At 46.1% G+C, this 72,089-nt stretch overlaps 1 protein-coding gene across 1 annotated transcript; it reads right to left on the bottom strand.

Annotated features, from left to right (window-relative positions):
* Window positions 1–12,434: 12,434 nt before the first annotated feature.
* LOC139272574 (kelch-like protein 38) lies at window positions 12,435–50,688 on the bottom strand. The gene is made up of 5 exons (XM_070888644.1): window positions 50,321–50,688; window positions 35,497–36,862; window positions 31,024–31,129; window positions 28,169–28,454; window positions 12,435–13,141 (listed from the first exon to the last, which is right to left on the bottom strand). Exons 2-5 carry the CDS (start codon window positions 36,859–36,861, stop codon window positions 13,138–13,140), a joined length of 1,761 nt encoding a protein of 586 aa, XP_070744745.1. The 5' UTR covers window position 36,862; window positions 50,321–50,688; the 3' UTR covers window positions 12,435–13,137.
* Between the last annotated feature and the right edge of the window lie 21,401 nt (window positions 50,689–72,089).

Here is a 72,089-nt window from a genome sequence, read left to right as displayed (position 1 = left end):
GGACTGTTCAGCCACCTAAGGACTAATTTTTAGAGTGGGAGCAAGTCTTCCTCGATTCCGAGGGACTGCCTATGTTGATGATGATAGTAAAACAACATCAGGACATCCTAAAGCACATTACAGTCAATTAAGTACTTTTAGTCATTGTTTTAATGTAGGAAACTCAGCAGCCAATTTTCGCACAGCAACTCCCACAAACAACACTGTGATAATGACCAGATAAGCTATTTATCTGAGGGGGAAATATTGGCCAGGACGCCAGGGATAACTCCCATACTCTTCTTCAAAATAGTGGGCATGGGATTCTTTTACATTCACCTGAGAGGACAGACAGGGGGCCAGTTTAACATATCATTTGAAAGACAGCACCTCTGACAGTGCAGCACTCCCTCAGTACTGCACTAGGCATGTCAGCCTAGATCTTGTGCTCAAATGCCTGGAGTGGGACTTGCACCCACAACCTTCTGGCTCAGAGGCAAGAGTGCTACCCACTGAGCCAAGGCTGACACATACTTGTACTGTTTTCCTGTGATTTCCACAGCTTTTCAGTCAAAATTACAGCAGACGGTCAGGAGAGCCCCAACAGAGCTTTACCCCCATGGCGCCGAATCACAGCAGAACCGGGTGTCACCCCACTTTCTACAGTCCGGTCTTGTTACCCCCCCTCCCCCAGTAATAGAAGGATATGCTGATCGGGTGAGATGAAGTAGGGTGGGAGGAAGCTCATGTGGAGCATAAATATCAGCATGGACCAGTTGGGATGAATGGCCTGTTTCTGTGCTGTACATTCTATGTAATTCTATGAAGTTCTACATTACAACAGTGATTACATTTCAAAAGTACTTCATTAGCTGTAAAGCACTTTGAGATGTCCTGAGGTCGTTAAAGCTGCTACAGAAATGCAAGTTTTTTGTTCTTTTTAATGCTGTTGTGTGGACTGATGGCAGAGTTAGTAGTCAGTGCCATATCTGTTTTATTACAGTATTTACTCCTGTTAGTTCCCCCTTTCCTGAAATGCTGGGTTGTAGTTCCACAAGTACTATCAGCTCTCTGCTACCTTGCCTATTCTTTACCTATGGGTCTTGTCAATGAATGTCTGCAGGCTAGTACACGCCAGGACCCGATCTTACCCTCGCCGTGCACTTTCCAACAGAGATCGCTGGATCCCCTTGCATTATGGGCCGTGTGGCTGATGGTGAGTGGGGTTTGCAGCTCTGACTGGACGTATTCCTGAAAGTTTCATCAAACGAGCTCCTGCCTCCAACCGCACCGCTCCCACACATCTGCCATCGGTCATCCATCACATAAGAGCATAAGAAAAACATAAGAATTAGGAGCAGGAGTAGGCCATACGGCCCCTTGAGCTCGCTCCTCCATTCAAAAGGATCATGGCTGATCTTTAACCTCAACTCCTCTTGCCTACCAATCCCCATATTCCTTAGAGTCTCAGCCTTGAATATACTCAACGACTGAGCATCCACAGCTCTCTGGGGTAGAGAATTCCAAAGATTCACAACCCTCTGAATGAAGAAGAAATTTCTCCTTATCTCAGTCCTAAATGGCCGACTCCTTATCCTGAGACTGTTACCCCTAGTTTTAGACTCCCTGGCCAGGGGAAACAACCTCTCAGCATTTACCCTGTCAAACCCTGTAAGAATCTTATATGTTTAAATGAGATCACCTCTCATTCTTCTAAACTCCAGAGAGTAGAAGCCCAGTCTACTCAATCTAACACATCCATCCTCATGGAGCATCGCCTTTCCACAGCCAATTGGAAAGCAAACAGACTCTTTATTACCCGATCGGATAATTCTTGACTGTCAGTCAAACAGCCCTTTTTCGTCAACACCAATATTTTTATAACTAATAAACAGAACTGTTGAAAGAAAATGAAAACAATGCACAATTTTTAATGCCCCGATGATTTTTCACCAGGTGTTGCTCGCAGCAAGTTCCTGAAGATTAATCTTCAATTCCTGGAGACTCCAGGCCAATCCTGGAGGGCTGGCAACCCCTAACTGTACGTTCTGCAATATTTCAGAGACATTTGTAAAGTCTCAGACAGCATTATTGCACTCAGCAAGTTAACAAGAACAACAAGTGTAGTTGCTTTCCCTTATTCAGTTTAATAATTGGAAGATTGGACGTATTTTACCAAAGGGTCTACTTCAACTATAATAGCATCCATTCGAAACAGGAGGATTCTGATTACAATTATAATGGTAATAAAAATGTCCTTCCTTAGGACTATTGGACTACATTTTTGAAATCACACAGCCAATCTGAAAAATAAGTCTCAATTCCATTTTTCTTTAGTATAACTTATGTACTTGAAAAGGAAAACATTTACAGGGCTATGGGGAAAGAACGGGAGGACTGGGACTAATTGGCCAGCTCTTTCAAAGAGCCGGCACAGGCACGATGGGCCGAATGGCCTGCTTCTGTGCTGTGACTTGTGCATCAGCTCCTGCCCTCTTCTCACATGATGCTGTTGTGTTTCTTGCTAAAAATAATTTAGTTTGTAAACTGAGAGATGTCAGCCAGATGATCAGCTGTCATAGTCGCTGCCTTAGTCTGATGGTTATAAATATCAGGACAGTTATGAAAGGAACACACAGATCTCATTAATCAAAGCAGGATCCCTTCACTCTTATTAGCTTTTCTTTATAGATTCAACTTGGAAGTCGTAAGTTTAAATATTCTGGAAATGGAGCCAGAAGATCCAATTCTAATAGATGTACAATCTACTCTATTTTGACAGGAGTCAGGTAACACATTTGTTACCTCTTTCTCTCTCTTCTTAGATCAATTAGCCTATAAATATCAGGAGGAAACTTGGAACAGGAGTAGACCATTTAGCCCCTCAAGCCTGTTCTGCCATTCAATGAGATCATGGCTGATTTGTGACCGAACTTCATATACAATGGGTCTTTAGACTTTTTGGGCCCAAGTTTCCACAAGAAAAAAACGGGCGCCCCTCCGAGCTGGGCGCCTGTTTTTCGCGCCTAAAACGGCGCCTAAAAAAATCCTCGGTAGTCTGCACCTACTTACAGGTCCTCTGGCCCTTGGCGCAGTCAGCACGAGCTGTGGGGGGGGCGGAGCCAGGTCCTGGCGCTGAAAACAGTGCCGGGACCTCTGCACATGCGCGCTACAGTCGGCACGCAAGTGCAGTAGCTCCAGGCGCCGAACTGTGTGGGAGGGGCCCGAAGCATGCAGCCCCTAGCCCTGGCCCAATGGCCTCACTGGGGCTCCTCCCACGGCCTGCTCCTGCTCCCCGCCTGACCAGACCTGACACTCGCTCTCCCCCCCCCCCCCCCCCCGCCGACCAGACCCGACACCCGCTCCGACCCGACACCCGCTCCCCCCCCCCGACGACCCGAGACCCGCTCCCCCCGCACCGACCCGACACCCGACACCCGCTCCCCCCACCCCCGACTGACCCAACCCGCGCTCCTGTTCTCCGACCCGACGCCCCCCCTCTCTCTCTCTCCCTCCCTCCCTCTCCCTCTCTCTCTCTCCCTCCCTCCCCTCTCTCTCCCTCCCTCTCCCCCTCCCCTCTCTCTCTCCCCCCCTCCCCTCTCTCTCTCTCCCTCCCTCTCCCCCTCCCTCCTCTCTCCCCCTCCCCCCTCTCTCCCCCTCCCCTCTCTCTCCCTCTCTCTCTCCCTCCCCCCCTCCCCTCCCCTCTCTCCCTCCCCCTCTCTCCCTCCCTCCCTCTCTCTCTCTCCCCCTCCCGCTCAGCGGCACGAACGGCTGCAGAATTCTCCCTGGCTGAAGCACTTTCACACAGGTAGGAAGATGGTTTATTTAATCTTTTCGTGGCTTATAAATGTTTATTCAGGCTGGATTTATTTGTATAATATTTGTAGAAGTCTAAATAAGGATTTATTGTCGAATTTAATGAGTTCCCTTCCCCCCCCCCCCCCCCCCCCACCTCGTTCTGGACGCCTAATTTGTAACCTGCGCCTGATTTTTTAATGTGTAGAACAGGTTTTTTCAGTTCTACAAAAATCTTCACTGGCTCCATTCTACTTTAGTTTGGAGTACGTTTTCACTGTGGAAACTTTCAAATCAGGCGTCAGTGGCCGGACACGCCCCCTTTTGAAGAAAAAATTCTGTTCCAAACTAGAACTGTTCTACCTGACTAGAACTGCAGAAAAAAAAATGTGGAGAATTGCGATTTCTAAAATAGTCCGTTCTCCACCAGTTGCTCCTAAAAATCAGGCGCGAATCATGTGGAAACTTGGGCCCATAGAAACTGCGGCTGTCCCCATCTCAATACAAGCTATCAGAAGTTGGGCCTCGAACTTCACTCAGCCAGGCAAATCTGAAAGAGGTGCATAGTTCTATCAAAACCTACATTTCTTGCTATAGCTCTAAACATATGGGAAGAAGTGATTTACCCTGTCATTTGCAGTGAAATCACAAACACAAATACAAAGAACAAACAGGGAAACTCTGCCCCAAATGTGCTATGGAGAAAATGACATACAGAGAAGCAAACAAACAGGCTAATGGGATGTTGTCCTTTCTCTCAAGGGTTGGGGCTACAATACAATGGGGTGGAAGTTATGCTTCCGTTGTACACAGCCTTGGTCAGGCCCCATCTGGAGTACTGCGTTCAGTTTTGGGCACGGCACCTCAGGAAGGGTGTATTGGCCTTGGAGGGGGTTAGCGCAGATTCACCAGAATAACACTGGAGCTGAAAGGATAAATTATGAGGACAGTTTGCATAGACTTGGGTTGTATTCCTTTGATTTGATCGAGGTGTTTAAGATGTTTAAAGGATTTCATAGGGTAAATACAGAGAACCTATATCCTCCAGCGTGGGGGAATCAAGAACAAGGAGACATAGAGGGTGAAATTGCCCCGCTCCCCATTTGGAGGCGATAACCTTCCGGGTCTGGGATATTTATTGCCCGGCCTGGAAGTTCTGCAGCCGGCGTGAAATTCGGCCCTTCTGCCCCTCAACGGAAGCGGAGTGCTATTGGAGACGCTCTGTGTCCGTGGAGGGGCGCTCCTGGGGCAGTAGTGTGGCGCTGATCTCCACATTGTGCCGACGAGGCAGAACGCTACTCCCCTTCATTTAAAGGGGAGGGCCGCTGCACACTCAACAGTCCCTTTGGTGGCTGCTACTGGACCACTAGGGGCGCCCTCGACCAGGCCAACAGCCCGGCACCCATAATGGAGCGCTGGGCTGCAGCATGGTGGCTCGGTCAAGGTGAGGGCTGCCGTTGTTGCGCTGACAGAAGAGTCGCCTCCAGAAAAATATGGCGGCCCACGGTGCAAACAGCCTCCCTTTTTAGGGAAGTCCCAGCAGCAGATGTCCTCCAGCTTTACGACCCATGAAGCTGGCGGTGACATCTTGTGGCGCCAGCTTGGCTGCCCATGGGGTAATTGCCGCTGCGGGGCGTAAAGGGCTTGGCGTGGGGCGGTGAGGGGTCGGTGCACACAACAATGACGTCATCGCCGTGCGTGCGCCAGCCTGGGGCACAAATTGCTGGCCGTGGCTCTAACCACACACTGCCCCCCAAACCTCCGGGGCAATTTCCCTGGAGGCGCTATCGACCCCTTCCCCAAGGCAAAAGCCTCATTGTGCCCCATTAGCACCCCCAGGAGGTGCTAATGGGACTATAAAAAAGGGCAATTTCGCCTCCATAATCTTAAAATTAGAGCTAGGCCATTCAGGAGCGAAATTAGGAAGCACTTCTTCACACAAAGGGTAGTAGAAATTTGGAACTTGCTTTCCTAAAAGACTGGATGCTGGGAGTAAATTGAAGCTTACAAGACTGAGATAAATAGATTTTTGTTGGGTACTATATCAAGGGATATGGAGCAAAGGCAGGAAAAGATGCAGATCAGCCATGATCTGATAGAATAGCAAAGCAGGCCCAAGGAGCTGAATGGTCACTTCTTGTTCCTATGGGCTGGTCTTTTCACTCAGATCGCTAGGGCCCAAAAAATGGGCGATGTTCCAGCCTTAGCAATGTTTCAGCCTTCAGGATCGCTGGAAGATCGCCCATTTTTGGGATCGCTACTTTCGGCTTTTTTGGGGGCGATAAGCCCAGCAATAGCCCAGCAATGTGGATTGGGCCTTAGCGATGTGAAAAGCAAGGCTTCCCTAGCAACGGCCTTCTGCACGTGCGTTTTTTTTTTGCAAGCAAGTTTTCCCACGATTCGGGAGGTCAGGGGTCATCCAAGCATGTGCAGAAGGCAAAGGGAGGGAGAGAGAGAGAGAGAGAGAGAGAGAGGATAGAGAGAGAGGAGGAAAGCAGAGTCGCAGAGGAGAGAGAGAAAGAGAGAGAGATAAAACTGTCACAATGTCTTCTTCGGATCACAGTGTGCAAGATGTGGAGGGGGGAGGAGGAGGGCAAAGCCCTTTTCCGATGAGGCAAACGAGGCCCTCGTCCAGGAGGTGCACTCCCAGTGGCCCAATTAACCCGGAGTGGGCGTGGAAACCTCCACCCCGGGCCTACAGAAAAATTTGGGGCGAGATCGCCAACGTGGTCTCGTCAGCGTCCCACAAGGCGAGGGGGTCCGACCAGTGCCGCAAGCGCTGGAACAGCCTGGTTGCTTCAGCAAGAGTAAGTATGAAATAGATTTTAGATTGTAATGATCCACATAATATGTAAATCTCCAGGATTGAAATTAAGCTGGTTATTCTTGCATATATTTCCTGCTAAGATCAGGACAGGGTTCGTAGCCTGCACCCTTTTTAAGTCTAATTTTGGCACCGTCTCTTTTTGGGTTACATTGGTGGATGGAGCACGACTGAGCGCTGAGGTGTCCGGTCACCTTTACCCAGACTGTGTCGGTCTCTCCGCCTGCTGTCACTTACACAGTGACCCAGCCTGGACTGGGGGAGAGCTGCCCTTGCTCATTGTCTGCCCTGGGACACTTTGGGACATGAGCTCGTGTCATTGCCGAGTTCACCAGTTATCCTGATTCCCCCGACCCTCGGGGGCCCTCCAATGGAGATTGTAGTCGAGATGTTTGTGTCAAACATTAGATCCTAAACACGATCTTTGTTATAACCATGCATCAATTGTGGATACAAACCCTATTAGCATGTAATGGAACCTGTTGTCTTTCCATGATAGTACCGAGTCAATTAGCTTATGCCATGCTCTTGTCACGTTTGCAGAGGAAGATATCTAACAATCACAGTGAGCAGAGGGGAAGGCCCTGCTCAGCTACAGAAGCGAACCGACTTTGAGGAATGTGCAGCGGCACTACTGGCAACCCAGTTGCTCGGCCACCACCCGTGGAGTTGCAGAACGTTGCCTTGCGTCACGTGAGTAATGTGTAAAGCAGTGTTAGAAGTAATGTAACGTCATTTAATTATAATATACGAATGATGTCATATTATGCATGCAGCTTGTGTTACTCTCAGATTAACAACATAAGAACATAAGAAATAGGAGCAGGAGCAGGCCATCTGACCCCTTCCCTGTCCGCTTCCCATAAATGTTCATTCCCTTATCATTCTGTCTATCTCCGACTGATCCAGCCTCCACAGCTCTCCGGGGCACTGAATTCCACATAGATGTACTACAATATTTACTACCATATGATGCATTAATCTGTAACGTCTCTCGGTCACATTTATTGTAGTAGTGCTTCTCCTCCTACGTATGCCAGCGCAGTACAAGATTCATGTGTACCCTTCTGTTCTAATAAGCTCAATAAGCTCAATTGTGTTTTGCAGGTCGCCCAGCACCAGAGGCGCAAAGGGAGGCCACACCTTCACCTGTCCCGGAATCAGCAACATTGCAGGTACTCATCACGATGGGTGGTGAGGAGGAGGAGGAAGAGCATGAGACCACCGAGCCTGAGGAGGAGGTGCAAACAGAAGAGGATGCCTCTTCCATCCCTCTTACAGTTGTACCTGCGGTCATTTCGTTGTCTTCGACAGAAGAAGTAGCGGGACTAAGTGGCTTGCAGCCAGCGACGCCAAGGTGTTTAGTGCTCATGCCGACCCCACGGAGGTCGGGTTAGCGAGGTCAGTATACGCCTCCACTGGCCGATAGGATTGAGGGCTTGACCAGACTGTGCATGGAGAGTGTCGCGATAAGTCGCGACCTCCTCCAGGCGTTTGGTTTGTACACGGGGAACATGTCCCGGGTGTCTGCTCGCATATCGGAGGATATGCAGCAGATGATCCGGGAGATGCGTGAGCAGACCGTCACCATCCATGCCTTGCATCATGCGAGACTGGTGGGAGACGGCACTGCATCCCAAGGTGCCGTCCCACCGACCACCAGCACAGATGTGAGTCAGGAGGAAGAACTTCCTTCTAGCTCGGAAGTTGTTTCTGCAGGAACTTCTTCCCCTCCACCACCCCCGAACCAATCATGCCACCGTCAAACCACACCCCCCCCCCAACAGAAAATCTTGCCGTCGACCGCTGCATGCCCGACTCACTCCGCTACCCAAGGATTCAAATGGGGGGTAAAGGACCTGGAGGGAAACGTGGCCGCAGGTAGGGAGGGTGGTGTTTTATTGTTATTGTTGTTGTTGTGTTTTATTGTTGGGTGATTGTTGCGGGGTGGGGGGGCGGGGGGGCGAGGGGTTATAGTTCAAAAAAAATTAGTTCCATTGTTAAATTAATAAACATTTTTATTGAATTTTACAATTGTTGTGCAGTGTCTTCTAATAACGTAAGGTAAGGTAAAGCATGAATATAATTGTTGGAAAACAATGGCCAGGCCAGACAAGGATGAAACATAACGCAACTGCAATTGCTGTCTTTCCGTAACTGTAACTGTAACTGTCAGCAATGTAAGTTCATGCAAAGCATTCATTTATGAGCTGCTGACGCAAGAGTTTTGCAGCCGTGTAACTCCCACGGGGTTTTCCCAGTCTTGCGGGGGAGCGTGGGGGCACGGGTTCATCGCCAGGCTGATTGGCCTCCCCGAGATCCTCATCAACCTCCTCCTCCTCCTCGTCTGCCTCTTCCACCTCCGCTCTTTCCTGAGGTGGACTGCAGCCCCATCTGGCAATTGTTGTCCTCTCCTTATAGCTAGGTTATGCAACATGCAGCACACTACAATAAACTCAGCGACCTGATTTGGGTGGTACTGTAGGCTGCCTCCACAGTGGTCCAGGCATCTGAAGCGCTGCTTCAGCACTCCAATTGTCTTTTCGATGATATTGCAATTAGCTATATGGGTTTCGTTGTAACGCTTCTTGGCTTCCGTCTGGGGATTATGCAGGGGGGGTCATGAGCCAGCTGGCAAGGCCATATCCTTTATCCCCCAGCATCCAACCAGAACTTTGTCGCTGACTGTTAAACAGGTCAGAGACAGCGCTCTCATGCAAGATGAGCGCATCATAGATGTTGCCTGGAAAATGAGCATTTACTGCCATGATTATTTGGTTGTGGTCGACAACAAGCTGTACATTCAGGAGTGGAATCCCTTTCGGTTACGAAATACCTCCGCATCCTGTAAAGGTGCTCGCAGGGCGATGTGCATACAGTCTATTGCTCCCTGCACCTTGGGAAAGTTTGCTATTCTCAAGAAACCCAAAGCCCTCCCGGGTCATAGGGAAGCTTATAAAGTCCATCCTAATATGTCCTTACTATACAGTATAAATGCACACGAGGCCCATACTTGAGAGAAGGTCACTTTGTGACCAGTAACCTTTATTAGCCAGCACTGAAGTGATGAAGGTGGGTGGAGCTTCCCCTTTTATACCTGAAAGTCCAGGTTAGGAGTGTATCCCACAAGTTCACCACCTAGTGGTCAGTGTTCTCACGGTGTACAACTTAGGTTAGTTTCTTACATGGGTTGCAATGACAGTCAAATACATGACACATCCTGCATGCGTAAAGGGCTTGAGTCACTGTCGAATGGAGCAATGTGTGGCATGCTGAGAGCTACTACAGGTGTTGCCAGCTGAAGCCTGAAAGGAGTCCGATGCGTAGAAGGAAAGTGCCGCAGTAACCTTTACCTCAACGGGCAGTGCGGTCCTGATGGTGCTGGGAGGCTGCAGATCTCCCTTGATGAGCTGGCATATCTCAGCGATGACCTCCTTTTGGAAGTGCAGCCTCCTAAGGCACATGTTATCAGACAAGTTCAGGTATGATTGCTTTTCCCTGTAAGTTCGTCGGGTGTAAGGTCTCCTCCGCATCAGTCTGCCACCTCTTTGATTGGGCTCTTCACTACACCCAACTTCAGTCTCCAGCATGTGAGCATTTACAAATAATGGTAGAGAAGTTACTGACCCCATCACTATTGCTATAAATGCCCTTTGTCCTCAATAAATCTAAATATAAATGTGAGCAGATCAGTCAGTAAATAAGGCCCTTAAATAATTCACAAATTACAATTATCCTGATAAGTCCCTTCTTCAAGCAGCCTCTCACTTCCTCCGACGTTCAAAATGGCGTCTGTCGTGCCGAGTTTCTATGAAGGGTGCTAGGTAGGAGCAGCTTTTTTCCAGCGATCTCCTCGGCGAGCGATCAGCCCAGAAATGTGTGGGTGATGTGTCGAAAGTTGCGATGGGTGATCACCTCGGTGATGTGAAATTCTTGTGTGGCGAAAGTTGGGCCGGCAATCTTTGGGTGATGTCCCGCCACAACTTTCCACTTTTCAGATAAAATGGGCAATAGCCTGCCTATTTGGGCGATAGATGGGCGATAGCCCAGCGATCTTCAGTGGAAAGTCCAGCCCTATGTTCCGAAGGACACTGTGCTTCTGTACATATGCTGGAAACTTTTAAAAGGAATTTGTCAATTTGATGGTCTTGCCAGTGTACAGGAGACTGCACTGCGAGCAGTGTTTACCGTATACTAACTTGAAACTAGTACAAGTAAATTGCTGTTTTACCCGGAAGGAGTGTTTGTGGACCTGGACAGTGGAAAGGGAGGAAGTAAATGGGCAGGTGATGCATCTCCTGTGTTTGCACAGGAAGGTGCTATGGGAAGGGGAGCAGGTGTTGGGGGTGATTGAGGAGTGGACCAGATTGTCGCATAGTGAACAGTCCCTTAGGAATGTTGAAAGGGGAAGAGAAGAGGGTTTGGTGGTGGCATCGTGCTGGAGGTGGTGGAAATGGCGCAGGATAATCCATTGAATGTGGAGGCTGGTGGGTTGGAAGGTGAGGACAAGAGGAACTTTGTAATGGGGCTCTTTTCTGTAGAAAAGAGAAGGCTGAGAGTTCTTTAAAATTATGAAAGGATTTAATAGGGTAGGCGTCGAGAAGATGTTTCCATTTGTGAGGGAGATCAAAACTAGGGACCATAAATATAAGATAGATACCAATAAATCCAATAGGGAATTCAGGAGAAACCTCTTCACCCAGAGAGTGGTGAGAATGTGGAACTCACTACCACATGGAGTGGTTGAGGCGAATAGTATCGATGCATTTAAGGGGAAGCTAGATAAAAACATGCGGGAGAAAGGAATAGAAGGATATGCTGAGAGGGTGAGGTGAAGTGGGGTGGGAGGAGGTTCGTGTGGAGCATAAACATCAGCATGGACCTGTTGGGTCGAAGGGCCTGTTTCTGTGCTGTAAACTCTATGTAATTCTCTGTAAGATGATCTGCATCATTCCACTCACGATTCCTCCACAGGTTCAAGTATAAATATCAAATTGCCAAATCAGCATATAGTTGGCTAAAATTTAAAAAAATAATCCCTGGTATATGTGCATCGCTGGTAAGGCCGGCATTTATTGCCCATCGCTAGTTGCCTCTTGAGAAGGTGGTGGTGAGTTGCCTTCTTGATCCGCTGCAGTCCGTGTGGTGAAGATACTCCCACAATGTTATTAGATAGGGAGCAATATTTTCTCTAAGCTGCGCAACTGTGCAGTTATGGGAAAGGTCCCACGCAGGCCGCTCACCGGCTATTCCATTGTGAATACTGCACATGCGCAGAAATTTAAAGGGACCGCACATTAAAAGAAACAGGCTGCGCAGAACAAAGTGCAGCTCACAGGGAACACTGGGAGGTGTTCCAGGATTTTGACCCAGCAATGATGAAGGAATGGCCGATATAGGAATGGCCGATATATTTCCAAGTCAGAGTGGTGTGTGGTTTGGAGAGGAACTTGCAGATGATGGTGTTCCCATGCGTCTGCTGCCCTTGTCCTTCCAGGCGGTAGGGATCACGGGTTTGGGAGGTGCTGTTGAAGAAGCCTTGGCGAGTTACTGCAGTGCATCTTGTAGATGGTACACACTGCAGCCATGGTGTGCCAGTGGTGGAGGGAGTGAATGTTTAAGGTGGGGGATGAGGTGCCAATCAAGCGGGCTGGAGGGTGTCAAAAATCTTGAGTGTTGTTGCAGCTGCATAATACTGCAGATCTACTGCCAAATGTGATACATTACCACTGATAATAAAATACTGTAATTAATGCTAACTTGAATCATCAATTTAAAATTAATAGTTCTACTTGACAATAAATATGAGCCAATTAGACAGTATATATATCTCATCTCATTTGAATAAGCAAGGTTTTATTTTTAATGATGGTATCAATCCCTCTCTTTTTCTCTCTGGTTACGATGCAGTCTGTCATTAGCTGTGGCTCAGTGGGTAGCACTCTTCCATCTGAATCAGAAGTTTGTGGGTTAAAGTCCCACTCCAGAAACTTGAGCACAAAATTCAGGGTGACACTCCCTGATGTCCATGCCAACATTACCAAAACAGATTACCTGGTCATTATCACATTGCTGTTTGTGGGAGCTTGCTGTGTGCAAATTAGTTGCTGCATTTCCTATGTTACAACAATGACTACAATAAGGAAGTCCTGAAGTTGTGAAAAGTGCTATTCTTTATAGCCAAGAGACCTATTCTTGGGCTTTCTCTGGGGAGCTTTATATAGCGGCCTGGGGGTAACTCTACCACTGATTTTCCCTCCTTTCCAGAGCTTTCCAGAGACCAGGATGGAACATCTTGCTTTGTCTCTTGCAGGCCATTGACTGGTGTTCCTCACCCGTTCACAGGAGGCCTCATGCAGACACTTGCCGCCAAGATATTTTCTTCCTGTTGGATCTTGCTCAGATAGATTTCTGTGTTGAGCTCTTAACTTGAAGCTTTCCCTAACTGGGAACTCTTAGGGTTCTCTGTCTTCTCCTCATCAGAAGTCATGGGTACTTCCTCAGCAGAAGAGGCATTGATTCTTCAATTGTTGAATTAATCAACTGCGAAGACAAACATCAAAATAAATCATTTATGACTTTGAAAATACAGCCCTTACCACTTAAAACATCCACATTTAAAAGGGGCAGTCGCTTATATCGGCCAAAACACGATAACCATTTGCATTAAAGTCAATTTCAAAGTTGCCGGTTGTAGCATCATAAGTCCTCCTTATATTTTGGACAGAAACAGTTGAGTTTGCTCACAGAATGTAATAAAAGAACCTTTTATTGAGTAATACTTCACTTCCCTTAGGTTTCCATTTCTTATGCCATCCCCTCTAGCCAAGCTGTTCCAGTACAACTATACACTGGCATCTACCCAACAATGTGGAAAATTGTCTAGCTCTGTCCTGTCCACAAAAAGAAAGACACATCCAATCCGACCAATTACCGCCCCATCAGTCTACTCTCAATCAACAGTAAAGTGATGGACGGTGTCATCGTCAGTGCTATCAAGTGGCACTTACACACCAATAACTTGCTCACCGATGCTCAGTTTGGGTTCCGCCAGTACCACTCGGCTGCAGACCTCAATACTGCCTTGGTCCAAACAGGGACAAAAGAGCTGAATTCCAGAGGTGAGATGAGAGTGACTGCTCTTGACATCAAGGCAGCATTTGACCGAGTGTGGCATCAAGGAGCCCTAGTAAAATTGAAGTAATTGGGAATCAGGGGAAACTCTTCACTGGCTGGAGTCATACCTAGCACAAAGGAAGGTGGTGGTTGGATGTCAATCATCTCAGCCTCATGATATCGCTGCAGGAGTTCATCAGCACAGAGTCCTTGGCCCAACCATCTTCAGCTGCTTCATCAATGACCTTCTCTCCATCATAAGGTCAGAAGTGGGGATGTTCCCGAATGATTGCACAGTGTTCAGTTCCATTTCCAACTTATCAGATAATGAAGCAGTCCATGGTCGCATGCAGCAAGACCTGGACAACATTCAGGCTTGGGCTGATATGTTGCAAGTAACATTTGTGCCACACAAGTGCCAGGTAATGACAATCTCCAACAAGTGAGAATCTAACCACCACCCCTTGACATTCAACGACATTACCATTGCCAAATTCCCCACCATCAACATCCTGGGGGTCACAATTGACCAGCAACTTAACTGGACCAGCCGCATAAATACTGTGGCTACAACAGCTGGTCAGAGGCTGGGTATTCTGCGGCGAGTGTCTCATCTCCTGAGTCCCCAAAGCCTTTCCACCATCTACAAGGCACAAGTCAGGAGTGTGATAGAATATTCTTCACTTGCCTAGATAAGTGCAGCTCCAACAACACTCAAGAAGTTCGACACCATCCAGGACAAAGCAGCCCGCTTGATTGGCACCCCATCCACCACCTTAAACATTCACTCCCTCCACCACCAGTGCACCGTGGCTGCAGTGTGTACCATCGACACGATTGATTGCAGCAACTTGCCAAGGCTTCTTCGAAAGCACCTCCCAAACCCGCGACCTCTACCACCTAGAAGGACAAGGGCAGCAGGTGCATGGGAACACCATCACCTCCAAGTTCCCCTCCAAGTCACACACCATCAAGTCTTGGAAATATATCACCGTTCCTTCATTGTCGGTGGGTCAAAATCCTGGCACTCCCACCCAAACAGCACTGTGGGAGTATCTTCACCACACGGACTGCAGCGGTTCAGGAAGGCGGCTCACCACCACCTTCTCAAGAGCAGTTAGAGATGGGCAATAAATGCTGGCCATACCAGCGATGGCCACATCCCAGGAATTAATGAAAAGTAATTCCTTCTACAATTTAAAACGCAAATTTAGTATCCCTGAAAACTGCCTTCACATTTTCTTTATTCATTCACGGGACATTATTTTCACCAAGAGATAAAAATACATTTCATGACTTTTCTTTTCAAACACCCATCTAAACTGAAACTTTTGTTATGACAGCAATAGCAACATCTACAAATTCTTAAAGCTGGGCAAAGAGTTAAGGCAGATTGCAAACCCAGTTTAATTAATCACTTAAATTAACAACTACATTGATATACCAGGCCATCAGTTCAAAAGGTCAGTGTTTCACACAGATAAAAGTAAATTACTTTGGAACGGTGCAATTTTGTAAGTTAGCAGGCAAATCTCGTTCTACGAATACTCCCACTTTAAGTGGTGGGGACTGTATTACCATCAACTTCTGCATTTGAGTTACGAGTTTGATTTCCTGTTCCTGTTAATGGGCTTCAGAAAAAAGACCGTGGGGTAGATTTTTGTTTGGACTTGTTTTCGGTCATGGGCTTGAGAGACTCGAGGTTTGGAAGGAATTGGCCTTCAGGCCTCGTCTATATAATTGAGGTTAGCTGCTGATACCTGTTCTCCTCCCGCCCCCCCCCGACCTCCCCTCGCCCCAATCTGCTCTCCCCCACAGGATAGGTCAATTTTTCCAAAGCGTGCAAAGTGCCCAAAGATGACACCAACTTGAGACCAGCGGCAAATTATGAATTTCAGTGCGCACAAATTCAAAGGGATCTGGATGAGCTCAATTAGTGGGTGCAGAATTGGCAGATGCAATTTAGTACAACAACAACTTGCATTTATATAGCACCTTTAACATAGAAAAACATCCTAAGGTACTTCACAGGAGTGCTATCAGAGAAAAATTTGATACTGAGTCTCATAAGGAGATATTAGGACAGATGAGGTTTTAAGGAGCATCTTACAGGAGAAGACAGAGGTAGAGAGGCAAGGAGGTTTAGGGAGGGATTTCCAAAGCTTCGGTAAATGTGAGGTTATGAGATTTGGCAGAGGGAAGGTTGATGTTCTAAATGGGAATGTACTTGAGGTATCGGACCAGGAGTGTGATCTTGGGATTTAATAGACAGGTCACTGAAACCATCAGCATAATGTTACCAAACTATCAAAAAAAGCAGGCAGCATGTTTGGATGCACAGCAGGGGTATAACACATAAATCTCGAGAATTCATTTTTAAACTGTATTTGGTCCTGGTGAGACACATCTGGAATATAAGAACATAAGACATAGGAGCAAGAGTAGGCCGACGGTCCCTCGAGCCTGCTCCGCCATTTAATACTATCACAGCTGATCCGATCATGGACTCAGGTCCACTTCCCTGCCTGCTCCCCATAACACCTTATTCCCTTATTGTTTAAGAAACTGTCTATTACTGTCTTAAATTTATTCAATGTCCTAGCTTCCAAGGCAGCGATTTCCACAGATTTACAACCCTCTGAGAGAAGAAATTTCTCCTCATCTCAGTTTTAAATGGGCGGCCCCTTATTCTAAGATTATGCCCTCTAGTTCTAATCTCGCCTATCAGTGGAAACATCCTCTCTGCATCCACCTGGTCAAGCCCCCTCATAATCTTATATGTTTTGATAAGATCACCTCTCATTCTTCTGAATTCAAATGAGTAGAAGCCCAATCTACTCAACCTTGCCTCATAAGTCAACCCTCTCATCTCCGGAATCAACCTAGTGAACCTTCTCTGAACAGCCTCCAAAGCAAATATATCCTTTCATAAATATGGAAACCAAAACTGCACGCAGTATTCCAGGTGTGGCCTCACCAATACCCTATATAACTGTAGCAAGACTTCCCTGCTTTTATACTCCATCCCCTTTACAATAAAGGCCAAGATTCCATTGGCCTTTCTGATCACTTGCTGTACCTGAATACTATCCTTTTGTGTTTCATGCACAAGTACCCCCAGGTCCCGCTGTACTGCAGCACTTTGCAATCTTTCTCTTTAAATAATAACTTGCTCTTTGATTTTTTTCTGCCAAAGTGCATGACCTCACACTTTCCACCATTGTACTCCATCTGCCAAATTTTTGGCCACTCACTTAGCCTGTCTACGTCCTTTTGCAGATTTTTTGTGTCGTCCTCTCACATTGCTTTTCCTCCCATCTTTGTATCGTCAGCAAACTTGGCTACGTTACAACACTCAGTCCCTTCTTCCAAGTTGTTAATATAGATTGTAAATAGTTGGGGTCTCAGCACTGATCTCTGCGGAACATTGTGGGCAGTTTGGTCACCCAATTACAAAAAGAGTATTCAGTTATTGGAGGGGGCCGAGAGAAGGTTGATCACCGAACTTAAGGCAATGGTGTGTGAGGAAAGGTTGACTGCCCTGGATCCTTTCTCTCTTGAAAAGAAAAGACCAAGAGGGTATGCGACAGAAGTGCTTAAAATTATGAAAGATTTCGGCACATTGAGGCAGACATTCGTCTTAGGTGGGAATGAATAGGCTGCTTATTATAGGCCCAGCCCAATATTGATGTCAATGGGACTATCAGGCAATGAGCTAATGTCCATTTTGCTTTAACACCCAAGACAAATTTCTACCCTGTTAGATTCAAGCAAGCTTTTCTGTCATGTACAGAATTTAAGCACAGGGGATCATATTTAAAAATTACTGACAAAAATGCTAGAAAGTGGAGGAGAAACTCTTTTTTATCAATTATGGGGATTAGATTGCTGGCATGGTTGGTGGAATAAGAAATAAAATGGGTTTCAAGAGGAACTAGACAGGTCCTTATCAACAAATTGGATTCACGGCTGTTAATGGATATGATGTAATTGGAATTACGGAGACATGGCTCCAGGGTGACCAAGGCTCGGAACTCAAGGAAGGATAGACAGAAAGGAAAAGGAGGTGGGTAGCATTGTTGGTTAAAGAGGAGATTAACGCAATAGTAAGGAAGGACATTAGCTTGGATGATGTGGAATCTGTATTTGGCGGCGGCAGTTGGAGCAGCGCGAGTCCGGGGTCGGAGGCCTATAAAAGGCCCAGCGGGAGAGTGAGGCGGCGGCAGTTGGAGCAGCGCGAGTCCGGGGTCGAAGGCCTATAAAAGGCCCAGCGGGAGAGTGAGGCGGCGGCAGTTGGAGCAGCGCGAGCCCGGGGTTGGAGGCCTATAAAAGGCGTGCTTGTGCAGCTACAGGGAGAAGGCAAAAAAGAAATAAAAAGAAACAGAAAGGTGAATTCATAGCCAAATGGGTTAATTGATTGGCTGGTGATTGGTGAGTAGTTTTTCTTTCTTCTCTTTAACAGTGAGTAAACTTTAACATGATTGTTGCCTATCTAAAGGTTAAGTCATGGCAGAAGAGCTCGGTCGCGTGTTATGCTCCTCCTGTACCATGTGGGAACTCAGGAACGACTCCAGTGTCCCTGACGACTACGTGTGCAGGAAGTGTATCCACCTCCAGCTCCTGACGGTCCGCGTTGCGGAGTTGGAGCTGAGGGTGGATTCACTCTGGAGCATCCATGATGCTGAGATTGACGTGAGTAGCACGTGTAGCGAGTTGGTCATACCACAAGAGAAGGGTCCACAGCCAGATAGGGAATGGAAGACCAACAGGAAGAGCAGTGCAAAGAAGGTAGTGCAAGGGTCCCCTGTGGTCATCCCCCTGCAAAACAGATACACTGCTTTGAGTGCTGTTGAGGGAGATGACTCATCAGGGGAGGGCAGCAGCAGCCAAGTTCATGGCACCATGGCTGGCTCTATTGCACAGGAGAGGAGGAAAAAAAGTGGGAGAGCGATAGTGATAGGGGATTCAATTGTTAGGGGAATAGATAGGCGTTTCTGCGGCCGCAACCGAGACTCCAGGATAGTATGTTGCCTCCCTGGTGCAAGGGTCAAGGATGTCTCGGAGCGGGTGCAGGACATTCTAAAAATGGAGGGAGAACAGCCAGTTGTCGTGGTGCACATTGGTACCAACGATATAGGTAAAAAAAGGGATGAGGTCCTACGAAACGAATTTAAGGAGCTAGGAGCTAAATTAAAAAGTAGGACATCAAAAGTAGTAATCTCGGGATTGCTACCAGTACCATGTGCTAGTCAGAGTAGGAATCGCAGGATAGCACAGATAAATAAATGGCTTGAGCACTGGTGCAGCAGGGAGGGATTCAAATTCCTGGGGCATTGGAACCAGTTCTGGGGGAGGTGGGACTAGTACAAACCGGACGGTCTGCACCTGGGCAGGACCGGAACCAATGTCCAAGGGGGATTGTTTGCTAGTACTGTTGGGGAGGAGTTAAACTAATATGGCAGGGGGATGGGAACCAATGGAGGGAGACAGAGGGAAACAAAAAGGAGATAAAAGCAAAAGACAGAAAAGAGATGAGAAAAAGTGGAGGGTAGAGAAACGCAAGACAAAGAACAAAAAGGGCCACTGTACAACAAAATTCTAAGAGGACAAAGGGTGTTAAAAAAACAAGCCTGAAGGCTTTGTGTCTTAATGCAAGGAGTATCCGTAATAAGGTGGATGAATTAACTGTGCAAATAGATGTTAACAAATATGATGTGATTGGGATTACGGAGACGTGGCTCCAGGTGATCAGGGCTGGGAACTCAACATCCAGGGGTATTCAACATTCAGGAAGGATAGAATAAAAGGAAAAGGAGGTGGGGTAGCATTGCTGGTTAAAGAGGAGATTAATACAATAATTAGGAATGACATTAGCTTGAATGATGTGGAATCTATATGGGTAGAGCTGCAGAACACCAAAGGGCAAAAAACGTTAGTGCGAGTTGTGTACAGACCTCCAAACAATAGTAGTGATGTTGGGGAGGGCATCAAACAGGAAATTATGGGTGCATACAATAAGGATGCAGCAGTTATAATGGGTGACTTTAATATACACATAGATTGGGCTAACCAAACTGGAAGCAATACGGTGGAAGAGGATTTCCTGGAGTGCATAAGGGATGGTTTTCTCGACCAATATATTGAAGAACCAACTAGGGGAGAGGCCATTTTAGACTGGGTGTTGTGTAATGAGAGAGGATTAATTAGCAATCTCGTTGTGCGAGGCCCCTTGGGGAAGAGTGACCATAATATGGTGGAATTCTGCATTAGGATGGAGAATGAAACAGTTAATTCAGAGACCATGGTCCAGAACTTAAAGAAGGGTAACTTTGAAGATATGAGGCGTGAATTGGCTAGGATTGATTGGCGAATGATACTTGAGGGGTTGACTGTGGATGGGCAATGGCAGAGACCGCATGGATGAACGACAACAATTGTACATTCCTGTCTGGCATAAAAATAAAAAAGCGAAGGTGGCTCAACCGTGGCTATCAAGGGAAATCAGGGATAGTATTAAAGCCAAGGAAGTGGCATACAAATTGGCCAGAAATAGCAGCGAACCTGGAGACTGGGAGAAATTTAGAACTCAGCAGAGGAGGACAAAGGGTTTGATTAGGGCAGGGAAAATGGAGTACGAGAAGAAGCTTGCAGGGAACATTAAGACGGATTGCAAAAGTTTCTATAGATATGTAAAGAGAAAAAGGTTAGTAAAGACAAATGTAGGTCCCCTGCAGTCAGAATCAGGGGAAGTCATAACGGGGAACAAAGAAATGGCAGGCCAATTGAACAAGTACTTTGGTTCGGTATTCACTAAGGAAGTCACTAACAACCTTCCGGATATAAAAGGGGTCAGAGGGTCTAGTAAGGAGGAGGAACTGAGGGAAATCCTTATTAGTCGGGAAATTGTGTTGGGGAAATTGATGGGATTGAAGGCCGATAAATCTCCAGGGCCTGATGGACTGCATCCCAGAGTACTTAAGGAGGTGGCCTTGGAAATAGCGGATGCATTGACAGTCATTTTCCAACATTCCATTAACTCTGGATCAGTTCCTATCGAGTGGAGGGTAGCCAATGTAACCCCACTTTTTAAAAAAGGAGGGAGGGAGAAAACAGGGAATTATAGACCGGTCAGCCTGACATCGGTAGTGGGTAAGATGATGGAATCAATTATTAAGGATGTCATAGCAGCGCATTTGGAAAGAGGTGGCATGATAGGTCCAAGTCAGCATGGATTTGTGAAAGGGAAATCATGCTTGACAAATCTTCTGGAATTTTTTGAGGATGTTTCCAGTAGAGTGGACAAGGGAGAACCATTTGATGTGGTATATTTGGACTTTCAGAAGGCTTTCGACAAGGTTCCACACATTGGAACCGGTTCTGGGGGAGGTGGGACCAGTACAAACCGGACGGTCTGCACCTGGGCAGGACCGGATCCAATGTCCTAGGGGGAGTGTTTGCTAGTGCTGTTGGGGAGGATTTAAACTGATATGGCAGGGGGATGGGAACCAATGCAGGGAGATAGAGGGAAACAAAAAGGAGGCAAAAGCAAAAGACAGAAAGGAGATGAGGAAAAGTGGAGGGCAGAGAAACCCAAGGCAAAGAACAAAAAGGGCCACTGTACAGCAAAATTCTAAAAGGACAAAGGGTGTTAAAAGAACAAGCCTGAAGGCTTTGTGTCTTAATGCAAGGAGTATCCGCAATAAAGTGGATGAATTAACTGTGCAAATAGATGTTAACAAATATGATGTGATTGGGATTACGGAGACGTGGCTCCAGGACGATCAGGGCTGGGAACTCAACATCCAGGGGTATTCAACATTCAGGAAGGATAGAATAAAAGGAAAAGGAGGTGGGGTAGCATTGCTGGTTAAGGAGCAAATTAAGGCAATAGTTCGGAAGGACATTAGCTTGGATGATGTGGAATCTATATGGGTAGAGCTGCAGAATACCAAAGGACAAAAAACGTTAGTGGGAGTTGTGTACAGACCTCCAAACAGTAGTAGTGATGTTGGGGAGGGCATCAAACATGAAATTAGGGGTGCGTGCAATAAAGGTGCAGCAGTTATAATGGATGACTTTAATATGCACATAGATTGGGTTAACCAAACTGGAAGCAATACGGTAGAGGAGGATTTCCTGGAGTGCATAAGGGATGGTTTTTTAGACCAATATGTCGAGGAACCAACTAGGGGGGAGGCCATCTTAGACTGGGTGTTGTGTAATGAGAGAGGATTAATTAGCAATCTCGTTGTGCGAGGCCCCTTGGGGAAGAGTGACCATAATATGGTGGAATTCTGCATTAGGATGGAGAATGAAACAGTTAATTCAGAGACCATGGTCCAGAACTTAAAGAAGGGTAACTTTGAAGGTATGAGGCATGAATTGGCTAGGATAGATTGGCGAATGATACTGAAGGGGTTGACTGTGGATGGGCAATGGCAGACATTTAGAGACCGCATGGATGAACTACAACAATTGTACATTCCTGTGTGGTCGTAAAAATAAAAAAGGGAAGGTGGCTCAACCTTGGCTATCAAGGGAAATTAGGGATAGCATTAAAGCCAAGGAAGTGGCATACAAATTGACCAGAAATAGCAGAGAACCCGGGGACTGGGAGAAATTTAGAACTCAGCAGAGGAGGACAAAGGGTTTGATTAGGGCAGGGAAAATGGAGTACGAGAAGAAGCTTGCAGGGAACATTAAGACGGATTGCAAAAGTTTCTATAGATATGTAAAGAGAAAAAGGTTAGTAAAGACAAACGTAGGTCCCCTGCAGTCAGAATCAGGGGAAGTCATAACGGGGAACAAAGAAATGGCGGACCAATTGAACAAGTACTTTGGTTCGGTATTCACTGAGGAGGACACAAACAACCTTCCGGATATAAAAGGGGTCGGAGGGTCTAGTAAGGAGGAGGAACTGAGGGAAATCCTTATTAGTCGGGAAATTGTGTTGGGGAAATTGATGGGATTGAAGACCGATAAATCCCCAGGGCCTGATGGACTGCATCCCAGAGTACTTAAGGAGGTGGCCTTGGAAATAGTGGATGCATTGACAGTCATTTTCCAACATTCCATTGACTCTGGATCAGTTCCTATGGAGTGGAGGGTAGCCAATGTAACTCCACTTTTTAAAAAAGGAGGGAGAGAGAAAACAGGGAATTACAGACCGGTCAGCCTGACATCGGTAGTGGGTAAAATGATGGAATCAATTATTAAGGATGTCATCGCAGTGCATTTGGAAAGAGGTAATATGATAGGTCCAAGTCAGCATGGATTTGTGAAAGGGAAATCATGCTTGACAAATCTTCTGGAATTTTTTGAGGATGTTTCCAGTAGAGTGGACAAGGGAGAACCAGTTGATGTGGTATATTTGGACTTTCAGAAGGCTTTCGACAAGGTCTCACACAAGAGATTAATGTGCAAAGTTAAAGCACATGGGATTGGGGGTAGTGTGCTGACATGGATTGAGAACTGGTTGTCAGACAGGAAGCAAAGAGTAGGAGTAAATGGGGACTTTTCAGAATGGCAGGCAGTGACTAGTGGGGTACCGCAAGGTTCTGTGCTGGGGCCCCAGCTGTTTACACTGTACATTAATGATTTAGACGAGGGGATTAAATGTAGTATCTCCAAATTTGCGGATGACACTAAGTTGGGTGGCAGTGTGAGCTGCAAGGAGGATTCTATGAGGCTGCAGAGCGACTTGGATAGGTTAGGTGAGTGGGCAAATGCATGGCAGATGAAGTATAATGTGGATAAATGTGAGGTTATCCACTTTGGTGGTAAAAACAGAGAGACAGACTATTATCTGAATGGTGACAGATTAGGAAAAGGGCAGGTGCAAAGAGACCTGGGTGTCATGGTACATCAGTCATTGAAGGTTGGCATGCAGGTACAGCAGGCGGTTAAGAAAGCAAATGGCATGTTGGTCTTCATAGCGAGGGGATTTGAGTACAAGGGCAGGGAGGTGTTGCTACAATTGTACAGGGCCTTGGTGAGGCCACACCTGGAGTATTGTGTACAATTTTGGTCTCCTAACCTGAGGAAGGACATTCTTGCTATTGAGGGAGTGCAGCGAAGGTTCACCAGAATGATTCCTGGGATGGCGGGACTGACCTATCAAGAAAGACTGGATCAACTGGGCTTGTATTCACTGGAGTTCAGAAGAATGAGAGGCGACCTCATAGAAACGTTTAAAATTCTGACGGGGTTAGACAGGTTAGATGCAGGAAGAATGTTCCCAATGTTGGGGAAGTCCAGAACCAGGGGACACAGTCTAAGGATAAGGGGGAAGCCATTTAGGACCGAGATGAGGAGGAATTTCTTCACCCAGAGAGTGGTGAACCTGTGGAATTCTCTACCACAGAAAGTTGTTGAGGCCAATTCACTAAATATATTCAAAAAGGAGTTAGATGAAGTCCTTACTACTAGGGGAATCAAGGGGTATGGTGAGAAAGCAGGAATGGGGTACTGAAGTTGCATGTTCAGCCATGAACTCATTGAATGGCGGTGCAGGCTAGAAGGGCCGAATGGCCTACTCCTGCACCTATTTTCTATGTTTCTATGCTTCTAAGAGATTAATGTGCATAGTTAAAGCACATGGGATTGGGGGTAGTGTGCTGACATGGATTGAGAAATGGTTGTCAGACAGGAAGCAAAGAGTAGGAGTAAATGGGTACTTTTCAGAATGGCAGGCAGTGACTAGTGGGGTACCGCAAGGTTCTGTGCTGGGGCCCCAGCTGTTTACACTTTATATTAATGATTTAGACGAGGGGATTAAATGTAGAATCTTCAAATTTGCGGATGACACTAAGTTAGGTGACAGTGTGAGCTGCGAGGAGGATGCTATGAGGCTGCAGAGCGACTTGGATAGGTTAGGTGAGTGGGCAAATGCATGGCAGATGAAGTATAATGTGGATAAATGTGAGGTTGTCCACTTTGGTGGTAAAAACAGAGAGACAGACTATTAACTGAATGGTGACAGATTAGGAAAAGGGGAGGTACAACGAGACCTGGGTGTCATGGTACATCAGTCATTGAAGGTTGGCATGCAGGTACAGCAGGCGGTTAAGAAAGCAAATGGCAGGTTGGCCTTCATAGCGAGGGGATTTGAGTACAGGGGCAGGGAGGTGTTGCTACAGTTGTACAGGGCCTTGGTGAGGCCACACCTGGAGTATTGTGTACAGTTTTGGTCTCCTAACCTGAGGAAGGACATTCTTGTTATTGAGGGAGTGCAGCGAAGGTTCACCAGACTGATTCCCGGGATGGCGGGACTGACCTATCAAGAAAGACTGAATCAACTGGGCTTGTATTCACTGGAGTTCAGAAGAATGAGAGGGGACCTTATAGAAACGTTTAAAATTCTGATGGGTTTAGACAGGTTAGATGCAGGAAGAATGTTCACAATGTTGGGGAAGTCCAGAACCAGGGGTCACAGTCTAAGGATAAGGGGTAAGCCATTTAGGACCGAGATGAGGAGAAACTTCTTCACCCAGAGAGTGGTGAACCTGTGGAATTCTCTACCACAGAAAGTTGTTGAGGCCAATTCACTAAATATATTCAAAAAGGAGTTAGATGTAGTCCTTACTACTAAGGGGATCAAGGAGTATGGCAAGAAAGCAGGAATGGGGTACTGAAGTTGCATGTTCAGCCATGAACTCATTGAATGGCGGTGCAGGCTAGAAGGGCCGAATGGCCTACTCCTGCACCTATTTTCTATGTTTCTATGTTTCTATGTTTCTATGTATGGGTAGAGTTGTGGAACACCAAAGGGCAGAAAACGCTAGTGTGAGTTGTGTACAGACCACCAAACAGTAGTAGTGAGGTTGGGGACAGCATCAAACAGGTAATTAGGGATGCGTGCAATAAAGGAACAGCAGTTATCATGGGCGACTTTAATCTACATATCGATTGGGCTAACCAAACTGGTAGCAATACGGTGGAGGAGGATTTCTTAGAGTGTATAATGGATGGCTTTCTAGACCAATATGTCAAGGAACCAACTAGAGAGTTGGCCATCCCAGACTGGGTGTTATGTAACGAGAGAGGATTAATTAGCAATCTTGTTGTGCGAGGCCCCTTGGGGAAGCGTGACCATAATATGGTAGAATTCTTCATTAAGATGGAGAGTGATACAGTTTATTCAGAGACTAGGGTCCTGAACTTAAAGAAAGGTAACTTCGATGGTATGAGACGTGAATTTGCTAGGATAGACTGGCAAATGATACTTAAAGGGTTGACGGTGAATTGGCAATGGCAGACATTTAAAGATCACATGGATCAACTTCAACAATTGTACATCCCTGTCTGACGTAAAAATAAAACGGGGAAGATGGATCAACCGTGGCTAACAAGGGAAATTAGGGATAGTGTTAAATCCAAGGAAGAGGCAGATAAATTGGCCAGAAAAAGTAGCAAACATGAGGACTGGGAGAAATTTAGAATTCAGCAGAGGAGGACAAAGGGTTTAATTAGGAGGGGGAAAATAGAGTACGAGAGTAAGCTTGCAGGGAACATAAAAACTGACTGCGAAAGCTTCTATAGATATGTGAAGACAAAAAGATTGGCGAAGACAAATGTAGGTCCCTTGCAGTCAGAATCAGGTGAATTTATAATGGGGAACAAAGAAATGGCAGACCAATTAAACAAATACTTTTGTTCTGCCTTCACTAAGGAAGACATAAATAACCTTCTGGAAATACTAGGGGACTAGCGAGAAGGAGTAATTGAAGGGAATCCTTATTAGTGAGGAAATTGTGTTAGGGAAATTGATGGGATTGAAGGCCGATAAATCCTCAGGGCCTGATTGTCTGCATCCCAGAGTACTTAAGGAAGTGGCCCTAGAAATAGTGGATGCATTGGTTGTCATTTTACAACATTCTATAGACATTGGATCAGTTCCTGTGGATTGGAGGGTAGCTAATGTAACCCCACTTTTAAAAAAAGGAGGGAGAGAGAAAACAGGGCATTATAGACTGGTTAGCCTGACATCGGTAGTGGGGAAAATGTTGGAATCAATTATTAAAGATGTAATAGCAGCGCATTTAGAAAGCAGTGACAGGATCGGTCCAAGTCAGCATGGATTTATGAAAGGGAAATCATGCTTGACAAATCTTCTCCAATTTTTTGAGGATGTGACTACTAGAGTGGACAAAGGGGAGCCAGTGGATGTGGTGTATTTCGACTTTAAAAAGGCTTTTGACAAGGTCCCACACAAGAGATTGGTGTGAAAAATTAAAGCACATGGTATTGGGAGTAATGTATTGACATGGATAGAAAACTGGTTGGCAGACAGGAAGCAAAGAGTAGGAATAAACGGGTCCTTTTCAGAATGGCGGGCAGTGACTAGTGGGGTACCACAAGGTTCAGTGCTGGGACTCCAGCTATTTACAAGATACATTAATGATTTGGACAAAGGAATTGAATGTAATATCACCAAGTTTGCAGATGACACTAAGCTGGGTGGCAGTGTGAGCTGTGAGGAGGATGCTAAGAGGTTGCAGGGTGACTTGGACAGGTTAGGTGAGTGGGCACATGCATGGCACGGTAATGTAGATAAATGTGAGGTTATCCACTTTGGTGGCAAAAACAGGAAGGCAGAATATTATCTGAATGGTGACAGATTAGGAAAAGGGGAGGTGCATCGAGACCTGGGTGTCATGGTACATCAGTCATTGAAAGTTGGCATGCGGTGAGGAAGGCAAATGGCATGTTGGCTTTCATAGCGAGAGGATTTGAGTATAGGAGCAGGGAAGTCTTACTGCAGTTGTACAGGGCCTTAGTGAGGCCACACCTTGAATATTGTGTCCAGTTTTGTTCTCCTAATGTGAGGAAGGACGTTCTTGCTATTGAGGGAGTGCAGCGAAGGTTCACCAGATTGATTCCCGGGATGGCAGGATTGACATATGAAGAAAGACTGGATCGACTGGGCTTATATTCACTGAAATTTAGAAGAATGAGAGGGGATCTCATAGAAACATATAAAATTCTGACGGGATTGGACAGGTTAGATGCAGGAAGAATGTTCCTGATGTTGGGGAAGTCCAGAACCAAGGGTCACAGTCTAAGGATAAGTGATAAGCCATTTAGGACCGAGATCAGGAGAAACTTCTTCACTCAGAGAATTGTGAACCTGTGGAATTCTCTACCACAGAAAGTTGTTGAGGTCAGTTCATTAGATATATTCAAAAGGGAATTACATGTGGCCCTTATGGCTAAAGGGATCAGGGGGTATGGAGAGAAAGCAGGAACGGGGTACTGAAGTTGCATGATTAGCATGATCATATTGAATGGTGGTGCAGGTTCGAAGGGCCGAATGGCCTACTCCTGCATCTATTTTCTTTGTTTCTATGTTAATAAGGCAGGCAACAAAGAAATACTATGCAGAGATGGGCTAGATGGACCACAGGTCTTCCTCTGCCCGAACCCACTACTATGTTATTCTCTTACAACACTTACAGTGCGCGGGACTTGTAGGAAATGCTATGCAGTGTTAGACAGCCATGGTCAAACAGTTTGTGTGGCAGTCTCCCTTTAGATATCCAGCTGTCTGTCTCTGGGTCGTAGCAATCAAATGCATCGCTGTCTTCAATGCTGTTGTCGGAGGTGACGTATCGCCCCCCAGTAACATAGACTTTGTTGTTTATAATCGTAGCCCCATGATGCATCCTCCTCTCTTTCATATCAGCACATTTTACAAATTGGTTTGACTTTGTATCAAAGGCAATCATTCTTCTGGTGTATCCTGAGGGAAAAAAAAAATCAAATTAAAAAAAACAAAGCAATAATGCTTTGAACTGTAAATGTTTTTGATTAAATATTAAGAAAGAAGATGCATTTCTATAGCGCCTTTCACAACCTCAGGACGTCCCAAAGTGCTTTACAGCCAATGAATTACATTTGGAAGTGTAGTCACTGCTGTAATGTAGGAAATGCGGCAGCCAGTTTGCGCAAGATCCCACAAGCAGCAATGAGATAATGATCAGATCTTCTGTTTTAGTGATGCTGGATGAGAGATAAATATTGGCCCAAGGACACTGGGGAAAACTCTTCTTCGAAATAGTGCTGTGGGATCTTTATGTCCATAAAGTTGCTGCCGATTTGCGCCACTCCGTCACTAGCCTTTAATTAAACTTTCCACAGCAAGTTAGGACTGCTACTTAGCAACAACAGAAACAGCTTGTATTTATCTTTAAAGTCGTGAAACATCCCAAGGTGCTTCACAGGAGTATTATGAGATAAAAACATTTTTTTTAAAAACATAACAACATAAAGGCCCTGTTAATGAGGAGATTTATGTTCCTGCAATGCCACTCAACCTATCCAGTTCATTGTCTTCTCCCTGTGGCCGAGGAGCTCCTCCCGGAATCACAATGCGGATTTCGTCCCCTACGGGGAACAACGGACATGATCATTGCAGCACAACAACTGCAGGAAAAATGCAGGGAGTAGCGCCAGCCCTTATACATGGCCTTTTTCGATCTTACAAAGGCCTTTGACACTGTGAGGGCTTATGGAGCGTCCTCCTCCGTTTTGGATGCCCCCAAAAGTTTGTCAACTTCCTTTGCCTGCTCCATGACGAGATGCAGGCCGTGATCTTTACCAGCTGATCCATTACAGACCCATTCCATGTCCGGACCGGGGTCAAACAGGGCTGCATCATCGCTCTAACCCTCTTCTCAATCTTCCTCGCTGCCATGCTCCACCTCACAATCAACAAGCTCCCCGCTGGAGTGGAACTAAACTACAGAACCAGTGGGAAGCTGTTTAACCTACTCCGGCTCCAGGCCAGGTTCAAGATCACCCAAACCTCTGTCGTTGAACTGCAGGACGCGGACAACGCTTGCGTCTGCCCGCATTCTGAGGCTGAACTCCAGGATATAGTCGATGTATTCACTGAGGCATATGAAAGCATGGGCCTTACGCTAAACATCCGTAAGACAAAGGTCCTACACCAACCTGTCCTCGCTGCACATCACTGCCCCCCCCCCAGTCATCAAGATTCACGGTGTGGCCCTCGACAACGTGGACCACTTCCCATACCTCGGGAGCCTCTTGTCAACAAAGGCAGACATTGATGCGGAGATTCAACATCGCCTCCAGTGCGCCAGTGCAGCCTTCGGCCACCTGAGTAAAAGAGTGTTCGAAGACCAGGCCCTCAAATCTACCACCAAGCTCATGGTCTACAGAGCTGTAGTAATACCCGCCCTCCTGTATGGATCGGAGGCATGGACAATGTACAGAAGACACATCAATTCGCTGGAGATATATCACCAATGATGTCTCCGCAAGATCCTGCAAATCCCCTGGGAGAACAGATGCACCAACATCAGTGTCCTCGCCCAGGCTAACATCCCTAGCATTGAAGCACTAACCACACTCGATCAGCTTCACTGGGCAGGCCACTTAGTTCGCATGCCAGACACGACACTTCCTAAGCAATTGCCCAATGCGGAGCTCCTTTATGGCAAACGAGCCAAAGGTGGGCAGCGGAAACTTTACAAGGGCACCCTCAAAGCCTCCCTGGTGAAGTGCGACATCACCACTGACGCCTGGGAGACCCTGGCCGAAGACCACCCTAGATGGAGAAAGTGCATCCGGGAGGGCGTTGAGCTCTTCGAATCTCAACGCAGTGAGCGTGAAGAGGTCAGGCGCAGGCAGCAGAAGGAGTGTGTGGTGAATCAGTGCCACCCCCCTTCCCCCAATGAATATCTGTCCACCCTGTGACAGGGTCTGTGGCTCTCATGTTGGACTGTTCAGCCACCAAAGAACTCACTTTAGGAGTGGAAGCAAGTCTTCCTCGATTCCGAGAGATTGCCTGTGATGATGATCTGGTGCAGAAAGTGAACAATTGAAACTGTGGTAGTAAATTATAGGTAGTAAATTGTTCCAAGAGGTTTTTACATTTTTAATTAATTTTTTTTCTTGCTTTTCCTTTCTGACTTTTTTTTCTCTCTCCTTTAATCCAATCTTTCTTTCCCTCTCTTTATTTATCTTTCTGTACCTGATTTGACTCTAATTCACCCTATTTCCTCCTCTGTCGTTCCTCTATTTATTCCTCAATCCTTAAATCTCATTGGTTAAGGAGATAGACTGTTGGTCCCGTCGTTCAGTGAGGTCCCAGAATCCCCGTTGCCATTATCAGCTCGCATTCCCAACAAGTTACGCCGCAAAATGTTCTTGAGTTCAAGGGTGAGGGAAGAAGTCTAACTAACGGGGCATGCCGAGAGGTGCCCACGCCAACAAATTCAGGGCCAATGTGTTTTTTTAAAACCAATTCTTCATGCTGTATCATTGCATCTGTTCCATCTTACCTCCAATGATAATAATCTTGTCACCAATCACAGTCGCAGGGGCACAGATGTTTTTAACCATCCTTGTCTCCATTCTGAACCACATGTTCCGAGATATGTTGTAAACCTAAATAATAATAGAGTATTAAAGCACTTAAAAAGTAATGTAAAAAAAGAAAGAATTTAAACTCTTTGGACCAAACCTTGCTGGTGTTTTGACAGTGCTTAATCAGGAAAGCTTGAATGAGCTGGGCCCTTTTCTCTAGAAAAGAGAAGGCTGAGGGGGTGGCCTGATCGAGGTCTTTAAAATGAAGAACGCGTTTGATAGGGTGGACGTAGAGACAATGTCTCCACTTGTGTGGAGAGGGGTGGGAGAAGACCAAAAGTAGGGGCCATAAATCCAATAGGGAATTCAGGAGCAACTTCTTTACCCAAAGAGTGGTGGAACTCGCTACCACAGGGAGTGGTTGAGGCGAATAACATAGATGCATTTATAGGGAAGCTAGATAAACACATGAGGAAGAAAGGAATAGAAGGATATGCTGATAGGGTGAGATGCAATAGGATGGGAGGAGTCTCTTGTGGAGCATAAACACTGGCATAGACCAGTTGGGCAGAATGCCCTGTTTCAGTGCTGTAGATTCTATGTCAGTCTATGTAAAAGCAAGGAAGTTATGGAAAATCATTATAAATCACTGACGAGGCCGCAGCTGGAGTATTGTATCAAATTTTGGCATCACAGTTTAGGAAGTATGTCAATGTCTTGGCGAGGGTGCAGAGGAGATTTACTAGAATGTTACCAGGGGTGGGGGACTTCAGTTATACGGAGACTGGAGAAGCTGGGATTGTTCTCCTTAGAACAGAGAAGGTTTAGGGGAGATTTAATAGAGGTGTTCAAAATTATGAAGGGACTTAACAGAGCAAATAAGGAGAAGCTATTTCCACTGACAGAAGGGTCGGTAACCAGAGTACACCGATTGAAGATAATTGGCAAAAGAATCAGGGGAGATGAGGAGAATTTTTATTTAATGCAGTGAGTTGTCATGATCTGGAATGCGCTGCCTGAAAGGGCGGTGGAAGCAAATTCAATAGAAACTTTCAAAAGGGAATTGGATAAATACCTGAAAAGGAGAAATTTTCAGGGTTATGGGGCAAGAGTAGCGGGTTTGAGACTAATTGAATAGCTCTTTCAAAAAGGCACGATGGGCTGAAGGGCCTCTTTCTGTATTGTATGATTGTATGATTGTATGAAGTACACTGTAGGAATGCTAGCCTGTGCTCCGTTTTAGTGGCTGGACCTTGCTACTGACTATGGCCAGCGTAAATGCAGGAAAGCTGAGCACAGGCAGGCGTCATATCATGCCAACCCCTATTTACATGCCACTTAAACGGCTGCAATTTTTTTCACCTGATCGCATGTGAAGTGAAGACGGGTTAGGGGGGGGGAGGTGGCGGGGGGAGGGTGCCAGGGTGAGTGCAATTTTATTGTTGTGAGTCATTACTCTGATATCCTGCAATTTATGCTACTTAATTCTAAGCCGAATAAATTATTTCCTGAATGTTTTACAAAACTGCCTGCTGATCACAATCTCATAACAAAGTCTCTGTTATAGATTTATCAGTGGCATCACAGAGGTCCAGCAGTTGAATATTTTACCTCAATTATTTCTGAGTACATTATTTATTGAGTGCGTTAATGCTGGTTGTCTAATGTTCTGGTTTTGTTAAGTTTAATGTAATTTGTCAATAATTCGTATCTTGATTAAATGACATGTAAATCATGCAGAGATTAATCTTCATAGTCAACAAATGTTAAGAGCATGGGAGCTTAATACTACAATTGTCCCTACTTGTTCCAGACATAGACCCTTACTTCTGGAAACTAGTAATTAATCCAGGCCAAATCAGCCTGACCCAGTAGGCCCCATCACAATTAAGGTTCTTTTTTCAAATTATTGTTGGCAGTCTTACATTAAGCTCTAATGCATGTTTGTTTATAACACAAAACTGTGATTAATTAAGCAATTTCAGCCTCATAAAACCTGACCTTGGTTGAACCTCCTTGATATTTATACTCTGTGCAGTCTGATTAGCAGTGTTATTGACTGGTGAGGTGACAAATTGCCAGAATTTTCTGCTTCATTGACTTCCAATAAATCAAAACTATAATTAAGAATTTTGTTTTAAGCAAATATAAGATATGGAATAAATGCTATGGAAAACAATTTGGCTAAGCAAGTTACTCCCTAAGTGTTTCCCATTTGTGATTTAAACACACTCAACCTTGTGATATTGGCAGACTTATTTATCGGAGGAGGACACGAGGTCAGTTCCTGAAGTAAGGGGAGCTCTTGAAATGGAATGGGCTTCACCTAAATGTAACAACAACAACTTGTATTTATATAGCACCTGTAACATAGTAAAATGTCCCAAGGCGCTTCACAGGAGCGTAATCAAACACCGAGACACATAAGGAGAGGTTTAGGCAGGGAATTGCAGAGTTTAAGGCCGAGGCAGCTGAAGGCACAGTCACCAATGGTGGAGCGATTAAAATCAAGGATGCAAAAGAGGCCATAATTGGAGGAGCGCAGATATCTCAAAAGGTTGTAGGGCTGGAGGAGGTTACAGAGATAGGGAGGGGCGAGGCCATGGAGGGATTTTAAGACAAGGATGAGAAAGTTGAGGATGAATTTTAATTATTAGATAGGGAAGAACCAAATGTTGCGCATAGGGGATTAAGTTTGAATAGAGTGAAAGGGCAAAGCAGTCTCAAATAGTAACTTCAGGGAAAGGGGGTTTGGAGAGGCATATCTTACATTATTGCATATCTTACATTTCCTACATTACAACAGTGACTACACTTCAAAGTACTTCATTGGCTGTAAAGCACTTTGGGACGTCCTAGAGTGGTGAAAAGCACTATAGAATTGCAAGTTCTTTCTTAAGGCAGACAGGATTAGTGGAAGGAAAGTGAAGGAAAAAATAAGAAAAAATAAAAAGGAATTAAAACAGAAAATGCTGGCTATACTCAGCTGGCCAGGCAGCATCTGTGGAGAGAGTTTGTAAGAATTGAACAAAGGTCATCAATCTGAAACGCTAACTCTGTTTCTCTCTCCACTGGTGTTGTCTGACCTGCTGAGTATTTCCAGCATTTTCTGTTTTTATTTCAGATTCCCAGCATCCACAGTATTTTGCTCTTGCAAAATTAAAAGGAAGACTTGGCGGAGGAATAATAATGGGTTGCAGTTTTTTATATGCAAATGTGCAAAAGTTGGGGAACAAGAGGCACTAATTAGGATGTAGCCTTGATGGAAACTTGTCTTCAGCTGGGGTGAGATTGAGAACTAAATGTTCCTGGCTGTAAAACTTTTAAGAATGATAAAGAGGGAAAGAAATGATAGTAGGAGTGACCTTATCAATTAAGGACACCATTACAACCATGGAAAGGAAAATGTTAATTGATGGTGGTGTGCAGGTGGAGTTTGTCTATGTTGAGTTAAAAAATAATAAAGAATCTGGGACCACGTTATGAACCATCAAATAATGGCAAAGATATTGAGGTTGAGATATGTAGGCAACATAAAATGGTTTGCACTATTGATAATGGGGGATTTAACTATCCTAAGGTTCACTGGGAAAAGGATAAGACTGGGTTGTTGTCAAAACAAGGATGCATGCTTGGAATTCATCCAGGAGATTTACCTTCGTTAGTATGTTGATTCAATATTCAAAGAAGTGATGTTGAATTTGTATGTGATATTGATTAGGCTATGGCTGCAATATTGTGAGCAGTTCTGATTACTAGAATGATAGCAGGAATGAAAAGTTAGTTTTGAAGAGAGTTAAAATTACAGTTTTCCCCACAATAAACCAGAGTTTTGATGGGGTAAATATTAAAAGATTGTTTCTGCTGGTTGACAAATCAGTTACAAGGAGACATAAATTAAAGATTATTGGAGGAATGAAGAGGATAGTTGGAAGAATATTTTTCACCTGGAGGGTTACTAGAAAATGGAGTGGTTTACTAGAATCTGCCAACTTAACATAATTTAAAAAGTAAAAAAGCAAAATACTGCGGATGTTGGGAATCTGAAATAAAACAGAAAATGCTGGGAACATTCAGCAGGTCAGGCAACACCTGTGGCGAGAGAAACAGAGTTAACGTTTCAGGTCAATGACCTTCATCAACTTGAAACATTAACGTTTTCCCCCCGCCACAGATGCTGCCTGACCTGCTGAGAATTTCCTGTGTAACTTAAAATGGTACGGAAGTGTGATTAGAGCAGCGAGCACCTACTGAAGAACAACAAAGGTGTGATGCGACAAATAGCATCCCGTGTTATAAGTTGTGTGATTCTGCGGCTGTCTGAAAAAGCAAGATTTTTTTCTGAAAAATTCTCGATGATGCTTCTATTTGATTTATTCCAGCTCTACACTTCCCTCCCCTACCTTTGACTACAAGAGACTAGTGGAGAACGGTCCTGATGGCTATACCTGTATCAGGCGAACAGCATTCTGTACTATGTCTTCTCCTCCGAAGACGTAGAGTCTTTGATTTTTGGCGGCAATAGCCGGGTGCAGCACAGCAACGGGCATGGGTGCCATTGCTTCCCAGATGCTGAAAATGCTGTCATATCTGTGCAGTGTATTTAATATCTCTTGATCTGGCCCAACTCCTCCCAGGGAGAAAATATAGTTCATGTGCGCTATGGTCTGGTGAGAGTAGCATGGCACCAACATATCTTCTTCAGACCTCCAACAGTTCATTTTCAGAGAGAAGCTATACACACTTGCACTGATGATGGTCTTCTTATTACCAATGATCAGTCCTCCAAGGGTGTATATATTACTGTGTAAACACACTGAAGAAGCTTTGTAGAGGTGCACAGGAAGCATGGAAAGACCCAGCCACTGCTGACTCCTTACGTCATATAGTAACACCTCCCTTGTTGTCTGTTGGTTACCCTTCCTACCTCCAATAATGATGAGGAACTCCTGGGAAGCATATCTGCGTGGCACGTGCCACATGGGCTTGATGTCAGGGGTGTTTGAAGGGCTCAAAGAAAATAACAACCGACTGGCTGATTCCAAGATGCTTTTGCAAACAGGTGATGACTGAACGAAGGGATTGTTGGCCATAAAGTGAAAGAGGTAGGTGGGATGGACATATTGGAGCCGAACCTTCTTGAGAAGCTCATGCATGTGTTTCTGTCTGGTCTTTGGGTCGTGGCTGATCCAAGTTGTCAGTGTGCCAAAAACTTCCTGTTCATCAGCATGCAGGTCATCATCGCCGAGGTAGTCTACAAGTTCAGTGCAGGAGAGCTCCTTCAAGTCCTCAGATGATGCCACCTCCAGGAAATGTTCCAATGCCATCGCCTTAGCCTGTTTCTGCAAGCTTGCACAGCTGAATATTTGCGCCAGTCTTACCATGCCAAGGCAGTTTTCAGCAGTTAATTGATTTTGCAAGTACAACGAGCAAGCTTCAAGCATTTTGGGGTACTGGTAAATACCAGCAGCTTCCATCAAAGAGAAAACATTTGCAGTGTTTATGGTAATCTCTCCTGTATAGACATAATCCACAATCTTAGTCAGAATGTCCTCATGGATCCCCAACAAATGTACCCGTGTTAGGAAGCTTTCTTTGAAGTTGTTGCAAAACATGGCTCTGAAATAAGGGCTACTTGATGCCAGTACATTTCGGTGACAAGGGATTTCTTTGTTCCCAGCGCAAAGAATGACATCAGTCAATGTCTCTTCATGCCGTAGAGTATTAAGCTGTTTTAATAATTGATAAGACAGGTCCATTTCTTTGAAATGAAAACAGTTGTGGAGAACAGTATCGTGATCAACTTCATCCATGCTGGAAAACAGAAGGTTTTATAAACATTGAACTTTCACGATGATCACATTTACTTTAAACAGAAACTCTTTGACTTCGTTTTACATGTATATGGTTCAAGAAGAATAGGAAAATTAAACGTGCAAATAATATAAAAATTCTGTAATTGATCTCATACTAAATATGAATTCATGGATATGGGTTGTTCGTGGTTAGCAGTGGATTATAAAGAGTTTAAATTATATCACAAACCTTGACAGTGGCTTGCTTGTTACCGGAACCCTGGGATTGTATAACTTCTTTAAGGTTAAGTGGAAAAACAGCCATAGGTGAGATGAGGAAAATAAATTTAACGTAGCGAGTTGTTGTGATCTGGAATGCATTATCCGAAAAGGTGGTGAATGCAGATTCAATAGTAACTTTCAAAAGGGAATTAGATATATATTTGAAGATGAAAAATTTGCAGGGTTATGGGGAAAGAGGAGGAGAGTGGTATTAATTGGACAGCTCTTTCAAAGAGCCAGCACAGGCATGATGGGACGAACTGCCTCCTTCTGTGCTGTAAGGTTTTATATGAACTGTCAGTGAACCCGGGGACTGGGAGAAATTTAGAACTCAGCAGAGGAGGACAAAGGGTTTGATTAGGGCAAGGAAAATAGAGTACGAGAGGAAGCTTGCAGGGAACATTAAGATGGAATGCAAAAGTTTCTATAGATATGTAAAGAGAAAAAGGTTAGTAAAGACAAACATAGGTCCCCTGCAGTCAGAATCAGGGGAAGTCATAACGGGGAACAAAGAAATGGCGGACCAATTGAACAAGTACTTTGGTTCGGTATTCACTAAGGAGGACACAAACAACCTTCCGGATATAAAAGGGGTCAGAGCGTCTAGTAAGAAGGTGGAACTGAGGGAAATCCTTATTAGTCGGGAAATTGTGTTGGGGAAATTGATGGGATTGAAGGCCGATAAATCCCCAGGGCCTGATGGACTGCATCCCAGAGTACTTAAGGAGGTGGCCTTGGAAATAGCGGATGCATTGACAGTCATTTTCCAACATTCCATAGACTCTGGATCAGTTCCTATGGAGTGGAGGGTAGCCAATGTAACCCCACTTTTTAAAAAAGGAAGGAGAGAGAAAACAGGGAATTATAGACCGGTCAGCCTGACATGGGTGGTGGGTAAAATGATGGAATCAATTATTAAGGATGTCATAGCAGCACATTTGGAAAGAGGTGACATGATAGGTCCAAGTCAGCATGGATTTGTGAAAGGGAAATCATGCCTGACAAATCTTCTGGAATTTTTTGAGGATGTTTCCAGTAGAGTGGACAAGGGAGAATCAGTTGATGTGGTGTATTTGGACTTTCAGAAGGCTTTCGACAAGGTCCCACACAAGAGATTAATTTGCAAAGTTAAAGCACATGGGATTGGGGTAGTGTGTGATGTGGATTGAGAACTGGTTGTCAGACAGGAAGCAAAGAGTAGGAGTAAATGGGTACTTTTCAGAATGGCAGGCAGTGACAAGTGGGGTACCGCAAGGTTCTGTGCTGGGGCCCCAGCTGTTTACATTGTATATTAATGATTTAGACAAGGGGATTAAATGTAGTATCTCCAAATTTGCGGATGACACTAAGTTGGGTGGCAGTGTGAGCTGCGAGGAGGATGCTATGAGGCTGCAGAGTGACTTGGATAGGTTAGGTGAGTGGGCAAATGCACGGCAGATGAAGTATAATGTGGATAAATGTGAGGTTATCCACTTTGGTGGTAAAAACAGAGAGACAGACTATTATCTGAATGGTGACAGATTAGGAAAAGGGGAGGTGCAACGAGACCTGGGTGTCATGGTATATCAGTCAGTGAAGGTTGGCATGCAGGTACAGCAGGCGGTTAAGAAAGCAAATGGCAGGTTGGCCTTCATAGCGAGGGGATTTGAGTACAGGGGCAGGGAGATGTTACTACAGTTGTACAGGGCCTTGGTGAGGCCACACCTGGAGTATTGTGTACAGTTTTGGTCTCCTAACTTGAGGAAGGACATTCTTGCGATTGAGGGAGTGCAGCGAAGGTTCACCAGACTGATTCCCGGGATGGCAGGACTGACATATCAAGAAAGACTGGATCAACTGGGCTTGTATTCACTGGAGTTCAGAAGAATGAGAGGGGATCTCATAGAAACATTTAAAATTCTGATGGGTTTAGACAGGTTAGATACAGGAAGAATGTTCCCAATGTTTGGGAAGTCCAGAACCAGGGGTCACAGTCTAAGGATAAGGGGTAAGCCATTTAGGACCAAGATGAGGAGAAACTTCTTCACCCAGAGAGTGGTGAACCTGTGGAATTCTCTACCACAGAAAGTTGTTGAGGCCAAGTCACTAAATATATTCAAAAAGGAGTTAGATGTAGTCCTTACTACTAGGGGGATCAAGGGGTATGGCGAGAAAGCAGGAATGGGGTACTGAAGTTGCATGTTCAGCCATGAACTCATTGAATAGCGGTGCGGGCTCAAAGGGTCGAATGGCCTACTTTCTATGTTTCTATGTCAGATATCCAATATTTCTCACATTCTAGAGGCGGGCCTCCTGTTCACATAGTCCTGTACTTGCAGCGTGATTTATGTTGTTTACCATAGTCTTGCAGCAGACTTGACATGATGGTCCACTCAGCATACTTATCACCTCAGTGATGACTTGGTGGGTCGATTACAGGAGGTCTCCAGGATCCCGAGAAAACTCGGGGGAAGAAGTAGTTAGCGACAAAAATTAGCCAAAAACAGTTTAACAGTTTATGCATGGTAAATGTGCCGAAAACGAAGAGGGAATTCACCTCACCCTCCCCCGCCCTGTGTTAATTATAACTGCGTACAATGGCCTCAGCGAAGAAGGAAAACAGCTATCAAGATTAGTAGGAAGAAATTGAATGTCTCAATTGGTTCGTTTTGTAGTCATTGCTAGTTCCAGATTGCTTAGTGCAAATAATATTGAAATATTTGATTAGGTGGCTTATAGTACTTCCTTGTTGCTGAATGGAAGCTTTTCTATTTGTCCAATGAATGGAACGGATTTTTGATTGGCTCAAGTATCGAATTGTGAAGCACTCTGTATGGTTAGCAACAGAGATAATGGTTATTTAAGCCAATGACATTTCTTGCCGGACAGGCACCTGACCCTTTTGAAAATTGACGCCTTTCAGATGCCACACTTTGAGGTGTGATGCCTCACTGAGGTGATTTTAAACTCCATCTCAGCTCCCCTTGCCCATTCACCACCAAACTTACTTCCCTGTGTCCTCTCTAAATCTCTCCATCCAAATGAACTCTCCTACATATATCTCCTAAACGTCACCATCTTCTGTGGCCTCTATTCCAACAGTCTCAATCACTGACAAGGCCATCTCTAACCACTTCCTTGTATTCCTTACCACCCACATCCTCCTAGCCTCCTTCAACCCTACTTGTTTCTGCACCTGCCCCTGGGAAAAATGTTGCCTACAATCGCACCTGCAAGCTCCGAAATACAGACCCTTTGACTCACCATTCGGCACGACAACTCTAACAGTTGATTTGCACAACCATTCCCTCACCATCACAGTTGATGCCCTCAGCTCCAACACAACTTTCATTGTCTCCTAACTCAGTTGTTCCCCCAGTGTGGTCTCCATCCTTCATGTCCAAGGGGTGCAAACTTGAGTGTAACTTGTTCACATTAGGACTTAATGCACCAAGCTCAAAGGGAACATTGATTGGGGGATTGGCACTCCAGTTTTATAAACTGATATCTGATCTTTCTTTCATTTGTTCATGGGATGTGGGCATCAGTGGCAAGGCCAGCATTTATTGCCCATCCCTAATTTCCCTTGAGAAGATGGTGGTGAGCTGCCTTCTTGAACCGCTGCAGTCCGTGCGGTGAAGGTACTCCCACAGTGTTGTTAGGGAGGGAGTTCCAAGATTTTGACCCAGTGACGATGAAGGAATGATAATAAACTTCCAAGTCAGGATAGTGTATGACTTGAAGAGGAAATTGGAGGTGGTGGTGTGCCCATGTGCCCGCTGTCCTTGTCCTTCTATGTGGCAGAGGTCACGGGTTTGGGAGGTGTTGCCGAAGAAGCCTTGGCGAGTTGCTGCAGTACATCTTGTAGACAGTAAACATTACAGTCACGGTGCGCTGGTGATGGAGGGACTAAGGTGGTGGATGGGGTGCCAATCAAGCGGGTTGCTTTGTCCTGGATGGTGTTGAGTTTCTTGAGTGCTGTTGGAGTTTCCCTCATCCAGGCAAGTGGAGAGTATTCCACCGCACTCCTGACTTGTGCCTTGTAGATGGTGGAAAGGCTTTGGGGAGTCTGGAGGTGAGACACTCACCGTAGAATATCCAGCCTCTGACTGGCTCTTGTTGCCACAGTATTGCCACTGGCTGGTCCAGTTAAGTTTCTGCACAATGGTAACCCCCAGGATGATGATGGTGGGGGATTCGGTGATGGTAATGCTGTTGAATGGCAAGGGGCGGTGGTTAGACTCTCGCTTGTTGGAGATAGTTATTGCTTGGCACTTGTGTGGCATGAATGTTACTTGCCACTTATCAACCCAAGCCTGTATGTCATCCAGGTCTTGCTGCATACGAGCATGGATGGCTTCATTATCTGAGGAGTTACGAATAGAACTGAACACTGTGCAGTCATCAACGAACATATCCACTCCTGAGTTTATGATGGAGGGAAGGTCATTGATGAAACAGCTGAAGATGGTTGGGCCTAGGACACTGCCCTGAGGAACTCCTGCAGCTATGTCCTGGTGTTGAGATGATTGACCTCCAACCACCACAACCATCTTCCTTTGTGCTGGGTATGACTTCTGCCAGTGGAGTGTGTTATGTCTCAAATAAAGCAATGTGACTAAGTACTGTAGACTTGAGTAAGTGTGACCTTAGTCTCTTTATTCTGACTCCAGAGTGCTGGCACAGCATGGGAGGCCTGCTTATAGGCAGTGCTCCCAAGGGATGCTGGGATCCCTTGGGGCTCCAACATATGTGTTCTCTGGTGGCAGTAGAATGCTGGTTACAAGGTGTTGCATACATAACATCACTCCCCCCCCCCCTCCCAAAGTCAAAAGTACACTTATTTACAGGTGTGAGATGAAGTGGGGCTTTCCGTTCCCTAGTCGATCGTCTCGGTGCAAATGCAGGTGCAGGTGAGTTGGTTGAGCCTTTGCTGGGCTGCTGCGTTGCTGGCCTTGCTGGGCTGCTGGGGATGATGAGTTCAGCTTCGTGGTCAACCGTGATGTCGGTTGACACTTACGTGTATATCAGAGGGTCGAAATTGGTGGTGTCCTCTTCAGGTTGCTCGTGGCTGTCTGTGAATCGCAGTTTGGTTTGGTCCAAATGCTTTCTGCAAGTTAGTCCATTTGCAAGTTTGACCTCAAACACCCTACCCCCTTCTTTGGCTACAACAGTGCCAGCAAGCCATTTGGGACTATGTCCATAGTTGAGTACAAATACAGGGTCATTGACTTCAATATCGCGTGACAAATTTGCACAATCATGGTACATGCTTTGTTGATGCCGCCTGCCCTCGACATGATCATGGAGATCAGGGTGGACTCGAGAGGGCCTTGTTTTGAGTGCCCTTTTCATGAGCAGTTCAGCAGGGGAAACCCCGGTGAGTGAGTGGGGTCTTGTGTGATGGATGAGCAGGACTCGGGACAGACGGGTCTGCAGGGAGTCTTCCGACACGCGTTTCAAGCTTTGCTTGATGGTTTGGACTGCCCGTTCTGCCTGGTAGTTAGATGCGGGCTTGAATGGGGCAGATGTGACATGCTTGATCCCATTGCGGGTCATGAATTCCTTGAATTCAGCGCTGGTGAAGCATGGCCCATTGTCGCTGATAAGGACATCAGGCAGACCATGTGTGGCAAACATGGCTTGTAGGCTTTCGATGGTGGCAGTGGACGTGCTTACAGACATTATTACACACTCAATTTTGAATAAACGTCCACAACAACCAAAAACATTTTGCCTAGAAACGGGCCAGCAAAGTCAACGTGGATCGTAGACCACTGTTTGGAGGACCATGACCACAAACTCCTTGGGTGCATTGCTCAGTTGAGAGCTAGTGTTGCACGCAAGACTCCAAATCTGAGTCGATGCTGGGCCACCATACATGGGATCTGGCTATAGCTTTCATCATTACTATGCCTGGGTGGGTACTGTGTAGGTCACGTATGAACATTTCCCTGCCTTTCTTAAGGAACACCACACGATTACCCCACAAGAGACAGTCCGCCTTTATGGACATTTCATCTTTTCGCCGCTGGAACGGCTTGATCTCTTCATGCATCTCTGCTGGGACGCTGCCATGGAGGACACAGTTTTTTGACAAGGGACAGTAGGGGATCCTGGCTGGTCCAGGTCCTGATCTGGTGGGCCGTAACAGGTGACTTTTCATTTTCAAATGCATGCATCACCAAGAGCAAGTCTGTAGGCTGTGCCATTTCCACCCAGGTGGTGGGCAATGGTAGCCGACTGAGAGCATCAGCACAGTTCTCTGTACCTGGTCTGTGGCGAATTACATAGTTATATGCAGACAGCGTGAGCGCCCATCTTTGGATGCGAGCAGAGGCATTGGTATTAATACTTTTGCTCTCTGAGAATAGCGATATGAGCGGCTTATGGTCAGTTACTAACTCGAACTTAAGACCAAACAGATACTGGTGCATTTTTCTCACCACGTAAACGCATGCCAGAGCTTCTTTTTCAATCATGCTGTAGGCCCTTTCGGCCTTGGACAAACGCCTGGTTGCAATGTTCCCGATTTGTTTGCTTGTTGTAACACACACCCGACCCCGTACGAAGACGCATCGCAAACTAGCACTAAATATTTACATGGGTCATACAGAACAAGCAGTTTGTTGGAACATAACAGATTTCTGGCTTTCTCAAAAGCAGTCCCTTGTGATTTCCCCCATACCCAGTCATCTCCCTTGTGTAGCAACACATGTAGAGGTTCTAACCCGGGTAGGAAATTAACAAAATAAGGAGGAGTCCCAGGAACGACCGCAGCTCCGTCACGTTCTGTGATCTCGGCGCGTTCTTGATGGCTTCCATCTTGGCGTCTGATGCCGTCTGCCGGGATTCTTCTCCCTAAGAACTCGACCTCTGGCGCCAGGAAAACACACTTCGAGCGTTTCAACCTGAGTCCCACACGATCTCGCCAACTTAGAACCTCTTCCAGGTTCTTCAAGTGTTCAATGGTGCCCCGACCTGTGATCAATATGTCGTCCTGCAAAACCACGGTGCGCAGAACTGACTTTAGCATACTCTCCATGTTCCTTTGAAAAATTGCCGCGGCCGATCGAATCCCAAACGGGCATCTATTGTAGATGAACAGACCTTTGTGCGTGTTGATGCAGGTGAGGCCTTTCGAAGATTCCGCCAGCTCCTGCGTCATGTAGGACGAGGTCAGGTCCAATTTGGTGAACATCTTCCCTCCTGCCAGCGTCACAAATATATCGTTTGCCTTGGGTAGCGGGGACTGGTCCTGCAGTGAAAAACGGTTAATTGTCCCCACAAATTCTGACTGTGCCATCGCCCTTGAGAATCGGAACAATCGGACTGGCCCACTCGTTGAACTTAACCGGCATGATGATACCCTCTCATTGCAGCCTGTCCAGCTCGATCTCCACTTTCTCTCGCATCATGTATGGCACCGCACGTGCCTTGTGGTGGATGGGTCGTGTACCGGGAACCAAGTGGATCTGCACCTTCACCCCAGAGAAATATCCGATGCCTGGCTCAAACAACGACAGGAACGTGCTCAAAACCTGGGCACATGAGGAGTCGTCGATGGATGAAAGCGCTCGGATGTCGTCCCAGTTCAAGTGGATTTTTCCCAGCCAGCTTTTGCCGAACAGTGTGGGGCCATCTCCTGGTACAATCCACAGTGTTAGTTCGTGCACTGCTCCATCATAGGAGACTTTTACTGCCAATTACAGGGATCAGCTCTTTAGTGTAAGTTCTCAGCTTGGTATGAATAGGGCTCAGCTTGGGCCTTTGTGCCTTGTTGCACCACAGCGTCTCGAAGGCCTTTTTGCTCATGATAGACTGACTCACACCCATGTCCAATTCCATGGACACTGGAATTCCGTTCAGTTCAACTTTTAACATGATCGGTGGACATTTTGTGATGGAGGTGTGTATCCCGTACACTTCTGCCTCCTCAGTTCGAGTCTCTAGTTCAGTTTGATCTGCCATGCATCGGTCTTCCTCTGCAATGTGATGGTTTGCAGGGTTTGCAGCTCGTCTGCACATTCGTTGGAGGTGTCCCATTGTTCCACAGCCTTTGCATGCATAATGTTTGAAGTGGTATTGATGGGCTCGATGATCACCTCCGCAGCACCAACAAGGTGTTAATTGCCTCACATTCACACTTGATAGCGGACTCTGGGTCATCTGAGGTCGTGCAGCTGCAGGTGTGTATGTTCTGCCATATGCATTCCTGCCTGAAAACGACGTTACTTTGTGTACAGTACTTGCTGATGCATCTTTATGCTGCGAAATTTCTTTGGTGTTATCGCTGGTGGACATAAATACCTGGGCTATCTTTATGGCTTTGCTCAGGTTCGGTGTTTCAAATAGTCAATAGTTTGTGAAGGATAACCTCATGTTCAATGCCAAGCACAAAAAAGTCTCTTAGCATTTGCTCCAGGAATCCACCGAATTCACAATGTCCTGCAAGGCGCCTTAGTTCGACGATGTAGCTCACCACTTCCTGGCCTTCAGACCGTTGACATGTATAAAATCGATACCTTGCCATCAGAACGCTTTCCTACGGATTTAGGTGCTTCCGGACCAGCATACACTGTTCTTCATACGATTTGGTTGTTGGTTTCACCGGAGCAAGAAGATTCTTCATGAGGCCATAGGTTGTTGCCCCATAGACGGTGAGGAGGATCGCCCTTCGTTTGGCAGCGTTCTAGTTCCCTTCCAGCTCATTGGCCACGAAGTATTGGTCGAGTCGCTCCACGAAGGCTTCCCAATCGTCACCTTCTGAGAATTTCTCCAGGATACCAACAGTTCTCTGCATTTTCGCGTGATGGTTTGTTATCTATTACTCAGGGTGCTAGCACAGCATTGGCGGCCTGCTTATATGCACTGCTCCCAAGGGATGCTGGGATCCCTTGGGACTCCAACAGATGCACCCTCTGGTGGTGGTAGAATGCTGGTTACAAGGTGTTGCATTCATAAGAGAGAGTTTTCCCCCTGATTTCCATTGAGTTCAATTTTACTAGGGCTGCTTGATGCCACACTGTCAAATGCTGCCTTGATTTCAAGGACAATCACTCTCACCTCTGGAATTCAGCTCTTTTTGGACCAATGAGGCCTGGAGCCGAATGGTTCTGGCGGAACCCAAACTGGGCTGATTGGATTTGTCCTGCTTTTTGTGGACAGAACATAATTAGGCAGTTTTCCACATTGTTGAATAGATGCCAGTGCTGTAGCTGTAGTGGAACAGCATGGCTAGAGGTGCAGCTAGTTCTGGCACACAAGTCTTCAGCACGACAGCCAGGATGTTGTCAGGTGCCATAGACTTTATTGTATGCAGTGTGTTCAGCCGTTTCTTGATATCACGTGGAGTGAATCGATCTCCTCCACCCGTTAGTTGTTTAATTGTCCATCACCACTCACGACTGGATGTGACAGACTGCAGAGTTTTGATCTGATCCGTTGATTGTGGGATCGCTTAGTCCTGTCCATGGCATGCTGCTTCTGCTTTTTAGCTTGCATGTAGTCCTGTGGTGCAGCTTCCCCAGGTTGGCACCTCATTTTTAGGTACGCCTGGTGCTGCTCCTGACATGTTCTTCTGAACTCCTCTTTGAACCAGGATTGGTCCCCTGGCTTGATGGTAATGGTAGAGTGAGGGATATGCCAGGCCATGAGGTTAAAGGTTGTGGTGGAATCTAATATCGCTGCTGCTGATGGCCCGCAGCGCCTCATAGAAACATAGAAAATAGGTTCAGGAGTAGGCCATTCGGCCCTTCGAGTCTGCACCGCCATTCAATGAGTTCATGGCTGAACATGCAACTTCAGTACCCCATTCCTGCTTTTTCACCATACCCCTCGATCCCCCTAGTAGTAAAGACTTCATCTAACTCCTTTTTGAATATATTTAGTGAATTGGCCTCAACAACTTCCTGTGGTAGAGAATTCCACAGGTTCACCACTCTCTGGGTGAAGAAGTTTCTCCTCATCTCGGTCCTAAATGGCTTACCCCTTATCCTTAGACTGTGACCCCTGGTTCTGGACTTCCCCAACATTGGGAACATTCTTCCTGCATCTAACCTGTCTAAACCCGTCAGATTTTTAAACATTTCTATGAGATCCCCTCTCATTCTTCTGAACTCCAGTGAATCCAAGTCCAGTTGATCCAGTCTTTCTTGATATGTCAGTCCCGCCATCCCGGGAATCAGTCTGGTGAACCTTCGCTGCACTCCCTCAATAGCAAGAATGTCCTTCCTGAAGTTAGGAGACCAAAACTGTACACAATACTCCAGGTGTGGCCTCACCAAGGCCCTGTACAACTGTAGTAACACCTCCCTGCCCCTGTACTCAAATCCCCTCGCTACGAAGGCCAACATGCCTTTTGTTTTCTTAACCGCCTGCTGTACCTGCATGCCAACCTTCAATGACTGATGTACCATGACACCCAGGTCTCGTTACACCTCCCCTTTTCCTAATCTGTCACCATTCAGATAATAGTCTGTCTCTCTGTTTTTACCACCAAAGTGGATAACCTCACATTCATCCACATATACTTCATTTGCCATGCATTTGCCCACTCACCTAACCTATCCAAGTCGCTCTGCAGCCTCATAGCATCCTCCTCGCAGCTCACACTGCCACCCAATTTAGTGTCATCTGCAAATTTGGAGATATTACATTTAATCCCCTCGTTTAAATCATTAATGTACAATGTAAACAGCTGGGGCCCCAGCATAGAACCTTGCGGTACCCCACTAGTCACTGCCTGCCATTCTGAAAAGTACCCATTTACTCCTACTCTTTGCTTCCTGTTTGCCAACCAGTTCTCAATCCACGTCAGCACACTGCCCCCAATCTCATGTGCTTTAACTTTGCAAATTAATCTCTTGTGTGGGACCTTGTCGAAAGCCTTCTGAAAGTCCAAATACACCACATCAACTGGTTCTCCCTTGTCCACTCTACTGGAAACATCCTCAAAAAATTCTGGAAGATTTGTCAAGTATGATTTCCCTTTCACAAATCCATGCTGACTTGGACCTATCATGTCACCTCTTTCCAAATGCGCTGCTATGACATCCTTAATAATTGATTCCATCATTTTACCCACTACCAATGTCAGGCTGACCGATCCATAATTCATGGATGCCTAGTTTTAAGCTGCTAGATCTGTTCTCAATCTATCCCATTTAATCATCATCATCATCATGGACAGCACGGTGGTAGTGACACACAACACGATGGAGGGTGTCCTTCGTGTGAAGATGGGACTTCGTCTCCAGAATGACTGCGCGATGGTCACTGCTACCAATGCTGTCATGGACAGATCCATCTGCGACAGGTAGATTGGCGAGGATGAGGTCAAGTAGGTTTTTCCCTCGTGTTGGTTCTCTGACCATCTACCGCAGGCCCAGTCTGGCAGCTATGTCCTCCAGGACTCAGCCAGCTTGGTCAGTAGTGGTGCTACCGAGCCACTCTTGGTGATTGGCGTTGAAGTGCATCCTGTGCCCTTGCAGAAACTCAGTGCTTCTTCCAAGTGGTGTTCAACATGGAGGAGTACTGATTCATCTGCTGAGGGAGGGCGGTAGGTGGTAATCAGCAGGCCGTTTCTTTGCCCATGCTTGATGTGAAGCCATGAGACTTCATGGTGTCCGGAGTCAATGTTGAGGACTCCCAGGGCCACTGCCTCCAGACTGTATATCACTGTGCCAGTGGGACAGGACATACCCAGGAATGGTGATGGTGGCATCTGGAACATTGGCTGAAAGGTATGATTCTGTGAGTATGACTATGTCAGGCTGCTGTTTGATTGGTCTGTTGGTGAGGAGCGCTTTGCAGGGTCGACTGTGCTGGTTGTGCCGTTGTCGTGTCCGTATACAGTGCCGAGGTCAATGCCGGGTGGTTCGTCCGGTTTTTTTCTCTTATTTTTTTCATAGCGGTTTTGTTACAACTGAGTGGGTTGCTCGGCCATTTCAGAGGGCAGTTAAGAGTCAATCACATTGTTGTGGGTCTGGAGTCACATATAGTTCAGACCAGGTAAAAATGGTAGATTTCCTTCCCTAAAGGGCATTAGTAAACCAGATGAGTTTTTATGACAAGCCAGTAGTTTCATGGTCACCATTACTGATACTAGCTTGTTATTCCAGGTTTATTTAATTAACTGAATTGAAATTCCCCAGCTGCCGCGTCTCTGGTTCATCAGCCCAGGCCTCTGGATTACTAATCCAGTAACATTACCACTATACTACTATTCCCACCATCTGTGCTACCTCTGAGCACAGTGCCACACTGGTAGCGCTGAACTTACCTTCAAGAAAATCGTGAACATTTGAGATCCTCCTTTGCCACTATAATCATGGTGCGACAGGAGTTCTGCCAATTACCGCTGCCTTCATCGGAATTCCTTGGGTCAGTGTAGGTACAGCTGGTTGCCTGCTAGTTGAGGGGTGGTGGGGATATGTGGTGAGGGTGTTGCTACGGTTGGTGGGAGGCGAAGTGCGGTGGGGGGGGGGGGGGAGGGGAGAAATTAGAAGCTAGCTCCTGGACTCAAGCACCAGTAGGTCATTCCGAAGAAGCTTTCAGATGAAATGAAGGCCGTTTTCCTCAAGGCAACTGATAGCTTTGCTGCCAGTTGTTGCAAGAGGACTGGCCTTGGCAAATCTGAGCCCACTTCTGCCGCTTGGCGTGAGTAGCAAGGGCATAGCACTCAGGTATTCTGACAGAATTCTGACAGCGCTCGCGCCAGTACTGCTTCTTCATACGATATCGGCAGCAAAGGGGGCAAGATACAAGAACTGCCTGTGGAACGTTGGCACATCCCACACTGGGCAGTAACACTGTGTAAATGTGTCCCAATTTCTGTCCCCATCCCTCCTCTTCCCAACTCCTTCTGATAACACCCGCAGTGCACCAAAAATCCCCAAGGAAACTTGAGGCCAGAATTTTGTAGGATAGACATTCTATCAAACCACCAACGATTTCTGTGATTTAACGTACTGGATGCTACACACAAACATCGCATATATAAGAAGCAATTTTTCATGAAATCCATACAAGACATTTTATCAACGACATCAAAGAATTCTATTCAAAGTATAACATCACTAAATAATTATTTTTTAAAAACTTTTATGTAAGCAAGTGACAAGCACATGAAGACTGCAAGTTGGAGGAAGGCTACGACCCAGCACTTCAATGGGTAGGCACTTGTCAACATATATCTAACTGATTATTTAACTACCTGAATGGAACTGAATGTTCTTTCTCCTCGTGCTCTTGGGGTTCAAAGCACAGTCTTCTGTATTGTGCTGAACTTTCCTCTTTTCACCTTCTTTTCTGACCTGATGGCTTTTATCAGCAATGGCACACACACGCACAACACGGGAAAGTGAAGAACCTCTGTTTAGCGGCGGCAGTGAATTCTTCTGAATAAATGTTTTCCAGATTTGTTAATAAGCAAGCAACCTTCCTTTGATACTTGTATTTAGCTGAGCGCTGAGGCACAAAACATTGTCTGCATTCCATGACTATTAATAGGGCAGTGTGCACTCTCAGCTCATAGCACATGTGACTCTTCACTTGTTTGTTTGCACTGAGGGTAAGCTAAGCCATGTAACATTTTGATGCCACCTCTTGGGGGGCGGGGGGGAGGGGGGGGGGTCTTGTTTTTGGCTCTGTGTAGAGGCAGAGAGAGACATCAAGATGCACCTTCACCTACTTTACCTCACCGATCGGCACATCCAATAGAAACAGATTCCCACATGCCCAATGTTACTAAGCCTGGATTAATCTCCCAAGCTACAGTTTCCATTAGAACATTAAAACTATGACCTGTTGTTGATATGTTGTATTGCTTTGCACAAAGTTCTGAGAAATCTGCACAGGATGGGAGGGGAATTCTGCAGATCACTGTTCTTGCAGTTTGAAAATAAGTTTTTGTAATTTCATCCCCTTGAATATTTGAATTTCTGCCAAACTTTTTGTCAAACGCAGTTCTCTTTCTCTAAAATCAGTTTTTTTTACTGGACCTTCAGAAGAGTAATAAGAAGTCTGTCAAGTCATAAGAAAAATAAAGAACTTTATAACGCCTTTCACAACCTCACTATATCCCAAAGTGCTTCACAACCAATGAAGCACATTTGTAGAGTAGTCACTGTTGTGATGCAGGAAATGTGGCAGCCAATTTGCACACAGCAAGCTCCCACAAACAGCAATGTGATAATGACTGGATAATCTCTTTTAGTGATATTGACTGAGGGATAAATATTAACCAGGACATCAGAGAAAACTGTGCTTCGAAATAATACCGTGGGATAAGAACATAAGAAATAGGAGCAGGAGTAGGCCATTTGGCCCCTCGAGCCTGCTCCGCCCTTCAATAAGATCATGGCTAATCTGATCATGGACTCAGCTCCACTTCCCTGCCCTCTCTCCATAACCCTTTACTCCCTTATCGCTCAAAAATCTGTCTATCTCCGCCTTAAATTTATTCAATGACCCAGCCTCCACAGCTCTCTGGGACAGAGAATTCCAAAGATTTACAACCCTCTGAGAGAAGAAATTTCTTCTCATCTCAGCTTTAAATGGGCGGCCCCTTATTCTGAGACTATAGGCTCAATTTTGGCCGAGCCCCTTTTTCGGCACACTTACCAGAGTTGCGGCGCTTATGTAGGTTCCCAGATGCGCCGAAATAAAATGTTGGAACTTTGGCCGCTGTTTGGCCTCTTCACTGCAGTCGCGCAGCGTGGCCAGTCATTCTGCGCTGGAAAATGTGCCGGGACGTCTGCACATGTGCAGTGGTGATTTGTGATGTCCACACATGCGCAGTAGTGCTGTGAGTCTGCAACAACAGTCCCAATTGATATCGGTCTCTCTGTCAGTTTGGGAGCATGGCGATATTCTTCCTCCGTGTTGCTGGGCTCCTTTAGGTAAAATTCTCTGCATTTATTCTGCCTCCTTTGTTGGGCTAGGGACGGGCAGGAGAACTGATAGAAATCATCGGCAGGCAGGAGCTCTATCAGTTCTCCTGCCCGTCCCTAGCCCTGGCCGAGTGGCCTCCCAGTGCGATCAATCTCTTAGTGCTCCTGCCTGCCAGTGATTTCTCGCCCTGACCTCCTGGTGCGTTGTCCCGCCCCTAGCCCAGGCCGAGTGGCCTCCCGCACCAGTCCGCTGCCTTCCCGGACCGAGTTTGAAGACAAAGGTAGGACTTCAATTTTTTATTTCTTATAGAAGTGTTAGTAGTTTTTGTTTACAAACGTTGCTAAGGGTAAGGCTTGGTTGGTTTAGGTGCAGGTCCTCTCCACTTCCCGCCCCTAGCCCAGGCCGAATGGCCTCCGATGTACCTACCTGCGCCGATTTCTTTAATTCTCCTCAAGGGTTTTCTGAAGTGGCCCATACACTGGCCTAAGTAGAAATGGAGTAACTATTACCTGGCCAAAGTTGCCTAAATGGGCAGAACTGGCGTAGGTGGCTGGTAATGCCCCCTTTTGAGAAAAAAAACTAACCAAAACAAAATGTAACTAAGTTACGCTGGTGCAAATTGATTGGGGAAATGGGGTTACTCCAAAAAAAAACAGCAACTCCTGGCCAAAATTGAGCCCAATGTCCCCTAGTTTTAGTTTCCCCTATGAGTGGAAATATCCTCTCTGCGTCCACCTTATCGAGCCCCCTCATTATCTTATGTTTCAATAAAATCACCTCTCATTCTTCTGAACTCGAATGTGTATAGGCCCAACCTACTCAACCCCCTCATCTTTGAAATCAACCGAGTGAACCATCTCTGAACAGCCTCCAACGTGTCATGTATGTACTTGCTGTTTGTAGCCACCAGATGGTGTCATTGTTGAAGGCCACTGAGCAGCACGCACATGGTGCTGCTCTGGTATAAAAGGCCAGCCATTTTGTGAGTCAGCCACTTTGGGCCGTAATAAAACAGAACAAGGTTGTACTTTGTTCAGTTAAACAGTACTCAGTTTGTACCTTTATTGCATACATAACATTTGGCAACAAGAATACAAGAACTTTTGTTTGCAAAATGAGCACGATTGGATTTTTAGAGCGATTTGTGGAGGGAGAAGATTGGGCAGACTTTATGAGCCATTTGAACCAGTACTTCGTTGCCAACAAAATGAAGGGGGTCGACGATGCAGATCAGCACCGGGCCGTGTTCCTCACTGTGTGTGGTTCAAAGATCTACGGTCTGATAAAGAATCTACTCATGCCTAGTGATCCAACAGAGAAAACGTACGAGCCATTGTGTACATTGGTACGGGAACACCTCAAGCCAGGCGACGGCATCATCTTCTCGAGATACAGGTTTTATACACACGTTCGATCGGAGGGCCAGAGCGCGGCGGAATTCGTTGTCGACCTGAGACGTCTAGCGGGACCATGTAAGTTCGGGACGGTGTTGGCAGACATACTGCGGGACTTCTTTGTTATCAGTATCAATCACGAGGTGATCCTGCGCAAACTTCTGGCGGTGGAGGAGTTGGATTTAAAAAGGGCCATCCAGATCGCTCAATCACGTATGACGACAGACAGGAGTTTAAAGCACCGAACCTCGGCAAGTACTGTAAATATGGGTGATTCGCCGTTCGGCAGAGTGGCACAGGGCAGGGCCTATCCGGCTGCGTTCAAGAAACCTGTGGCTGCCCAAAGTCTGCCAGCTGGAATGTATCCGACTTCTCAGTGTTGGCGTTGTGGGGGAAATCATCGGCACCAGCAGTGCTGATTTAAGCAATATAGTTGCAAAGGCTGTCTGAGAGTGGGGCATCTCCAGCACAAGTGTTCGCAGATGAGCAAGCGAGCTGCGACACACCACGTGGAGGATGAGAATCAGACTAGCGTGGATCCGGATTCGCAATCCGAGATGCTAGAGGAGGAAGTGTATGGACTGTGCTCTTTCATAACCAAGAGTAAACCAATTTTGATTAATGTGAAGTTTAACGGGATACCGGTATCGATGGAACTGGACACAGGGGTGAGTCAATCGATCATGAACGAGAGGGCAGTTAATAAGCTGTGGGATACTAAGACTGTGAGGCCCAGGCCGAGCCTTGTTAACATCAAGCTGCGCATGTTCACCAAAGAACTGATAAAGGTGATTGGCAGTGCGCAAATTAATGTGTCGTATAACGATGCGGTTCACGAGTTACCGCTGTGGATTGTTCCAGGCAATGGCCCAACGCTGCTCGGCAGGAGCTGGTTGGAGAAAATCAGATGCAACTGGAACGACATAAAGGCGTTGGTCGTCGGAGGAAGATACATGTGCCCAAACATTGAGCAAGTTCCCCTCACTGTTCGAACCAGGTATCGGCAACTTCACGGGAGCCAAGATGCAGATCCACGTGGACTCAGATGTGAGACCCGTCCATCATAAAGCTCGGGCAGTGCCGTATGTGATGAGGGAGAAGGTCGAAATTGAACTGGACATGAAAGGATCATATCACCGGTTGAATTTAATGAATGGGCCAGCCCCACTGTTTCTGTGCTGAAAAGTGATGGCACAGTCAGAATCTGTGGAGACTACAAGCTATGATCAACAGGGTTTCAAGATCAGTACCCATTACCGAAGGCTGATGACTTGTTTGCGACGCTAGCCGGAGGGAAGTCGTTCACAAAACTGGACTTGACGTCGACCTATATGACACAGGAGATGTTACTTGCATAAACATGTACAAAGGACTGTTTATTTACCACAGGTGCCAGTTTGGAATTCGCTCGGCTGCAGCAATATTCCAGAGGAATATGAAAAGTCTACTGAAGTCCGTTCCCAGAACCGTCGTGCTACAAGATGACATCCTGATCACCGGTTGTGATTCCAAGGAACCTCTGAACAACCTGGAAGAGGTTCTACTGCGTTTGGACTGAGTGGGACACAGACTGAAATGCTCGAAGTGCGTCTTCATGGCATCAGAGGTCGAATTCCTCGGGAGGAAAATCGCCGCTGGTGGCATCAGACCTACTGAAGTGAAAACCAAAGCCATCAAGAATGCACCCAAGCCGCAGAACGTGACAGAGCTGCATTCATTCCTGGGTCTACTCAACTACTTTGGTAACTTCCTGCCTAAATTGAGCACCTTACTTAAACCACTGCACATGCTATTGAGAAAATGGCAACAACTAGGTTTGGGCGCATTGAGTGACAGAGCTTTCGAGAAAGCCACCAATCTGCTTTGCTCGAACAAGCTGCAGGTACGTTATGACCCATGTAAACATTTAGTTTTGACCTGTGATGCATCGTCATATGGAATTGATTGCATGTTACAACAAGCCAATGAGTCGGGGGAACTTCAACCTGTCGCGTATGCATCCAAAAGTTTGTCTAAAGCAGAAAGAGCTACAGTATGGTAGAAAAAGAAGCTTTAGCGTGTGTGTACACCATTAAAAAGATGCATCAATACCTGTTCGGTCTGAGGTTTGAATTAGAGACTGATCACAAGCCACTCATTTCATTGTTTTCCGAGAGCAAAGATATCAATACCAACGCTTCATCCCACATCCAAAGGTGGGCGCAGACATTATCTGCCTATGATTATGTCATTCGCCACAGACCTGGCACAGAGAATTGTGCAGATGCTTTGAGCCGGTTGCCGTTGCCCACACCGGAGGTGGAAACGCCACAACTGGTGGATTTAATGTTAATCATGGATGCTTTTGAGAGTCAGGGTTGCATCCTCAAAGGGAATTGGTCTGCCATACCTAAGCAAATGTGCGAGGAGGCCAAACCGTATATTGTCGCAATGACAAACTGTCTATTCAAGCAGATTGCATATTGTGGGGCAATCGTATTGTAATGCCAAAGAAAGGGAGAGAGAAGTTTGTGCGTTAGTTACACAAGACACATCCTGGTATAGTGATGATGAAGGCCATCGCCAGGTCCCACGTATGGTGGCCAGAAATTGATACTGAGCTGGAAGCATGCACGCATCAGTGCAACACCTGCATGCAGCTCAGCAAAACACCAGTGGAATCGCCACTGAGTCTGTGGTCATGGCCATCCAAACCTTGGTCCAGGATCCGTGTAGATTTTGCAGGTCCCTTCCTGGACAAGATGTTTTTAGTGGTGGTGGATGCTTATTCGAAGTGGATAGAATGCATAATCATGTCATCCAGTACATCCACGGCAACCATAGAAAATCTCAATGTCATGTTCGCGACACATGGTCTGCCTGACATCGTGGTGAGCGACAATAGGTTGTGCTTCACCAGTCAGGAGTTTCAGGAGTTTGTAAAACTTAACGGCATAAAACATGTAAGGTCAGCACCATTCAAGCCTGCGTCCAACGGGCAAGCAGAACATGCAGTACAAATTATCAAGCAAAGCATGAGGAGAATAACCCAAGGGTCACTGCAGACGCACTTGTTACAAACTGCTGAGTTACAGGACAAGACCCCACACACTCACAGGGGTCTCGCCTGCTGAACTTATGATGAAAAGAGGTCTTAAGACCAAGTTATCTCTTGTACACCCGGATTTAAATAATCATATTGAATACAGAAGACAGAGTCAACAAGGGTACCACAATCACGCAACTGTGTCACGCAAGATTTCCGTTAATAATCCTGTATATGTGTTGAATTATGGTCAGGGTCCCAAATGGATTGCTGGTACGGTCATGGCCAAGGAGGGCAACAGAGTATTTGTTATTTTGCTCAAGAATGGACAAACTTGCAGGAAACACGTGGATCAAACAAAGCTGAGGCACACAGACAAGCCAGAGCAGTCAGACGACGAAACCGTCGACGACCAACCAACCTACCAGCAGCCTTCAGTGGACTCAAGGGTCATCAGTGAATTTCCATCATGGACTTGTGCAATAAAAATGAACTTGCAATTCCTGACATGGCCACTGCAACCCCCAACAGGTCAGCCATCCAGCCACCAGCCACAACAGACTCCGCACATTCACCCAAGGTCGGAATCGAACTGAGACGGTCAACCGGGGAGCGTAAAGCACCGGACCGTCTCAACCTGTGAAAGAAGGTGATAAGATCTCAGAGGAGGGTATTGTCATGTATGTACATTCTGTTTGTAGCCACTTGATGGTGTCATTGTTGGAGGCCACTGAGCAGCACGCACATAGTGCTGCTCTGGTATAAAAGGCCAGCAATTTTGTGAGTCAGCCACTTTGGGCCTTAATAATGCAGTCGCAAGGTTGTACCTTGCTCAGTTAAACAGTACTCAGTTTGTACCTTTATTGCATACATAACACAATGCAAGTATATCCTTCCTTAAATACAGAGACCAAAACTGTATGCAGTACTCCAGGTGTGGCCTCACCAATACCCTGTACAGTTGTAGCAGGACTTCTCTGCTTTTATCCTCTACCCCCTTGCAATAAAGGCCAACATTCCATTTGCCTTCCTGATTATTGCTGTACCTGCATACCAACTTTTTGTGTTTCATGTACAAGGACCCCCAGGTCTCTCTGTACTGCAGCACTTTGCAATTTTTCTCCATTTAAATTATAATTTGCTTGTCTATTATTTCTGCCAAAGTGGATAACCTCACATTTTCCCACGTTATACTCCACTCACTTAGCCTGTTTATATTCCTTTGCAGATTTTTATGTCCACCTGAGGGGGCAGACTGGGCCTCTGTTTAACGTCAAATCTGAAAGACGTCCCCTTCAACAGTGCAGCGCTCCCTCAGTATTGACACCAAGAGTGTCAGCCTAGATTAAGCGCTCAAATGTCTGGAGTGGGTATTTGAATCCGCGATCTTCTGGCTCAAAAGGCAAGAGTGCTACCAACTGAGCCACGGCTGACACTGATACATAAGAACATAAGAAATAGGAGCAAGAGTAGGCCCCTCAAGCCTGCTCCGCCACTCAATGAGATCATGGCTGATCTTTTACCTCAATTCCTCTTGTCTACACTGTCCCCATATCCCTTGATTCCCTTAATATCCAAAAATCTATTGGTCACTGCCTTGAATATACTCAACGACTGAACTTCCACAGCCCTCTGGGGTAGAAAATTCCAAAGATTCACCACCTCTTGAATGAAGAAATTTCTCCTCATCTCAGTCTTAAATGGCCAACCCTTTATTCTAAGACTGTGACCCCTGTTTCTAGACTTCCCAGCTAGGGGGAACATCCTCCCTGCATCGACCCTGTCAAGCCCTGTAACCAGACACTGTCATCTGTTGCAATACTGGAGCACTTTTTTGTTTGGGCCTGGCATGAGTTTGCTAGGGTAACAAAGCATTCACGTTTAAGAGAAGATTGTTCACTGGATGCTCATCTCGTAGTCAATCTTTTGTTTCCAGTAATATATTTCAGAAGTACTTCCTCATTTATATGTATTTTGTAGCACAATGTCTCTGGAAAAATGTTAATCCTTTTGATAATATTTACTCGGGAATTGTTGGCAATTTGTATTTTAGTTATACATATTCAACTGAGTACGCTGCCGTGTTGATAATGATGATGTCTAACCCATAATGAGATACAGAGAAATGTATGAAGCCATTTAAAATATACCAAAACACGCCAAATGTCTGCATTGGAAAAACTTGGCTTTGGCTTTCATTTCTGAATTATGTTTGCTGTGAATTAAATTTCCCGCAGGCTGAAAGAGACATTAAGATACACTCTGCGTTATATTTTATTTGTTCTCATAGAATTTTGGACATTTGAAACAAGACAAGTGAGGTTGAAAATAATTTTTTTGAAGTCAGTGAAAACATGTGTGGGGTTATAATTTGTAGAGAAGATGTTTCCACTTGTGGGGAGTCCAAAACAGGGAGTCACAAATATGACAGTCACTAATAAATCCCATAAGAATTAAATGACAAAAGGTATGATTGTACAATGTAAAATATAATCTCTCCTGCCTTCCTTCCTATCACAGACCTTCCCTTTTGTTCTTTCCTCCCCTCCCTCCTTTCCCTGCCCCCACACTTGCTTACGACTTACATCTCAAACTTTCCCCAGTTCTGATAAAAGCCATCAACCTGAAATGTAACTGTTTCTCTATCCACAGATGCTGCCTGAACTGCTGAGTATTTCCAGCATTTTCTGTTTTTATTTCCAATTTCCAGCATCCGCAGTCTTCTGTTTTTGTGTTTGTGGAAGGATACACTGATAGGGTGGGATGAAGTAGGGTGGGAGGAGGCTCATGTGGAGCATCGACACTGGCACAGACCAGTTGGGCTGAATGGCCTGTTTCTGTTTCTTTTACTCCAGTTCACAATTGATTGTTCGCAGAGAATTGTTTTGATGGCAACCAGAAGATTGGTATGATTCAGAGGAGTGGGAGAAAGGGAAAGTGGAGATGAAGGGTTGCAGGAAGAATAGCAAATCGCATAAGAACATAACTGGTGATAAAACAGCTAGTGAATTATTACAAGTAACTGGTGGAATTTCTGCTCTTTCGCTTCCAATGGAAACATTACATACATGTTTGGAAAACTTCCAAGCAGTGAATGCTGGAAAATAACAAACAGGAGACTAAAAGTTAAATCATCTGTTCTCGTAGGACTACATTCATTTTCGGGATGCCATTAATATCGATGTATTTCTAATTCATTTTCTAATAACATCACTCTCTCACAAGATCAATTTGTTCGCTGGTTAAAAATTGTGCCGATTATATGGAGGCAGACCTGTATCTCTCTGGTCACCGTGCCAGGAAACACTTTTGCCTTGGCTGAGGCCAAGCATAGCAGAGGAGACATCATGGAAAATAACATCAGTCACTCTGTGCCAGCACTGCAGTTGACCCACATACTGAGCAATTGGCAGCAAAAGAGCACTGTGGCCCTAGTCCACATCACAGTGTGTTCGTCAACAACAACTTTTGGCTCACATCAACAGACTGATTATGTTTTGTGATTATGGAATATATTAAATTGTCTAATACACTTCCTCCAGCAGAGGGAGATTCGGTGAGACTCTGGTTATGCTCTCACTCCATACTTGTGTTTACTGAATTAAAGACAATGATTTTCTCCTTTCCCATTCAACTGTACATATTTTTAGGTTATATGCCTATTTTGTGTCATTTTTAAATAACCTTTGTGAATCCACATATTGTCCATTGTGTCAACTGTGGCACAGTGGGTATCACTCTTGCCTCTGAGTCAGAAGGTCGGGGGTTTAAGTCCTACTTCAGAGACTTGAGCACAAAAAAATCTATGCTTCCAGTGCACTACTGGGGGAGTGCTGCATTGTTAGAGGTGCCGTCTTTTGGATGAGATGTTAAAGCGAGGCCCCGTCTGCTCTCTCAGGTGGACGCAAAAGATCCCATAGCACTTTTCCGAAGAAGAGCCATTGATTATCACATCACATTAAGTCACTGACACAATTGTAGAACCACATGTTTGCATTTCTGTGATGTCATTGGTTTACCTAATGTTTGTTTACACAATGGGGTGCACGCAATGGAGGGCATGCCTCAACTCTTCCATTGCCCACTCTTAGGAAGTCTAAAAGTGTCTTTAGTGACAAAGGGGCCTTGTACAACCTGAGAATGTGTCAAGGAAAATGTACTTGAGTTACTGCAGCACCCCCTGGAGAATTGCAACCCCTAAATTGGTGACTACATTCACAGTGGCTGCAGTTGATGTAGGAAGTACAAAAATTGAGGGCTCTATTTTGCTCAAAGCCGTTTTTTGCGTATTGCCAGAATTCCGCCCATTTTTCTAGGCCACAATTGCTCCAAAAATAAATATGCCAAGTTTCCCCGCTCTATTTTTTGTAATTGGTGCCGCGCAGCCTACCCTGTAGCCTCGGGGGGTGGAGCCTAATGTCTGCGCTGAAAAAAACAATGTTGCCCCTTCTGCGCATGTGAATGTTCTGTGTGAGAACTTTAATTATCATTGGAAAAATCGGAGCTGCAATACAAGATGCAACGCGGCTCAAGGACCAAGGATTTCTTACAGGATGAAGTGGAGACACTAGTTACTGTGATTGAGGCCAGACGGCAGGAGCTGGACACCAGCAGAGGTCCCATAAAAGTTCCACCCAAAGAAATGAAGAAATGCCGGAACCAACTTGCAAAAGATTACCGTGCAATGGTAATCACCCCAAGGCCTGGAGGCCAGTGCAAAAAGAAGTGGCAGGACCTTGGTCAAGTAGTTAGTGTAAGTAATATTTTCATTTTTCAATGGAATTGCAATTGTAAATGTGAGCAGCTGTATATGTCCCACCCAGCAGAAAGACACCCTCTCTAAAAAGTTATGTTTTTATCTTTGCAGAGGAAAGTGGCACACAACAAACGAGAAAGAACTCAAACAGGAGGAGGCCCGGCAAATCTGCACCCACTGACATCATTGGAAGAGAGGGTCGCTGCTTTGATGGGTCCTGCCTGGAGAAAAGCAACCACCACTGCACAAGCTGGGCCCACACTCGAAGGAGAGGGCAAGTCCTGCAAATTCCACAGTCTGGCCTTTCTAAATGTTAATTACTACACGGGCTAGCTATGCTTCGGTTCATGGGGTTCTCTCCCTCAGCTACGCTTCGGTTGATGCAATGTGCTATCATTCATCGTGGCCCTTCAAATTAGCCTGCTGCCTGCGCTGTGTGAGCCTACTCATGCCACCCACCCTGCCCCCTCCTCTGCTGCTAACCATTTGTCTGATCTGTTGATATTTTGCAGAACTTGAGGCCAACCCGGACGATGCAGAAGAAGAGTCAGACGAGGACGAGCCTGGAGAGGAGAACATCTTCCAATCCCACCTTCCAGACCAAGAGCATGGGGGTGAGTGGGAGGGGGAAGGGGTAGATGAAGCCCCCACTGCTGCACTCACTTTTGAGGAGGTGCAGGTGACGCCCATTGAGGTGCCAGCCCCTTTCCTGAGTGGTACGAGTGTTGGTTGGACATTCCATGGTTTCCCACTGTCCGAGGCTGGGGATTCCAGTGGGGTGCAGCGAGACACATCCAGGACCCCACCATCCGAGGCTGCGGGTCCCAGTGGGGTGCAGTGAGACACACCCAGGGCTCCACCATCCGAGGCTGCGAGTCCCAGTGGGGTGCAGTGAGACACACCCAGGGCTCCACCATCCGAGGCTGCGGGTCCCAGTGGGGTGCAGTGAGACACACCCAGGGCTCCACCATCCGAGGCTGCGTGTCCCAGTAGGGTGCAGTGAGACACACCCAGGGCTCCACCGTCCCAAGCTGCGGATCCCAGTGGGATGCAGCAAGCCACACCCAGGGTGAGGAGGGGAAGGAGAGCTTGACTACGCTCTCCTTGAGGTGCAGGATTTAACAGATGTAGTTCAGATGATGGCAATGAGTGCGGAAAGTATTGACCTTACCCAATCACTCCTGGACACCATCAGTGGGGTGGGTGATGAGGTATCGGGACTATCGGGAGAAGTAACAACATTCTCATGAGAAATGGGAACGTTGTCGGGGAACATGAGGGAGGGAACATCTCAAAGCAGAAACAATGTCAGTGCACATGACGGAGGGAATGTTGCAGGTAGTTGACACACTTTTGCTCAACGAGGGCGGGCATGTCACAGGTAAGTGAGACACTGTCGGCGAATATGAGGGAGGGAATGTTGGAGTTATCTGCTGCAATAAGGGAACACGCCCAGACCCCGCACCCATTGACAGAATCAACTGCCACTCCCACTCCAATCACCAGACCAGCCTCTGAAGAGGCAAAAGCTGGGCCTTCCACATTACCGGCTGCCTCCCCCATCAAGAAGTGGATGTTTGAAAGAATAAGCTTGGTACCAACCCGAGAAACGCTGAACCCCTGCCTGCGGGCAGGGGTGGAGTCAACAAGACCAAGCGCAGTGGGTGGCCTTAGAATAAGGTGGAGGAGAGATGGGTGCAGCCTTTTTTTGCTGCTGTTGTTGTTATTATTGTTACTGTTGTAACTTTTCAAATTAAAAGTTTTTTGTAAGTTATGTAAATTTACAAGTTTAAAAGTTAGTAAGTGATCTTAAGTGAAAACTTTAAAGTTTGATACAAGAATATGTTTATTAAAGTTAGGTACAAACAAATGTTTGTTACATTTTTGAATTAAATATATTTTAAATTATAACTGAATCATTTACATTATTTGTTCCATTATAAACGTAACTTTTGGAACTCAAGAAGAATCATTTCCATCATTTGTTCCATTAACACAACACAACATTACGGAACAGGTCCCAACAGTAAACATGGTCCATGTGGAATAGTTGCCGCTGAGCCTTCAGACAGCCGTCGTGCTCTGGGTTCAGGTACTTGCATGGCTTCCTTATCCTCGTCCTCCTCGTCATCTGCATCTTCCTCATTATTATCATCAGGTGGGTCTTCCACTACCAGCTGTTGGTGCCTCATGATGGCTAAGTTATGCAGTATTCAACACGCAACAGTGAACTGACTGACAATCTCAGGGGAGTATTGTAAGTAGCCTCCGGAATGGACCGGGCATCGGAAACGCTGTTTCAAGATGCCAATGGTCCTCTCTATTATGCTGGACGTTGCAATATGCGACAAGTTGTATTCCCGGTCAGCTTCTGTCTAGGTTACACGTAGGGGCATCATGAGCCAGGTATCTCCCAGCGGCCAGCTCTGCCCTTCTGGCTGCTGCTGAAACATGGCAGATATAATGCTCTCGTGTAGGATGAACACATCATGGGTGCTCCCAGGGTATCTTGCATCGACTGACATGATGTGATGCACGTCCTCACATACGAGCTACACATTTCTGTTACTGTACATCTCAGAATCCTCCAAAGGTGCTTGCAAGGCAATGTGAGTAAACTCAATGCAGCCCTGTACCTTTGGGAAGCCAGCAATTCTGGAGAAGCCCACAGCCCTGTCATGCATTGCCTAGGCAGTCATGGGGAACTTTATGTCGTCATTCCTCCAGGCATACAGTGCAGCAGTTACCTGCTAAATGCAGACATGTGTTGCATATTGAGAAATGACGCACACATCCCCAATTCTAGCTTGGAACGATCCAGATGCATAGAATGAAAGTGCAGCTATAATCTTCACTTCAACTGACAAAGCAGACCTCCTGACACTCCTAGGGTGCAGGTCTGCTTTTACTAACTCACAGATCTCAGTTACAACTTCTTTGTGGAAATGCAGCCTTCTGACACAGTCTGCATTACTCATGTTGTGTATGCAATAACTGTTAGACTGAGTACTGTTTAACTCCAAGAGGTATGACCTTCGCTCTGCTTTATTACGGCTCAAAGTGAATAATATATAAAATGGCTGGTCTTTTATACTTGGGCTGCACACACGTGCGTGCAGCCCAATGACCTCCAACAGTGACGCCATCTAGTGGCTCGTGATCGCAAAAGTACATACATGACCATAGCTGCCTCTGAGATATTAACACAGTCTTTTACAAATTGAGACTGTCCGGTGTTTTACGCTCTTGGGTTGACCGTCTCAGTTCAACTCTAGCCTTGGGTGAGAGTTCAGAGTCTGTCGTGACTGGTGACTGGTGGCTGGGTGGCTGACCTGGTGGGGGTGGCAATGGATTGAAAGTCCATTTCCATTGAACATGTCAGTGATTGAAAGTCCCGATTCACTGATGACCACTGAGTCCTCTGATGACTCGGGGTAGGTTGGTTGGTCATCGATTGTCTCTTCCACCAAATGTTCCCGGTTCGTCTGTGTGCCATAGCTTTGTCTGATCCATATGTTTCCTTCAAGTTTGCCAATTTTTGAGCTTGACAATAAATACTCTGTTGCCCTCCTTGGCCATGAAAGTGCCAGCGATCCACTTGGGACCCTGACCATAATTCAGAATATATACAGGATCATTTACAGAAATATCGCGTGACACAGCTGCGCGATCGTGATACCCTTGCTGACTTTGTCTTCTATATTCAACATGATTATTCAAGTCAGGGGGTACAAGAGATCGCTTGGTCTGAAGACCTTTCTTTCATCATTAGTTCAGCAGGCGAGACCCCGGTAAGCATGTGTCGTCTTGTCCTGTAACTAAACAGTATGCATGACAGGCGGGTCTCGCTTCATACTCTGCTTTATGATTTGGACAGCACATTCTGCTTTCCCATTGGATGCAGGTTTGAATGGCGCTGACCTTACATGTTTGATACCATTGAGTTTCATGAACTCTTGAAACTCCTGATTGGTGAAGCACAACGATGTCAGGCAGATGATGTGTCACGAACATGACACTGAGATTCTCAATGGTAGCTGTGGATGTGCTGGATGACATGATTATACATTCTATCCACTTCGAATATGCATCCACCACAACTAAAAACATCTTCCCCAGGAAGGGACCTGCAAAGTCTATGTGGATCCTGGACCATGGTTTGGACGGACACGACCACAGACTCAGCGGCGATTCCGCTGGTACTTTGCTGAGCAACATGCAAGTGTTGCACTGATGTACACATGATTCCAGCTCAGAGTCAATTCCCGGCCACCATACACGAGACCTGGCGATGACTTTCATCATTACAATGCCAGGATGTGTGCCATGTAACTCACGTACAAATTTCTCTCTCCCTTTCTTGGGCAAAACAACACGATTGCCCCACAGTATACAATCCGACTGAATAGACAGTTCGTCTTTACGACAAATTTAAGGTTTGGGAACCTCGCACATTTGCTTGGGTATGGCAGACCAATCGCTTTAGACAAACTTTTTGAAGCATTTGCGACTGGTTGAAGTTTACCCGACTCATTAGCTTGTTGGAGTACGCAACCAATTCCACATGACGAAGCATCACAGACCAATACTAAATGTTTACATGGGTCATAATGTACCAGCAACTTGTCAGAGCAAAGCAGATTAGTGGTTTTCTCAAAAGCTCGGTCTTGAAATGCACCCCACACCCAGTTGTCACCTTTTCTTAGCAGCATGTGCAGTGGTTCTAATAAGGTGCTCAATCTAGGTAGGAAGTTACCGAAGTAGTTGAGTAGACCCAGGAACGAACGCAGCTCCGTCACATTCTGCGGCTTGGGTGCATTCTTGAAGACCTTGGTTTTCGTGTCCGTGGGCCTGATGCTGTCAGCAGCAATTTTCCTCCCCAGGAATTCGACCTCTGGTGCCATGAAGATGCACTTCGAGCGTTTCAGTCTGAGTCCTATTTTGTCCAGACCATGTAGAACCTCTTCCAGGTTGTTCAGATGTTCTTCGGAGTCACGACCTGTGATCAAGATGTCATCTTGGAACACGACGGTTCTGGGAACGGACTTCAGTAGACTCTCCATGTTTCTCTGAAATATTGCTGCAGCCGAGCGAATTCCAAAAAACCTGTGATAAATAAACAGTCCTTTATGCGTGTTAATGCACGTAAGTCTCTTCGATGCCTCGACCAGCTCCTGTGTCATGTAGGCTGACGTCAAGTCCAGTTTGATGAACGACTTCACCCCGGCTAGCATTGCAAACAAGTCATCAGCCTTCGGTAATTGGTACTGATCCTGTTTCGAAACCCTGTTGATCGTAGCCTTGTAGTCTTTACAGATTCTGACTGTACCATCATTTTTCAGCACAGGAACAATGGGGCTGGCCCATTCATTAAATTCAAGCTGTGATATGATCTCTTCACGCTGGAGTCTGTCCAGTTCGATTTCGACCTTCTCCCTCATCATATACGGAACTGCCCGAGCTTTATGATGGACGGGTCTTGCATCTGAATCCACGTGGATCAGCACCTTGACTCCCGTGAAGTTGCCGATGCCTGGTTTGAACAGAGAGGGGAACTTGCTCAGTATTTGGGCAAATGTATCTTTCTCCGACGACAACGCCTTGATGTCGTTTCAATCGCAACTGATTTTTTCAAGCCAGTTCTTGCCGAACAGCATTAGGCCATTGCCTGGGACAATCCATAGTGGCAACTCATGAACTGTACCATCATACGACACTTTAATTGTGGCACTGCCAATCACCGTTACGAATTCTTTGGTGTACGTGCGCAACTTGGCATTGACTGGACTCAGCCTGGGCCTCACATCCTTAGTATCCCACAGCTTGTCGAATGTCTTCTGGCTCATTATCGATTGATTCGCCCCTGTGTCCAGTTCCATCGATACCGGCACCCCATTAAATTTCACGTTGATCATTATTGGTTTGCTCTTAGTTAGGAACAAGTACAGTCCATACACTTCCTCCTCTGGTATCTCAGATTACGTATCTGGATCCATGCTAGTCTGACCATCATCCTCCACATGGTATGTCGCAGCACGCTTGCTCATCTACGGACACTTGTGCTGCAGATGCTCCACTCTCAGCCAACTTTTGCAACTATATTGCTTAAAGTGGCACTGCTGGTGCCGGTGATTTCCGCACAATGCCAACACGGAGAAGTCGGATACATTCCCACTGGCGAACTTTGGGCAGCCACAGGTTTCGCGTACGCAGTCGGGTAGGCCTTGCCGTGTGCCGCTCTGCCGAATGCCGAATCAATCATATTTACAGTACTTGCCGAGTTTCGATTTTTCACTGATATCTGCTTTAGACTTCTATCCATCGTCATGCGTGACTGAGCGGTCGTGAAGGCCCTGTTCAAGTCCAATGTTTCCACTGCCAGTAGTTTATGCAGGATCACCTCGTGGTTGATGCTGATTACAAAGAAGTCCCGCAGCATGTATGCCAACATAGCACCGAACTTACACGTTCCCGCTAGATGTCTCAAGTCGGCAACGAATTCCGCCACATTCTGGCCCTCTGAGCGAACGTGCGTGTAAAATCTATTTCTCAAGATGATGATGCCTTCGTCTGGCTTAAGGTGCTCCTGTACCAGTATACACAATTCTTCACACGTCTTCTCTGTTGGACTCACAGGCAGGAGTAGATTCTTTATCAGACCATAAATATTTTGACCGCAAACCGTGAGGAACACCGCCCGGCGCCGATCTGCATCGCCGACCTCCTCCATTTTGTTGGCCACGAAGAACTGGCTCAAATGGCTCACAAAGTCTGCCCAATCTTCTCCTTCCACAAGTTGCTCCAACAATCCAATTGTGCTCATTTTTGCATGCAAAGGTTCTTGTTGCCTCGTTGCCAAATGTTGTGTATACAATAACTGTTAGACTGAGTACTGTTTAACTCCAAGAGGTAGGACCTTGGCTCTGCTTTATTAAGGCCCAAAGTGACTAATATACAAAATTGCTGGCCTTTTATACTTGGGCTGCACACACGTGCGTGCAGCCCAATGGCCTTCAACAGTAATGCCATATAGTGGCTAGTGATCCCAAAAGTACATACATGACATGTCTTCACTCAGAGGATTGTGAATCTTTGTAATTCTCTACCCCAGACAGCTGTGGATGCTCAGTCATTGATTATAAATCAAGAGTGAGAACAAATTCAATAGGGAAGGAAGTAAAGCAGAAATTGGATGGCAAGAATTCAGAAAGCGAATCTGTAAGACTGAGGAAACAAGGGTTAGTCAAGGAGGTCTTCCTATGCTAAGTGGTATATACTTTGGTGCAAGGAGTACAGCGAATAAGGCGAATAAGCTAAGAGCACAGGTAGATATTTGGGAGGATGACATTGGAGACATTACATAGACATGGCTGATAGAGGGGCAGGTTTGGTAGATCAATATTCCTGGTTACAGGATTTTTAGACAAGACAGAGAGGGGGTAAAAAGGGGGGTGGAGGGCACGGTATTGATTAAGGAAATTATTACAGTGGTGAGGAGGAATGATATGTTAGAGGGATCATCAAATGAGGCCATATGGGTCAAATTGAAAAATAAAAAAGGGGCGATCACACTGCTGGGCTTGTATTATAGACCCCCAAATAGTGGGAGGGAGATCGAGGAGCAAATATACATAAGAAATAGGAGCAGAAGTAGGCCATATGGTCCCTCGAGCCTGCTCCGCTATTTAATACGATCATGGCTGATCCAATCATGGACTCAGGTCCACTTCCCTGCCCGCTCCCCATAACCCCTTAATCCCTTATCGGTTAAGAAGCTGTCTATCTCTGTCTTAAATTTATTCAATATCCCAGCTTCCACACCTCTCTAAGGGAGTGAATTCCACAGTTTTACAACCCTCTGAGAGAAGTTCCTGGCGTTGGTGAGGCCTATAAAGGCTCAGCGGCAGCGAGAGGCGGCGGCAGTCCGAGAGGCGGGAGTTCCTGGCGTTGGTGAGGCCAATAAAGGCTCAGTGGCAGCGAGAGGCGGCGGCAGGCCGAGAGGCATACCTGTGCAGCTGCAGAGAAGGCAAAAAAGAAGTAGAAACAAATCAAAAGGTGACGTCACAGCCAAGGGGATGAGTGATTGGCTGGTGATTGGTGAGTAGTTTTTCTTTTTTCTCTTCTATAACAGCGAGTAAACGTTAACATTGTTGTTGCCAATTTAAGTGTATCTAAGGGTTAAGTCATGGCAGGAGAGCTCGGTCGGGTATTATGCTCCTCCTGTACAATGTGGGAACTCAGGGACAACTCCAGTGTCCCTGACGACTATGTGTGCGGGAAGTGTATCCACCTCCAGCTCCTGACGGTCCGCGTTGCGGAGTTGGAGCTGAGGGTGGATTCACTCTGGGGCATCCACGATGCTGAGAATGACGTGAGTATCACATGTAGCGAGTTAGTCGTACCGCAGGGAAAGGGTCCACAGCCAGATAGGGAATGGAAGACCAGCAGGAAGAGCAGTGCAAGGAAGGTAGTGCAGGGGTCCCCTGTGGTCATCCCCCGGCAAAACAGATACACTGCTTTGAGTACTGTTGAGGGGGATGACTCATCAGGGGAGAGCAGCAGCAGCCAAGTTCATGGCACCGTGGCTGGCTCTGCTGCACAGGAGGGCAGGAAAAAGAGTGGGAGAGCGATAGTGATAGGGGATTCAATTGTAAGGGGAATAGATAGGCGTTTCTGCGGCCGCAACCGAGACTCCAGGATGGTATGTTGCCTCCCTGGTGCAAGGGTCAAGGATGTCTCAGAGCGGGTACAGGACATTCTAAAAACAGAGGGAGATCAGCCAGTTGTTGTGGTGCACATTGGTACCAACGACACAGGTAAAAAAAAGGGATGAGGTCCCATGAAACGAATTTAAGGAGCTAGGAGCTAAATTAAAAAGTAGGACCTCAAAAGTAGCAATCTCGGGATTGCTACCAGTGCCACGTGCTAGTCAGGGTAGGAATCGCAGGATAGCGCAGATGAATACGTGGCTTGAGCAGTGGTACAGCAAGGAGGGATTCAAATTCCTGGGGCATTGGAACCGGTTCTGGGGGAGGTGGGACCAGTACCAACCGGACGGTCTGCACCTGGGCAGGACTGGAACCAATGTCCTAGGGGGAGTGTTTGCTAGTGCTGTTGGGGAGGAGTTAAACTAATATGGCAGGGGGATGGGAACCAATGCAGGGAGACAGAGGGAAACAAAAAGGAAGCAAAAGCAAAAGACAGAAAGGAGATGAGGAAAAGTGGAGGGCAGAGAAACCCAAGGCAAAGAACAAAAAGAGCCATTGTACAGCAAAATTCTAAAAGGACAAAGGGTGTTAATAAAACAAACCTGAAGGCCTTGTGTCTTAATGCAAGGAGTATCCGCAATAAGGTGGATGAATTAACTGTGCAAATAGATGATAACAAATATGATGTGATTGGGATTACGGAGACGTGGCTCCAGGATGATCAGGGCTGGGAACTCAACATCCAGGGGTTTTCAACATTCAGGAAGGATAGAATAAAAGGAAAAGGAGGTGGGGTAGCATTGCTGGTTAAGGAGGAAATTAAGGCAATAGTTCGGAAGGACATTAGCTTGGATGATGTGGAATCTATATGGGTAGAGCTGCAGAACACCAAAGGGCAAAAAACGTTAGTGGGAGTTGTGTACAGACCTCCAAACAGTAGTAATGATGTTGGGGAGGGCATCAAACATGAAATTAGGAGTGCATGCAATAAAGGTGCAGCAGTAATAATGGGTGACTTTAATATGCACATAGTTTGGGTTAACCAAACTGGAAGCAATACGGTGAAGGAGGATTTCCTGGAGTGCATAAGGGATGGTTTTTTAGACCAATATATCGAGGAACCAACTAGGGGGGAGGCCAAGTTAGACTGGGTGTTGTGTAATGAGAGAGAATTAATTAGCAATCTCGTTGTGCGAGGCCCCTTGGGGAAGAGTGACCATAATATGGTGGAATTCTGCATTAGGATGGAGAATGAAACAGTTAATTCAGAGACCATGGTCCAGAACTTAAAGAAGGCTAACTTTGAAGGTATGAGGCGTGAATTGGCTAGGATAGATTGGCAAATGATACTTAAGGGGTTGACTGTGGATGGGCAATGGCAGACATTTAGAGACCGCATGGATGAACTACAACAATTGTACATTCCTGTCTGGCGTAAAAATAAAAAAGGGAAATCAGGGATAGTATTAAAGCCAAGGAAGTGGCATACAAATTGGCCAGAAATAGCAGCGAACCCGGGGACTGGGAGAAATTTAGAACTCAGCAGAGGAGGACAAAGGGTTTGATTAGGGCAGGGAAAATGGAGTACGAGAAGAAGCTTGCAGGGAACATTAAGACGGATTGCAAAAGTTTCCATAGATATGTAAAGAGAAAAAGGTTAGTAAAGACAAACGTAGGTCCCCTGCAGTCAGAATCAGGGGAAGTCATAACGGGGAACAAAGAAATGGTGGACCAATTGAACAAGTACTTTGGTTCGGTATTGACTAAGGAGGACACAAACAACCTTCCGGATATAAAAGGGGTCGGAGGGTCCAGTAAGGAGGAGGAACTGAGGGAAATCCTTATTAATCGGGAAATTGTGTTGGGGAAATTGATGGGATTGAAGGCCGATAAATCCCCAGGGCCTGATGGTCTGCATCCCAGAGTACTTAAGGAGGTGGCCTTGGAAATAGCAGATGCATTGACAGTCATTTTCCAACATTCCATCGACTCTGGATCAGTTCCTATCGAGTGGAGGGTAGCCAATGTAACCCCACTTTTTAAAAAAGGAGGGAGAGAGATAACAGGGAATTATAGACCGGTCAGCCTGACATCAGTAGTGGGCAAAATGATGGAATCAATTATTAAGGATGTCATAGCAGCGCATTTGGAAAGAGGTGACATGATAGGTCCAAGTCAGCATGGATTTGTGAAAGGGAAATCATGCT

This window comes from Pristiophorus japonicus, chromosome 1 (genome assembly GCF_044704955.1).
Source record: "Pristiophorus japonicus isolate sPriJap1 chromosome 1, sPriJap1.hap1, whole genome shotgun sequence".
In the NCBI taxonomy this organism is placed as follows: domain Eukaryota; kingdom Metazoa; phylum Chordata; class Chondrichthyes; family Pristiophoridae; genus Pristiophorus; species Pristiophorus japonicus.
This window is presented reverse-complemented; position numbering and strand designations above follow the sequence as displayed.

Excerpts from the sequence above, each read along its gene's own strand:
- LOC139272574 (XM_070888644.1), bottom strand. The coding sequence starts at position 36,861 with ATGGATGAAGTTGATCACGATACTGTTCTCCACAACTGTTTTCATTTC. Across the intron at positions 31,130-35,496 it reads ATGCTGTTCGCCTGATACAG|GTTTACAACATATCTCGGAA; the intron begins GTATAGCCATCA and ends ATTATTATTTAG. Across the intron at positions 28,455-31,023 it reads CAAGATTATTATCATTGGAG|GATACACCAGAAGAATGATT; the intron begins GTAAGATGGAAC and ends TTTTTCCCTCAG.